This window comes from Triticum aestivum, chromosome 7A (assembly GCF_018294505.1).
Source record: "Triticum aestivum cultivar Chinese Spring chromosome 7A, IWGSC CS RefSeq v2.1, whole genome shotgun sequence".
NCBI classification, from domain to species: domain Eukaryota; kingdom Viridiplantae; phylum Streptophyta; class Magnoliopsida; order Poales; family Poaceae; genus Triticum; species Triticum aestivum.
In genome coordinates, this window is record NC_057812.1 from 211271964 (window position 1) to 211344052 (window position 72089).

The 72089-nt window shown below is 41.8% G+C and overlaps 1 protein-coding gene and 3 long non-coding RNA genes across 6 annotated transcripts; 1 reads left to right on the forward strand and 3 right to left on the reverse strand.

The window, feature by feature from the left end:
- The first annotated feature begins 9311 nt into the window (after positions 1-9311).
- Positions 9312-14670, forward strand: LOC123151063 (U-box domain-containing protein 7). Of its 3 annotated transcripts, none has more exons than XM_044570844.1 (7): positions 9312-9641; positions 9742-9929; positions 10739-10795; positions 11357-11542; positions 11668-11775; positions 12096-13249; positions 13559-14670. In XM_044570844.1, the coding sequence occupies exons 3-7, from the start codon at positions 10739-10741 to the stop codon at positions 14307-14309; spliced, it is 2256 nt and encodes a 751-aa protein (XP_044426779.1). In that variant the 5' UTR covers positions 9312-9641; positions 9742-9929; the 3' UTR covers positions 14310-14670. The 3 variants fall into 3 exon arrangements, with proteins under 3 accessions (XP_044426779.1, XP_044426781.1, XP_044426780.1); XM_044570846.1 differs by having other exon boundaries at positions 9774-9929; XM_044570845.1 differs by having other exon boundaries at positions 9315-9606.
- Positions 14671-16221: 1551 nt separating this feature from the next.
- Positions 16222-17305, reverse strand: LOC123154974 (uncharacterized). The gene is made up of 3 exons (XR_006477144.1): positions 16713-17305; positions 16565-16622; positions 16222-16464 (listed from the first exon to the last, which is right to left on the reverse strand). It is a non-coding gene; the product is annotated as an uncharacterized lncRNA (long non-coding RNA).
- Positions 17306-18255: 950 nt separating this feature from the next.
- Positions 18256-23501, reverse strand: LOC123152141 (uncharacterized). Its single transcript, XR_006476042.1, has 4 exons — positions 22851-23501; positions 22454-22511; positions 18618-18741; positions 18256-18508 (listed from the first exon to the last, which is right to left on the reverse strand). It is a non-coding gene; the product is annotated as an uncharacterized lncRNA (long non-coding RNA).
- A 33841-nt stretch (positions 23502-57342) lies between these two features.
- LOC123152031 (uncharacterized) lies at positions 57343-59819 on the reverse strand. Its single transcript, XR_006475984.1, has 2 exons — positions 58546-59819; positions 57343-57841 (listed from the first exon to the last, which is right to left on the reverse strand). It is a non-coding gene; the product is annotated as an uncharacterized lncRNA (long non-coding RNA).
- Positions 59820-72089: the final 12270 nt, after the last annotated feature.

Sequence of the window (72089 nt, forward strand, 5' to 3'; positions counted from 1 at the left end):
AGATAGACATCCCTCTAGTCATCTAAGTGAAACATGATCCGAGTCAACTAGGCCGTGTACGATCATCACGTGAGACGGACTAGTCAACATCGGTGAACATCTTCATGTTGATCGTATCTTCTATACGACTCATGCTCGACCTTTCGGTCTTCCGTGTTCCGAGGCCATGTCTGTACATGCTAGGCTCGTCAAGTCAACCTAAGTGTTTTTGCTGTGTAAATCTGGCTTACACCCGTTGTATTCAAACGTTAGAATCTATCACACCCGATCATCACGTGGTGCTTCGAAACGACGAACCTTCGCAACGGTGCACAGTTAGGGGGAACACTTTTCTTGGAATTTTAGTGAGGGATCATCTAATTTAAGCTACCGTCGTTCTAAGCAAATAAGATGTAAAACATGATAAACATCACATGCAATCAAATAGTGACATGATATGGCCAATATCATTTTGCTCCTTTTGATCTCCATCTTCGGGGCTCCATGATCATCGTTGTCACCGGCATGACACCATGATCTCCATCATCATGATCTCCATCATCGTGTCTTCTTGAAGTTGTCTCGTCATCTATTACTTCTACTACTATGGCTAACGCTTTAGCAATAAAGTAAAGTAATTACATGACGTTTATGTTGACACGCAGGTCATAAATAAATTAAGACAACTCCTATGGCTCCTGCCGGTTGTCATACTCATCGACATGCAAGTCGTGATTCCTATTACAAGAACATGATCAATCTCATACATCACATATATCATTCATCACATCCTTTTGGCCATATCACATCACAAGGCATATGCTGCAAAAACAAGTTAGACGTCCTCTAATTGTTGTTGCAAGTTTTTACGTGGCTGCTATAGGTTTCTAGCAAGAACGTTTCTTACCTACGCGAAAACCACAACGTGATATGCCAATTTCTATTTACCCTTCATAAGGACCCTTTTCATCGAATCCGATCCGACTAAAATGGGAGAGACAGACACCCGCTAGCCACCTTATGCAACTAGTGCATGTCAGTCGGTGGAACCAGTCTCACGTAAGAGTACGTGTAAGGTCGGTCTGGGCCGCTTCATTCCATGATGCCGCCGAATCCAGATAAGACTAGTAATGGCAAGCAAATTGACAATATCGATGCCCATAACAACTTGTTCTACTCGTGCATAGAAACTATGCATAAACCTAGCTCTGATACCACTATTGGATATCGTAGCAGAAATTCAAAATTTTCTACGCATCACCAAGATCAATCTATGGAGTAATCTGGCAACGAGGGGAAGGAGAGTGCATCTACATACCCTTGTAGATCGCTAAGCGGAAGTGTTCAAGTGAACGGGGTTGATGGAGTCGTACTCGTCGTGATCCAAATCACCGATGATCCTAGTGCCGAACGGACGGCACCTCCGCGTTCAACACACGTACAGCCCGGTGACGTCTCCTACGCCTTGATCCAGCAAGGGGAGAAGGAGAGGTTGGGGAAGACTCCATCCAACAGCAGAACGACGGCGTGGTGGTGGTGGAGGAGCGCGGGACTCCAGCAGGGCTTCGCCAAGCACTACGAGAGACAAGGAGGAAGAGGGGTAGGGCTGCGCCAACAGGGAGATTGAATCATGTGTTGGGCTGCCCCTTTGTTCAAGTATATATAGGGGGAGGGGAAGGGCTGCGCCCCCACCTAGGGTTCCCTCCCTAGGGGTGGCGGCAGCCCCCAGATCCCATCTGGGAGGCGGCCAAGGGGGAGAGAGAGGGGGCGCACCTAGGGTGGGCCTTAGGGCCCATCTACGCCTAGGGTTTGCCCCCTCTCCTCTTGAGGATGCCTTGGGCCTTGGTGGGAGGTGCCCCAGCCCACATAGGGCTGGTCCCTTCCCACTATTGGCCCATGTAGGCCTCCGGGGCTGGTGGCCCCTCCCGATGGACCCCTGGACCTCTCCGATGGTCCCGGTACACTACCGGTGATGCCTGGAACACTTCCGGTGGCCAAAACCATACTTCCTATATATCAATCTTTACCTCCAGACCATTCCGGAACTCCTCGTGACGTCCGGGATCTCATCCGGGACTCCGAACAACATTCGGTAACCGCGTACATACTTTCCCTATAACCCTAGCGTCATCGAACCTTAAGTGTGTAGACCCTACGGGTTCGGGAGTCATGCAGACATGGCTGAGAGAACTCTCCGGTAAATAACCAACAGCGGGATCTGGATACCCATGTTGGCTCCCACATGCTCCACGATGATCTCATCAGATGAACCACGATGTCAAGGACTTAATTAATCCCGTATACAATTCCCTTTGTCCAGCGGTATTGTACTTGCCTGAGATTCGATCGTCGGTATCCCGATACCTTGTTCAATCTCGTTACCGGCAAGTCTCTTTACTCATACCGTAACACATCATCCCATGATCAACTCCTTGGTCACATTGTGCACATTATGATGATGTCCTACCGAGTGGGCCCAGAGATACCTCTCCGTTTACACGGAGTGACAAATCCCAGTCTCGATTCATGCCAACCCAACAGACACTTCCGGAAATACCTGTAGTGTACCTTTATAGCCACCCAGTTACGTTGTGACGTTTGGCACACCCAAAGCACTCCTACGGTATCCGGGAGTTGCACAATCTCATGATCTAAGGAAATGATACTTGACATTAGAAAAGCTTTAGCATACGAACTACACGATCTTTGTGCTAGGCTTAGGATTGGGTCTTGTCCATCACATCATTCTCCTAATGATGTGATCCCGTTATCAACGACATCCAATGTCCATGGTCAGGAAACCGTAACCATCTATTGATCAACGAGCTAGTCAACTAGAGGCTTACTAGGGACATGGTGTTGTCTATGTATCCACACATGTATCTGAGTTTCCTATCAATACAATTCTAGCATGGATAATAAACGATTATCATGAACAATGAAATATAATAATAATAATAATAATAATAACTAATTTATTATTGCCTCTAGGGCATATTTCCAACAGGAACAACCCACCAGGGTGCGCCTGGGCCTCCTGGGGCGCCCTGGTGAGTTGTGCCCCCCTCGGGGCACCCCCCAGGCGCAGTCAGGGCCCGTTGTGTTCCTTTTGGCCCATAAAAATTCTCCGTAAAGTTTCGTGACATTTGGACTCCGTCTGATATTGATTTTCTGCGATGTAAAAACACGGAAAAAACAGGAACTGACACTTGGCACTATGTCAATAGGTTAGTACAAAAATGATATAAAATGATTATAAAACATTCAAGATTGATAATATAACAGCATGGAACAATAAAAAATTATAGATACGTTGGAGATGTATCAGCCACCATATCTACCTTTGGATTGAATAAGATCTTCCAAGTAAGTTGTCATTGGTGCAAAAACAATAAAAATTTCTCTTAAATATATATGATCTTTTATTGCAAGGGAAAATAAGCTTTGTACGAACTTATGATGGTAAAGAAATAAAAGCGACAGACTACATAATAAAGGTTGCTATCACAAGGGTCAATGTAAAGTGACGCTCATTTGCATTAAGGGTTTGCACATCCAAAAAAATCAAAAGCGCATTACAACCTCTGCTTCCCTCTGTGAAGGGCATATCTTTTACTTTTAGTATTTACTTTTATGCAAGAGTCAATAGTATTCCTTATCATTTCAACCTCAATTATTCTTTTGTTGGCAAGCATCATGTGGTGGGGAAAGATCCAGGCACATATATCCAGTTGAATATAGGTGATCATGAGTTATTATTGTTTACATTATCCCTAAGATGTTGGGAGGCAAAACATTAAGCCCCTATCTTCCTATGTGTTTGACTGAAATAGTTTGTTCTAAAAATATGCTTTGAGTGTCATCAATCATGGAAGACTAAATGATAGTTGAGTATGTGGAATTTGCTGAAACAATGATCTTACATAGACCCTTCCTGAAAATAAAATGAGTTGTATTTGTTTGATGACTGAAAACATAGTTTGTTAGTTTTCAAGAAGGTTTATGGTCTATACTTTAACATGTGAATGGCTTGCTACTTGATCATGAGAAGTTTTATGAGATGAGCTGTTGTTTATGAATATAATGATGCTAGAAAAAATGTTTGGAATTATCATTGATCAAACTTAGTTATACACTATGCTAGCATTCACACTTCATAATTTTTTTATCATTTACCTACTCGAGGACGAGCAAGAATTAAGCTTGGGGATCCCGATACGTCTCCAACATATCTATAAATTATGAAGTATTCATGCCATGTTTACAACAAATTTATATGGTTTTGGTGCACTTTTTATATGATTTGAATGAAACTAACTCGTACTGGCATTGTTTTCAGCAGAACTACTATGGTGTTATTTTTGTGCAGATATAAAAGTTCTCGGATTGGGCTGAGAATTTATGGTGATTTTTTATGGAACAAAAGATACCCCTGAAGCTTCATGGAAGGACCAGAAGAGCCATGAGGACACGACAAGCTCAGTAGGTGCGCCCTGGGGGATAGGGAGGGCTTACCGAGCTTTTTGCTTCCTCGTGGCCCCCCTGACGTGAAACCGACGCCAGAAATTCCTATAAATATAAAAAAACCAGAAAGAAACCTAGAACTTCCGCTCCGCCGCCGCAAGCCTCTATACTGAAGCGATCTCATCTGGAGGCCTTCTCTGGCACCTTGCCGGAGGGGGAAATCATCACTGGAGGCCATCTTCATCATCCCGGCGGTCTCCGTGAGGGAGTAGTTCACCCTCGGGGCTGAGGGTACGTACCGGTAGCTAGGTGTTTGATATCTCTCTCTCTCTCATGTTCTTGATCTGACACGATCTTGATGTAACCATGGGCTTTATTAATACAGTCGGATCATATGGTGTTTATCTTTGTCTTCTTGTTGTGATGAATTGAGTCTTGCTCTTTGAGGTTTCACTATATTGGACTGAATATTGGATTTGAGATAAATTGATGTATGTCTTGCATGTGGATACACGCAGTGACAATGGGGTATTCTATTGAGTTACTTGATGTATGTTTTGGTATTCAAATTGCGGATTATCTTGACATTGGGGTAATCTATGCATAGGGGTTGATACATGTTTCCATCCTATGTTCTTGATAGAAACTTTGGAGTGATTCTTTGTCGCACGTTGAGGGATTGTTATATGATTCAATTATGTTAGCACTACTGAGAGATTGCACTAGTGAAAGTATGAACCGTAGGCCTTGTTTCTAAGCATTGCAATACATTTTTGTGGTCCGTTTTATCACTTGCTATCTTGCTATTTTTATATTTTCAAATTACAAAAATCTATATCTACTATCCATACTACACTTGTATCACCATCTCTTCGCTGAACTAGTGCACCTATACAATTTACCATTGTATTGGGTGTGTTGCGGACATAAGAGATTTTTTGTATTTGGTTGCAAGGTTGTTTGACAGAGATCATCTTCATCCTACACCTCCCACGGATCGATAAACCTTGGGTCATCCACTTGAGGGAAATTTGTTATTGTCCTACAAAACTCTGCACTTGGAGGCCCAACAATGTCTACAAGAATAAAAGTAGTGTACTAGACATCACGGTAGCATGCAGCACATCCATCATCAGTCCAAGACACTCACGGTCATGCTACCTAGACAAGGGGTGCCAGTGCTGCAAGAAAGCAAGGAATTTGAAGAGCGAGTCAGCGGCGCACCTAGGAAAGACCCTCTAAATGCTGATCTTATTACACTTGTGCACATCGTCCAAGCTAATGCCGCAAAAATCAACCAGAACAGTCAACATTACTGCTCGGGCGGATTGGCTCTAGTCCCAAGAAACCTAGCTATGTCCGAGGCCTCCTAGTCCGACCCTAGAGCCCCATGGACGAAGCTACAGGGAACTCTTGCACCGTGCAAGAGAAAAGGATATTGGTACCTGTTTCCAGGACATCACGGAGGGGACAAAAGCCATTACTAGGGTCGTGTCTCTTAAGCCCCTCTATCCCAGATGGGAGTCGGTTCCTCAATGATTATTGCCACACAAAAATCTTGATCTTCAAGGGCAGAGGCGCTTTCCAAAGAGGAGGTAGTCCAAAGAATAGTATGACTATGACATAGAGCATGGCAAGTCGAGCCAACGGAGAACATACCCGAAGGTTAGAGACTCCACGATATGTTGTCCGAATTATCCGCGAGCACCAGTGGAAGGGCAGCTCGCAAATTAGCCTAATCTACTATATCCACCTACCTAAATGACCTTCAAAACAAGAAAGATGTTCCAGTGGCCATTCTGCGCAGTCGTTGAGGCCAACACCATCTGATCTGCACAGATGGCAAACAAGCCAGGGAATCCCGTACACAACGGGACTCCCCCAACCCATGTTTTAATCCAGAATAGAGTTCCTTCAGCCTTCACCATTGCCTACAGAGAAGGAAACCCTAAGGCGGATTTCCTGTTTGATCCTCTACATGGACTTCCAGAACTAGGATCCCTCCATGTGCGAGCAAGCAAAGAGGGGCTCGCTCGCAAGTACTTAGCCTGAAGAAGCCATAGACACAAACCCCTCTCCCCGCGAATGATCTGCCAAACCCACCGCAACATGAGGGCCATGTTCATGCGACGGGACGCTAGGCTGCCCAACCCTCCCAGGTCCTTGGGCATACAAATTTCAACCCACTTCACATATGATAGTTCTGGCCCGAGACACAACCATTCTCATAAGTGGCTCGAACTTGCTCATCAGAACCATCGAGTCAGACAGTTTGCAAGGCAATCCACAATAGGTGCCAAACGCGCTACATGGACCTTCGCAAAAATTTGCTCAAGCACATTAATCACCGTAGTCGGCCTAAAGTGTTGCATATCCGTCACTCCTACTACTTTCGGGGTCAGGGTAATGACATTAAAGTTCATGTCATGTCTAGAGACCCAATGTAAAATTCGTGGAACATCAGCATGATAACCGGCTGAAGCTAGGGCCAAAACTTCAGAAAGAAGGCCACCAGGAGGACATCCGGCCCGGGGGCTACTACTTGTGATAGGCATTGGGATTCCCCGAAGAGGAAGGGTGATGTAGTATAGTAGCAGATAATATTTCCATCAGTTAAGAACCAAGTTTTATCGAACCAGTAGGAGACACCACACAAACAAGATAAGCGGTACTTGCACACACAAAGCAAATGCTTGCACCCAATGAAGGCAAGAGGGTTGTCAAACCCCTTGTTCTCGTCAATTGTAAGGATTAAATCTGGTAGTGGTAGATATATAAAATAAAATAAAAGGGAAATAACAACAAGGAGCATTTTTTAGGGTTTTAGTAAATATGGGAGATGGATCCGGGGGGCATAGGTTCACTAGAGGCGCCCCTCTCGTAAGCATAACAACGGTGAGTAGACAAATTATTGTCGGGCAATTGTCAAAATAGCCCATAGTTATGATGATTCTTAATGGCATGATCAATATATAGGCATTACATCCGTGACAAGTAGACCATTAAACTTACTAGCGCCTACTACTATTACTCCACCTCAAGACCGCTATCTAGCATGCATCTCAAAGTATTAAGTTCGTAGCAAATAGAGTAGTGCTTGAAGCATAATGACATAATGTAGACAAAGTAAGATCAAATAATATGTTCGAACCCCGTCGTTTTATTGTTAGTAGCAATAATATAAAAATGTGCCTTGCTACTCCTCCTGACATAGAGTAAGGACACCGCAAGATTGAACCTACTACCAAACACCTCTCCCACTGAAGATAAATCGTTCTAATTGGCCAAAACAGATAGATAGATCGAAGAGAAATACAAGACTATAAAACCACACATAAATAAATCTCAGAAAAGACTCAAATACTTTCAGTGGATAATCTGATCATAAACCCACAATTCATCCGACAACAAACACACGCGTCGAAAATTACATTGAATAGATCTCTGAAGATATCATTGTATTGAAGAACAAAAGAGAGAGAGAGAGAGAGAGAGAGAGAGAGAGAGAGAGAAAGCCATCTGGCTACTGCTCACGCATCATCATGGAGGCAACAAGGTCGATGAAGATTGCCTCCCCAATGGTTTCCTCCTCCGACAGAGTACCGGTGGAGGCCTCTAGATGGGATAACTGAAGAACATAGGCTTGCAATGACGATAAAATTGTTTTGGGTCTCCCTCTCTGGGTTTTTGGATTTTAAGGAATTTATAGGTCAGAGATTAGGTCAAACGAAGCCTAGTGGGCCCCACAAGTGCTGATGGCGCACCTCCCCCCGGGGCATGCCTGGTGAGCTTGTCGCTCTCTCGTGCACCTTCTGGTCTCTCCCCGAAGCTTTCAGGGTCTCTTCTGGTCCCAAAAAAAACGCCGTAAAATATCATCGTGTTTGGACTTTGTTTGATATGGCTTTTCTATAAAACAAAGGAATAGGCAAAAAAAGGAACTGACACTTGGTACTAAGGACGCGTTTGGTTGAAGGGGTCGCTCATGATGGATTGGGACCATACCAAAAATGAAAACCCAATTGTTCGGTTAAAAAACACTTGAATGGTTGCAACAACAAAAAAGGAGAATATGATGTGAAGATCCCACCCCATATAATTGGTCGGACCGAACGGTCCAATCCCTATCTGGCTCCTCACATGATTATCTTATGTATGTCATTGATGTATCTATGCCTTTGTGATTATCTTATATGAGGACCACATCCAAATCACCTTTATGGGCTCATCCCATTCATCTTAACCAAACACCAAAATTGAACCATCTCATTGGGATGGTCCCAGCCCACTCATATCTACACCTTCAACCAAACATTGTCTTATTGATGTCCCAGATTAGGCCAAAAAATGACGATAATGTTTTATAATAAACATATACAAAAAGGGTGTTGCACAGAGATTTTTCTGCTGCACAATGGTAGACCGTTCTGATCTTACGATCAAGTCCAGTCGACCAATGCCTGGCGGGGGCCAATAATTTAACACTTGTGAACTGTGAGAGAGACATCTAATGAAGTGGTAATACGGCTCCCGCAGAAAAAATGATATGATACGACAGCTGGGAGGGAGTGTGCGACGCGGGACCTATGAGCCGGCATCTCGACGAAGAAGGCGCCGTGGGCTCTCTGTAGTGGTGGTAGAACAGGCGGCTACAAATGGAAGCGGCCAACCCAGGAGTAAAGTCTGAAAGTAATCTGAAAGCGCAATACCCTGTCGCCCATGACAGACGACCTCGAGATCTTCTCTTAGCCAAACTAAACCACCAGCTCACACGTAAACCTCGCCGCTTAAACCGCCTGCTAATCCCGGTGCGCGCCGTGCGTAGTGGACGACAGCCGAGAGCGCATTGAACATGCCCGGGAAACAGAGCACCGCCGTCGCGTCCACGTCCCAGCGCACTCCACAGTCTCCCCGGTTGCGCACCGAGGCCTGCCGCCTGCGTCTGCCTGAGAAAAGCGAGAGGATAAACGTGCGAGGTGACGAGGAGTCCTCCTCGATCCCACCCCCATTCTTCGATCGTCAACGGTTTCTCTGGCTTACGCGGCAGGGCAGCGGCCATCGTGATCTCACCTCGCCCCCTTGCGCCCTCCCCGTTCAGTTCCTCTGGCCTCCTTCCCGGAACGGGGCCAGCCTCCTGCGCGCGAGGGTTTCCTCTGAAGAAAAGAGGTGGGGTTCAGAAGGAGGTTCATGTTCCTTGAGAGGTTCGGTTTGCGGACTCTCCTTTCATCTTTTCCCTGTCCTGATTTTGGTTGGTGGGGTTTTATGGTTTCCCCGTGTTTGATTGGTGCCCTATAATTACAGGAAAATGAAGTTCTCTTGGTTTTAGCCCACAGGTTCAGAAAAGGAGAAGCTCCTGAGGTTGCTCATTGTTTTTGCTTAATCTCTGGCCTCTGGCCTCTGGCTAGCATTTCTCTCCAACGCTGGTTGCTTGTCTCCGTCTGATCCAACGAATTAATACGGGTTCTCTTCAAGGGGAGGAGGTCACAAAGGTGAGTTGCTTCCTCAAGTTTCAGATTCTTCTTTTTTGTACCTGAGTTCTCTACTACTCCCTCCATTCACAAAGTTTTACAAGGTACATATGTAAATAGTGTCAAATTAACATTGAAATGTATAGAAGGTACATATGTTCTACTCCCTCCGTCCCAAAATAAGTGTCTTAACCTTAGTACAACTTTATACTAAAGTTAGTACAAAGTTGAGATACTTATTTTGGGACGGAGGGAGTATCTAATAAGACAACTTAAGTTCTTCCTATTTTATTTCGGATATGGTCAAAAAGGGATGTATTCAAGAATTTTTCTTACATGCGCTAGAAAGCTTAAAGTGTTGTATAATTCACTAGATTTATCTAGTTCCAACTATAAAAGAATGTTTTCCAAAGAAAGCAGTCGGTTGGCCAAACTATTGGCATTTCACCATGTATGAAGAGCACTCCACGAGTTGCGGCATAACTAATTGTTTTCATACTTGATTGGCCACTCATGCTAATGTTAGGTTACTTTCGAACTGCAAGACAATGGTGTCAGACAGTGACCAGGAATATGCCTGATAATAGTCTATCTGACATATTCCTTAGGGAAATACCTGACATACTAATGTGTTTTTTTAATGTATATGGTTTACCTTTTCTAGTAAAAATTATGCACTTGCAGCTTACGTACCGTCATCATCTCCTTTCTTTTGCTGAAGATGCTGATTGTGCTACAAATAACAAAACAATGAAAGTTTGCATGTAGGGGTTTATTTGACTGTTGATTTTAACTTGCCCTATTTTGACAATCTATCATGGTTTTGACAGATGGAGAATAATAATGATGGAATGTTTGGTACACCTGAGCATAGCTCACATCCTAAGGTGCAGATATTAGATTGCTAGCATTTCCATTTGTTGACAACTATTTCTGCTTACATATAACTGTTTGTATTTTGTTGTAAGGTGAAGTTCATATTTTCTTGTCCGATCATTATTTGATTGCTGGTAATTTGTCATGCCATTCTTTCTTAGAACTGGGGACATCTGCGGTACAGTAAAATGGTCATGAGTTTTTTCAGGCATTAATCCAGTACTTCCCATCATAAGCAAGAATAATTGTGTATGGTTAATATATATGTTTAAAAATTCCGTACAATGCTAAATGCTGTATCCAAATATGATTTCAAAAACTATAACAGTGTCTCAAATGATTAAGCCTGAAATAGTGGAATTTCTTTCATCAAGCACATACTGCATTTAGCTTTCGTACTAGTTGGCAGTTGTAGTAACAACTTAAAAGAGCAGTATGTTTTAACTACCATTTCATATGTTCATGGTATTATTTATTTTGTTACATAATTTTCACCAGGTACTTGTGCAAACTCTCATATTCGGCTAGTTTTCAGTTATTGTGATTATTCTTCTCTGACCCTGTTTTTGCAGGTTCACAGCTTGATGTGCAGTGAGTTGAAAATGATGTTGGATAAAGTTACTTCTATTCTTCCATCAATAGAAGCGGCTCAACCAGGATGTAAAGCTGGCATAGAGGAACTATGCAATCTATACAGCATAGTTGACAAAGGGAAACTTATAATCCAGAACTGCATTGAGTGTAGTAGTCTTTATTTGGTATGTCACTCTGCATTGAGGATGTTAAACCATTTTATTTATATTTTCTTAGTCTTTTTCTTGATAAAATGGGTTTCCTTTGCTACTCATGTATTGTCTTTTGATAGTGAGCACACACATTTCAGGCTATTACAGGAGAAGCAACAGCAATGCGATGCGAAAGGATTAGAAACTCGATGAGGCGGAGCTTGTTCCTGATTCAGAATATGGTCCCGTCTATGTTGGCTGATCAGGCTAGTTTACTGAACTTTATAGATCACTCAATAGCAGGCAAACTTTTTTCTACGCTGATCATTACTAAGTACATGGTTTGCTCGCTAGATGTAAAAGAGAGTAATTCTCTGGCGAACCATTTGTTGGAATGTCAATCAAAGTAGCCTGAGTATGGGAAACTAGCATTCACATATTTTTAGTTGGAGGTGTATCCAGTATTTGCATATAGACATGCGTTGTCTGCAGAAATTTCTGCTTACCAAATAACTGCATTTATTAGTACTACGCCAATATTGATCAGGTTTTAAATAGTATATTTACACCTGACTATTTGTAACAGGTTGCTGATGTACATAATGATCTCCGAAATATGAAATTCCTTGTTGATCCAGCAGAAGAAGAAGCTGGAAAAGCGGTCTTGAAGATGCTTCGACATTCGGATGCAACTGAAGAACTTGAAATGCATACATTCCTTCTAGCATGTTCAAAGTTAAATCTGACATCACAGAAAGCTATGTTAATCGAAAGACGGGCAATCAAGAAATTACTAGATAAGATCAATGGCAACGATCCCAAAAAGGAAGGTATCCTCAGTTTTTTCCTGTATCTAGTCAGGACGTACGGAAAGAACAGCAAGCCTGAGACAGGTGCAAAGAATGGAACTGCGAGTGAAACTACATGCACAAATGTAATTTCTAGTGACACCGGTGCACACAGAAAATGCATTCCAGGTGTGAACTCTGGGACAGGGAGATATGATGATCAGAATAATTTGTCAGGACTTGCTACACCACCTCCAGAGCTCTGCTGCCCAATATCTATGAAGCTGATGCATGATCCTGTGATAATAGCCTCTGGACAAACTTATGAAAGAGAAAATATCGAGAGGTGGTTCAGTAAAGGATACGATACTTGTCCTAGGACACAAGTAAAGTTAGAAAACTTTACAATAACTCCAAATACTTGTATGCAGGCTGTTATTTACAACTGGTGCAAAGAACAGAAGCTTGAATGCACTTATTTGCCCGAGCAATTTCATAATTACTCCCTATCAAGTTTGCACGATATCTCGGCGCCCCTGATTGCTCACAAAAACTTTGATTACATGGTCGAGCATAGCGGTTCATCAGTTGCATTATCTGGTGCTAGTTACTTATCATCCCCAGTCAGGGAAACAGATGTGCCAAAAACTAGTTTTACCCGGTTTTATTCAAATGTCAATTGCCAGTTGTATCTGTCCTTCTGCAACTTTGATAAGGAAATGTTTCTGAATTTGTTTCAAGAACTCTCAGAGCTCCCGGTGGAACTGCAAAGGCAGTCTGTCAAAGACTTAAAAGCTGTCCTGAATAGTGAAAATGAGGTTTGGCAGTCCATGATCTCCAATGGCTTTTTAGAAGCATTCCTTGAATTTCTTAAGAATGACAATCTCAGAAGCACATTACAAGCTCAGAAAACTGGAATTTATTTTTTCCTTACGTTTCTTTGCAATAGCAGGTATGGATATATCTTCATTTATATTCTCCATTTGCAGATATTAGTTGATGTTGAAAAGAAGATATTTTCTTTCTAAAAGAAAAATAATGATTCTCAGCAGTAAATCGCAAGTCCGTAAGAAGTAGTAATAAGACCTTGTTTTGGATGATGACGCTCTCTCTGTTTTTCTATTCAATTAAACTAGTTCCATGCTCCAAAAGTTAGGAATTCTGTCCTATGCTTTTGCACAAAGGCCTAAGATCCTATTATGTAGTTTTAGTTTAGTTTAAAATGGATATTTGTGATGTTTAATTTTTTATTTTCATCCAGGACTAGAATTTTATCTATCACTGAAGATGCAGTGCGGCTGATTGTATCGCTTGTTGATTCTGAGTTAAAGCTGGAAGCTTTGCTGATACTTCATGAACTGCTGCATCATCCAATTTGTCGGGAATCTCCTCTCATGGCCTCGCTTGTGGCTCCTTCTGTGATTGTAGCTTTGGATACTGGAGACAATGAGTGCTTGCAGCTCGCTCTAAAGATGATCTGCGAACTGTCATCCAGTAATGACGTAAAATCCTTACTTATTTCTCCAGGCATAATTGCCAAGCTGTTTACATTGCTCAGTGAAGTAAGCTTGACCGAGTATTGCCTGAAGATTATGCGGAACTTATGCGAAGTGAAACAAGCTGCTGATCTTATCATCAGATCAGAGCATTATATCGGTTCAATTTCAGATCATCTAGACACAGGAAGCCGCAGTGAGCAGGAGCATGCATCTGTTATCCTTCATACGGTATGTTCCCGCAGCACCGAGGCGGATCGTTTTCTTGTGATGAAGGAAGGTGTCATACCTGCCCTTGTTGATCTGTCGGTTTATGGAACTGAGGTGGCAAAAGCGTCTTCAATCAAGCTGCTTCAAATCTTGGGGGGCTCAGGGGTAGCTCATGCTGCTGTCGATGGTGGAGTAGAGAGCTCACCCAATGGGTCGATCTGCAAACAGCCGATATCCAAATCTGCTCGGTATATCTCAAGAAAGCTCAGCATTTTCTCAAAACCCCGGTCACGAAATGTCCTCTGAGAACTTAGTGATTTTTTGTTTTTTTGAGAATCAGAACTTTGTGAATTTGACAACACTGACCACCTGATGCAAATGGGAGCGGGTAGTCGTGTCCAAATGAAATGCTTAATGTGGGAACTTTTTTGACCGAAATGTATTTGACTAGAGTTTGTATTTGCACATGTTCTTGTCTTTCTTTGCTAGGGTAAGAAAAGGGGGGTTTAGCTCATAGGTCTTGTGTCAAAAAGGCTTGCACTCTGATGCATGCTGTTCCGTGTAACAGATACCTGGAACGTGTGTTGATCACAGAAATTCCATGGGAGATTTTTCATTGGAACTGGATCGAACATGGGTTATGTGAACAGCCATACTGCTTAGTTGATTTCTGTGAGATTGGGACCTGGTCAGTGCAAGGATTTTTCTTCTTGTGTAGGAAATGTGTAGCTCCCTCATCGGCACAAAGGTAGTGTTGAATAAACTTGCGTTGTCTAGTTTAGGTGCTATGTCACAGCGTTTTTGGCTGCCATGGCAGCTCTTTTCAGTTCAACAATCGTGCCATGGCAGAAGTCTGCGTATCGACTGCTCATGTGCATTGTTAGTTGATTAGGTGCTTTGCCCGTTGATTTCCGGTTAGCACGGTCATAGGATGGCGCGGCAGAAGTGGTTAGCTAGATAAGTGGGTTGGGCTTAGTCCACAACCAGCAATATCTGGTTCATGGGATGGCACGAACGCCGAGGATCATCGCGGGCATTTCATTTGGGCCGTTAAGGTCATTTTGTTTGTCACAGAATAAAAGGAGAATGACAAACGGAGCAAAGCTGCAAGAATTGTGGGCAGCGCAAAAAAACTATTCGTGTCACTGTGTTCATTGTGTGCAAGCTGGAAGTTGTGTTGACAAGTGGCATCAGAGCATGTCTTGTGATCCTGCGGACATGGCGGGAGGAAGGCGTTGGAGAAGAACGGGGGTGGAGGCTCCAGCTCGAAGACGCCGTCACAGTGAGAGGCTCGCCCTCTCGCTCACCCATGAGGTGTGGGTGGAGCCGCACCATCCGCGAGCGCGAGCTCGCCGTGCCGATGGGGTAGAGGCGTGAGATCTTCATGTCGGCCACATTTCCGATGCTAACGCGGAGCAACTACGGCGACTAGTTGTTGTTGATGAGGGTCATCTTGCAGACGTGTGGTCCTTGACGCGGTGGAGACCGACATCTCCAATTGACACGATTATCGGGTGGCCCTTGAGGCCGTCCTCCGGGCGGGGATGCTCTTCGTCCTCTCCACCATGCGAATGGCGAAGGAGGATTGGGATGCGGTCAAGAGGATGTGCATGCGCTCGATTGTGGTGCGCGAGGCAGAGGCCCAGGGTCTGCGTCAACATTTCAAGGAGATTCGGTTCAAGTCCAGTGAGACCGTCGATGAATTCGTCATCCGGTTGAGCGGGCTCGTCAATAATCTGGTGCGGAAGTTTTTTCGTGTTGCGCCCCACAAGTAAGCTCTGTGGCGCGCTCGATCGAGACCCTAGGGATGGCACCCGCTGGGTTTGGGTACGGGTGGAGCTACCCCGTACCCTTATCCATCCTCCTTGATCTTATCCATCACTCGTACCCATACCCGTTAACGGGTACAATTTTTTCTCATACCCTTTACCCGATAGGGTAAATGGGTATCCACAAGTAAAAGTACCCACATGTGCACATGTCAACTTGAGCAACAAATAGTCATAAACAACAACCCATCATCATAATTTATAAACAGCAGCACATCATAACAACATCATATGCTTATAAACAACAACACGTCATAAGCATCAACACATTCTTATAAATAGCAGCACTTGTAGACAGCAACACATCGTAATTCCTAAACATCAACATATTCCCATAAATAGCAGCACTCACTCATAGACAACAACACATAAAAACAGCAACACACTCATAAACAGCAATGCATAATCATTTATTTTAAGTTCACAAACTCACGACAAAGTATGAGGGCAATTTGACCATACATAAGGCCACAAATTAAGCATCACAATAAAGTTTCGACACTGTAGCAAGCTCAACTAAAATAAACTCGAGCAATCCAGCGGTAGCATAACGAAGACCGTAGCGCAATAAGTCTTCAGTCTCGAGCATAACTCGACGAGACCATGTCTCTACGTCTCAAAGGGCAAAATTCCTAGTTGGAAACATGAATATAGTCAATGTTTAGGATTTTCCTTGTAGAAGGTACAGTCAAATACTCAATTGGCAAAGGAAATGTGTTGGTGAGTACCAACCGGCATCCCCTCTTGAATGTCTTAAACAAGTCCAAAAGCGCATCTCCTTTATGAGCATCTAGAACAAAAACATTATACACATGACGAGATAGTGATTAGCAATAGATAAATAAATTCTAAATTTGAACAAAGTACATTATTTGCTCACCTTTTTGTTTGTTTCTAAGTCAATCTTGGGAGCACATCAAAACTTCCACCATATTAGGAGTTAGGCGGCTCCTATGCTCACTAAGTATTCTGCCACTTGTACTAAAGACCGACTCTGAAGCAACTGTTGTCACTTGTAGAAGGTACAGTCAAATACTCAATTGGCAAAGGAAATGTGTTGGTGAGTACCAACCGGCATCCCCTCTTGAATGTCTTGAAGGTAAGTTCAAAATTGCATCTCCTTTACGAGCATCTAGAACAAAAAAAATTATACACACGACGAGATAGTGATTAGCAATAGATAAATAAATTCTAAATTTGAAAAAAGTACATTATTTGCTCACCTTTTTGTTTGTTTCTAAGCCAATCTTGGGAGCACATCAAAACTTCCACCATATTAGGAGTTAGGCGGCTCCTATGCTCACTAAGTATTCTGCCACTTGTACTAAAGGCCGACTCTGAAGCAACTGTTGTCACGGGAATAGCAAAAATATCTCTGGCGACCTTCCTTAATGTTGGATATCTTGTTCTAGCTACGTTCCACTAATCCAACACACTAAATACTTCTGTGTATGGCACTAGGCCATCTGTCAAGTACTCCCTCCGTAAACTAATATAAGAGCGTTTAGATCACTAAAGTAGTGATCTAAACGCTCTTATATTAATTTACAGAGGGACTACATATCTATTTCACCTTGATGTCATTGAAGATGTTCATGATGGCTGGAGCTTTCATTGAAGAAATCAGTTCTTCACATGGTTTATATTCATCTACTTCCACTTCACTCCTTTATGAATGAATGCAGTCTAGCAACTAATGCATCAACCGAATCCACACATTGTCATAAGAAGATGGCTCAATTCCATGGAGCATGGCAAAGCAAGCTATCAACATATGCCTCTTGTAACGAGGATCAAGAAGTGTAGCCATCCCCATCAGATCTTGAATGTCCTTCCAATACTTGTCAAATTTAGTATTCATTTCCTCAGAGAGTTTTTTTATAACTGAATTGCTAGAAGTGGCCCACTGTCTCGTTTTCATTTTAATCTCATAGATTTTAGGGAAGTAAACATTAGAAGTCACATAATCACTTCCAGAGAACAACTTAGTTATCTCATCGAATAATCCAAGTCTCTCCAACATCTCTGCAGCAAACTCCCATTCTTTGGCACTAGGTAAATGCTCATATTGTTTCTCAACATGATTTGCACGTTCAAAATCAACTTTGTATGGTAAAGCTGCTTCTAGCATCATGAAAGTGGAGTTCCACATAGTTTTGCAATCACGAATCAACTTTCTTGTTATTTTAACTTTTTTAAAACTTAGCCATCTCCTCAAACTTACCGAAAGTTCATGAGGCCAATCTCAAGGAAAAGGATGTGGCGTCTATATATTGAATCCCACTGATGTTGTATCTTACCAACATAGGCAAGAATAGCAACAACATCTGCAAAAATTTAATCAGAATGAGACACTAGGTTGTATGGAGTAATATGGAAGAACAAAGTTAAAGATGATGCACCAGTGATGCTTTTGTCCCGTAGCGAGAATATGGCCCCAAATTGTGGGAAGCACGATGGACAAATTGTCGATGTTATCCTGTGCACCGACATCCTAACCTCGGTTCTAGCATTTAGTGTGATGACAAACTCCATGGCTAGATACCAGAAATGTCCATATGGTATTTCCGTGGGGTTGAACCCGACGCGAGTGAAGTCATGTGTTATGCCGGTTTGTAGCATGGTGTTGAAGCAAAACGCTTGGTTGTTGTATGCGATCGCTTCCATTTTTGTTCCCTAATATTTTTTATAAATCATAACAATAATCCGAGAACAAAACTGTTCATCAAATGTGTATATTAAAAAACGTGTTGTAAGTAGTAAGTAGTAATGAGTAATGTCTTACATCCTGATCCAGTAGTATACACTAAGGTAAATGTTCTCCATTGGCCTTCCACAAGACCCTAGTATGAATGGTCCAACAATTCTGATAGATATGCTCCATCTGGACGCTCTAAAAAGTCAAGTTCCTGTGCATAGAATAGAATGAATGGATGAGGTAAATAATTAAGCGGTGATGGCCAACTGTCGTATAGGCTGATTCATCTATCTTGCCTGTTCATCGGAGGGATGATAGGTCAAGGGATGACAGGAACCGGCGGCAATGCCATCACCCTCTTAGATGTCGTCAATTTATATGAGGTTACCATGGCCGTGGAGAAGATGGCTGAGCCTAAGATAGAGACATAGATGGTGGTGCGGGGCATTTTTATAAGCATAGTGGGTAGCGGGAAAACCAAATAACTTTCAAATTTTGGTTTTGGCGGTATAGGTGCTCGTGGGTGAAAAATCTCTCTCGTACGACCCCCACTCCTTGAGCGATCGCGGTAGTTATTTGATCAATCTTTGACAACCTAACAAACATTGTTTATTATCTTTAGTAACCAAACAAATTCATATCTCCCTGTAATCAAGGCCAGTATCCCTCAATGAGCATGGTTTCAGTGAGATTCGAATTTTTGTTGGTCAAATGGAAAACATGCTCGTTGAGGGATGTTGGCCTTGATTATAGGGAGATACGAATTTGTCTGGATACTAAAAATAATAAACAATGTTTATTAGGTTGCCAAAGATTGATCAAATGACTACTGCGATCGCTCGATAAGTGAGTCGTATGAGAGAGAATTTTCACCCACGGGCACATAGACCACCAAAACCAATTTTTTTTAAAGTTATTTGGTTTTTCCGCCGCCCACTATGCATATAAAAATGTCCCGCACCACCATACATGTCTCCATCTTTCTACATAGGCTCAGCCATCTCCTACACGGCTCTATGTTCAAAAAAAAATCTCCTACACGCCCATGGTAATCTCATACAGATTGACCTCTAAGAAGGTGATGGCATCGCTGCCGGTTCCTGTCATCCCTCGACCTATCATCCCTCCGATGAACATGCAAAATAAATAGATCAGCCTATACAGTAGTTTGCCATCACCGCTCAATTATTTACCTCATCCATTCATTCTATGGACAGGAACTTGACTTTTCAAAGCGTACAGATAGAGCATATATATCAGAATTGTTGAACCATTCATGCTAGGGTATTGTGTAAGGCCCAAATGAAGGAGAATGTGGGATACCTTCAGTGTGTACACTACTGGATCAAGATGTAAGGCATTACTCATCACTACTTACAACATGTTTTTAACACACACATTTGATAAACAATTTTGTTCTCTGATTATTGTTATGATTCATAAAATTATATTAGGGAACACAAATGGAAGCGATGACATACAACAATCAAACATTTCGCTTCAATACCATGCTACAAACCAGCATGAAATATGACTTCACCCGTGTAGGGTTCAACCCCACGGAAATACTAGATGGACATTTCTGGTATCTAGCCATGGAGTTTGTCATCACACTAAATGTTAGGACCGAGGTTAGAATCGACACAGGATAGAATCGACAATTTGTCCACTGTGCTTCCCACAGTTTGGGGTCATATTCTCACTACGGGACAAAAGCACCACCTCTGCATCATCTTTAACTTTGTTCTTGCATATTACTTCATACAACTCGGTGTCTCATTGTAATTAAATTTTTGCAGATGTTGTTGCTATTCTTGCATACGATGGTATGATGCAACATTAGTGAGATTAAATAAATAGATGCCACGTCCCTTTCCTCGAGATTGGCCTCATGAACTTCCCGTAAGCGCCATTTAGAATTTGAGATTTTCATATGCTTCTTTTAATTTTATTTACATATGTTTCTCCAATCCTAGTTGGGGAGTTGGTAGGTAGTATCGCCGCTTCGTACCCCACCCCTCGTTCTGTCGATTGCTGCATTTTTCTCCATTTTTCCATTAAGTAAGGCGCAGGGTGGGATTCACATCCCGTTCCCAATCTGAACTTGCCAAACTGCTCCTCCTTCCACGCCTCCTCCTTTCTTGTAGCATATGAATTAACTACAACATCTTAATTTTCTTTTCATGGGTTTGGCCATAGTTAGAAACCAAGCATTATGCATGGATTAGTTCGACGCAACGCAACATGAGGGATACACGTGCATGGCCTGCGAACAAGAAACGAGAAACCAATCTGTTTCGGAGCTGATTTTAGGGATACTACGGGAACCTATTTTAGGCAATTGGCAATCATCAGGTAAATCTTATGGCAAGTGGCAGTCATATAAACAATATATGGCAATAAGCAATGTGTAGCTAATCCTCTACCAAAGCTCTCGCACAACATGATTTGGCAACAACCACCATTATCAACCACAAAAGCAGGCCGCCGCACTGCCTTCATAGGATGTGCGTGCACTCCAACATCGCGAGGCACCACACCCCTGCCCAAGGTGTGTCGCACTGGAGGAGAGGGCCTGAACCATGCCGCAGCTCGCTGGGTATTCGGGAATGAGGTCGGTGTGTCTACCTGCCGCCGTTTGGACCCCGCCGACGTGGCGAATCGACCGCAACAGACCAAGGTAGACACCAAAGGGAACCCGTCGTCCACATCGTTGCCGGAACACCGGCACATCGGGATCTGGCATTGTCCGCTTCCCATCCCTGCCATACTAGAAGCCATCCGTGGTACACCATCGTCTCAAGTACTCCCACGCTGCATGGAAGCCTCGGCGCCAAACACGTCTTAGAGGAACCATGCCAGTAGCGGCGTCATGAGAACGACGCCGTCAGCAGCTCCTTCCAAGGGATTCGGTCAGGAGAAGTCGTTGTCACCCGTCATCAGATGGTGGAGGATGTTGTTGGACGCGCACTTGGCCCATTAATTTGGTAGTGTGCTTGTGGAACTTTGTGAGAACTTGTACGAGTATACCATTAGGAACCTTAATGTAGAGAATGAAAATTGTAAGATCAATATCTTACCTATTTTGATATTCTTTGAGAAACATCCTTAAAGAGTACCAGACATATTGTTAGTTCTTCGTTGACACCTATTGTTCTTAATGAACCTTAATGTTAACAATATGTTGTACCATAGGATCAATGGAAAGAAGGTTCGGTTGTCCAGTTGATGCTACTAATGTTGGCTCTACCAAAGTATCTCTTCTGCATGATATCTTCTTAATTATGGATCCCGTCATTTTGTGAAAGTCAGTATCTCGAGACCAAGCAGGCAGCTTAGCCAACAGTGTAGGACGATGTAGTGCTTTTGGAATCAAATTATTGGGTTGGTACCGTAAATTCCGAATTCGTTTGTTAACAAATGTGAGGAGTGGGAGAGGATCTGCATTTATAAAATTTACTTAGGTTGAGGTTCAATTTTCAAGATCCTATTGTTATTTATTCTTTTTTGTTGTAATAATTTACTAATTATAATATTTTTCATTTCTTCTGGATAATCTACTATTTTTGGATTCATGGGAACAAGATGGAAGAGCTAACCGTCGTTGTTTTACACCAGTACAATTGCTCGAGAGGCGGAGCACTTGTATAGTAGGTGCATTAAAGAGCAGATCAAATGGGCTGAGCCCTCGTCAGGGGCGGACCCAGGACGAAAACTGGGAAGGGGCAAAGATGTGTAGTATATATTTTTACGGAAAGATCTATAGATACTAATGGTTACACTATTTACACAAACTAGCCACACAACTACACAAGCATACATATAGGGAGGAATAATAAGCAAAATCATATATTTCGTTGTAGTATAATTTCATCATACACATAATTATGAAAACTTTATTGCAAGAGTAAAAGTAGACTAACCATTTAACCAGCAATATATTGTTCGTAATCTTCTTGAATAAAATTTCTAGCCGGCAACCTGTAAGAAAAAAAGTACATGTTAAGAGAGAATGTAAACATTATAATGAAGAAATTAATTTAAACCCATTACTTCATCCTGTTCATCGCAGAACAAATTTTTCATGGAAGCATTTTACTATCACTTCATCGTAGATGATATCCAACATTTCTCTTCCACAAAGAAAATGTTACGTAAAGCATTCTTCACAAACTTCATAGCGAGAAGAATCTCTCAACAGATGGATGAGGTTTTTCCAATCTTCCTAGGTTGAAACTTAGTTGCATGAGGCTCATAATGTCCCCATGTATAATTCTTTGTTCTTATGTTGATTGAGATCAAAACATGTAATTCTCTTACTTTTAGATGGATCCCAAGGAAGCTTGTTCAGATCAATTAACTGAGACATGTTGCAAATTGTAGATTTTACAACAAACATAGGAAAACCCTCCTTTAGCTCCCCTGCCAATGTCAAAAGGTTGAGACATTAAATAAAATAGCATACTGAAGGCAGATACTACCTACAGATTTATTCCTCTCTCACATACTCAAACTTATTTTGTACAAATTATTCCGTGAAAGCTAGAATCAGTTAACCTAGTTATCAATTGGTATATTGTACACAAGGTTGATATTTTAAATAAAACTCGCCCAATTCCTAACTCAGAAATATAGAAGGAACAACAATTTGAAAATTAAAACTGAAACTAGAAAAGATGTACTTATCCTAGGGCTTATCTCGATTGATCAATAAGACGCAGAAGAGCATCACAGTTGCGCCTAGGACTCATCATCAGGTCTCAAGGTGGCAATCGGGTCGGGTTTGGTCAGGTCAACCTCAACCAAACCCATGCCTGAATAACAATCGTGTGGATCCCTTGCCCACAACACTACCCATGGATCTGAGGTTAGACCCATAACCGAACCCACGGGGTCACCCGACCAGACCCAGTCACCCATCGTGTCAGTGTAACAAGATTAAATTTTCACTGTATTTGTTTTCAAAGGAGACACACAGGCAACTACTCTGCTCCCTTGTTGTTGTGGTTGTCTTATATAGGCATCCGACCCTTTGTTTCCTACTCCCACGAGCGAGGTGGTACTAAATCAATGAAGACTACTGCGCTGCATGTAGCAGTAGCAGGGGGCCGAGTATAGTGGAACATGGGCCAGATGCTTTTAGCTTGCACGGGCAGGACATGGGCCAGGTGCTTTGTATTTGTTTTGACGGATGTGCATGTGCCTCACGCTGGAAAGTCCCTTTCTTCTGTTTCTGTGCTAAGTGCGTTGGCCCATGCATGTATAGATGACACTTTTATATTTTCCTCTTTTTTTCTATGTGGCTTGAGCATAGATACAAAATAATTAGTTAATAATTACTCGCTTCATCCCAAAATAAGTGACTCGACTTTGTACTAACTTTTGCACTAAAGCCAGTACAAAATTGAGTCACTTATTTTGAAACGAAGGGAGTACATAATATCATCATGTCAACCACATGCCACATTAATCGGGTTGCCCATCGGTAACCCAAGGGTGTAGCCTTGTACCCATACCCTACCCACCGATAATCGGGTCGCCCATGGGTACGAGCATGGAGACCCATACCTTACCCATTCGGGTCGGGTGCCCATGGGCTCACATACCTATGGGTCGAATTATCGGGTTGACTCAGGTCTCCCTATGTTTGTGGTCTGTGCAAATACGATTGTATGACACAAGCATATTGGCTTCACATATGTGAAAGGCCGAAATTACTAGTTGAGAAGTACTCGTTGTAAAGATCACTCCAACTTCCCTCATTGCGACAAGTGGCGCACATGCAACGCACCACTTGTCGCAACCCGAAAGTTTTCCCTTTTTTCGTAGATCCGTTTATTTAAAACGTTTTATCTCTCAAACCATGCGTTCAAATCTCGAACTGCTTTCACCGTTGGACTCCTCGCATCGAGATCATCAAAACTAGATCTCATGTTGATAGGTTTTGACGAATTTTTTTCCACGAAAAAACCGAACCGGGAGCACGGGTTTTTTCTCTTTCCGAAAGAGGCACGCTCGTGCCTCTCACGAAATCACAACCGTGCCTCTCGCAGAAGCAAAACCGTGACTCTCGCGAAAGGAAAAAAAAAGAGAAAATGCATTTTTTTTCGTTTTCGAGGAGGCACGGCCGTGACTCTCGTGAAAGCGCAACCATGCCTCTTGCGGAAGCAAAACCGTGGCTCTCGCGAAAGGAAAAAAAATTAAAAAACACGTTTTTTTCGTTTCTGAGAGGCACAGCCGTGACTCTCGCGAAAGCACAACCGTGTCTCTCGCGGAAGCAAAACCGTGACTCTCGCGAAAGAAAAAAAAGAAAACGCGTTTTTTTCATTTCCGAGAGGCAGGGCCGTGACTCTCGCGAAAGAAAAACCGTGCCTCAGTGCCTCTCATGAAAGCAAAACGTGACTCTCACGAAAGGAAAAAAAATGTGTTTTTTGGCGCAAATAAAATGTTTTTTCATAAAAAATTGATCGAAAAGGTAAGGAAGACCGGTGGAAAACCAAAAAGTTGAAAAACCCCAGAAAAAACCGTTTAAAAAGCCGAAAACGCGTGCAGAAAAATAAAACAAAACTTCGGAGGGAGCACCCAAAGCGCGAAACGTGGCGAATGGCTGAAAGCGCGCCAAGTGGCGTTGATCGTTACGAGGCTCCCGAAGGAGCACTTGTTAACTAATTGCTCTCCTTTTTGTTGAGAATAGAAAACACTCTATTAGCTCAGAATGTTCTCAGGAATATAAACAATATCAGGTCTATCGATTAGCCACACATGCCGGCCAGGAGCTAGAGTAGTTGTCGCTTTTGCCAGTGAATGAGCTTCAAAGCTCATGCATCTGTTTTCATGGACCACTTCCACTGAAGCAAACAAATGGCTGCACCTTTTTATCTCATGAATAATAGCAGCCGAGGTCCCCAGATAAGCCTCCTTGATGTGTCTCACCGTGGCAGAACAGTCAGTAGCAATAACAATGTTGTTGCATGCAAGATCAAGTGCTAGTGGCATTCCTTCACTCGTGGCCATTGCCTCAAGCACTTCTGGATCAGTTATGTCCTGGACAGAAACTGCAAATGCATCCAGAAAGTTGCCTATACCATCTCGGCAAACAGCAGCAAATGAACCACCATCCTCATGACGGCCTACAACTGCATCCACATAGATTTTTACAGATCCCAGAGGAGGAGCTTTCCGTTTGGGGCCATCCTGATGGGCTTGCACACATCCCTGCTTTTTCCTTGTTGCTTCAGCTAGATCAGCTAAGTAGCTTGTAATGAAGGAGAAAGTCGATAATGGTGATTGGAAGTTTTCCTCATGAATAGCCTTCCTGCGTGCCCACCAAATTGACCATAAAGTCACAAGTATTTTGACAAAATCTTCACTGTTCACTGAATCCTGTAGCTCGATTAACCACAGCCTGGCGTCATCGTGTCTGCAGGCAATCAAGTGTTCTACCAGCTCTTCATCAAAGTGACCACACACACTTGGCCATAGTGCATTCGATCAACGCATGCCTCCAACAATCTTCATCATTGGAAAGAACAACATGATCTCCATCTTCATTCATTGGGGCACATGTATCATTGGCATATTCACAAGGAACTTGTACTTGGCTGCTAGAGCTTGTGCCACTGCAAAATGATCAGAAATAACAAAATAGACATCAAATTCATAATAGTCTACTGAATGTAATACTTGGTTCTTAATGCGCACTGAAATTACGATGCTCATATATACAGCATACACTACGTATTGGAAGCTCCTACTTATATAAGATCTATATGTAGAAAAATTGTATACATGACATCAACTATATATACAGAAAAATGTATATACATCATACACTATGTACCGGATTCTCCTACATATCATCTAAAATCTCTCTCTCTCTCTCTCTCTCTCTCTCTCTCTCTCTTTATATATATATATATATATATATATATATATATAATTGTATACATCACAACAACTATATACTATATACATCATGTATAAGAAGAAATCAATGCTTATAATTATATACACGGATGCATCACATCATGCATATAAAAACTACAAGATCACTGCTCATATTCATAAAATCATACACAAAACTGAAACTCACCAAGCCAAAAATAGCCTTGGTCTTGGTCTTGTTTTTTTGGCAGCAGAGGATCGACTAAGCGGGCTAGGGCGAGGTGGTCGGCTTGACGTAGTTGTGTTGCGACGGTGCTGTGCCTTGGATACCAAAGCAGGAGCTGGAGGACCTTTACGTTGGCCGGGAACTTGGCCTTTTCCTGGCGGACGGAGATGGGTGGCACCATCCAACGACGGGATCGGGGCGGTCGTGCCATGCTGTTGGCCGTGGTTGTCGCCGCCCTCTAACTCAGTCCCCATGAGTGTGAGCTGCATCTACTTATCCCGGTTGCCGTCCTCGTGTAAGGTATGATCATCATCCGCAAGGTCCACGGCGTCCAAGCGGCTGGATGTGCTCGTGACGGCGAGGCAGTGGGCTGCTGGAGGCGACTAGCGAGGGCTGACGTGTTGGGAACGTAGTAATTCAAAAAAAAATCTATGATCACGTAAGATCTATCTAGGAAAAGCATAGCAACGAGACGGAAGAGTGTGTTCACGTACCCTCGTAAATAGAAAATGGAAGCGTTATGTAACGCGGTTGATGTAGTCGAACGTCTTCACGATCCAACCGATCCAAGTAACGAACGTACGGCACCTCTGTGTTCAGCACACGTTCAGCACGATGACGTCCCTCGAGCTCTTGATCTAGTAGAGGGTCAAGGGAGAGTTCCGTCAGCACGACGGCGTGGCGACGGTGTTGGTGATGTGATCCGCGCAGGGCTTCACCTATGCACTACGACAATATGACCGAGGTGGTAAACTGTGGAGCGGGGCATTGCACAAACAATTGATGTGCCTTTGGGGTGCCCCTGTCCCCGTATATAAAGGAGGAGGGGAGGAGGCGGCCGGCCTAGGAGGCGCGCCAAAGGGGGGAGTCCAACTAGGACTCCCAATCCTAGTTGGACTTGTTGGGGAACGCAGTATTTCAAAATTTTTACCTACGATCATGTAAGATCTATCTAGGAGATGCATAGCAACAAGACGGGAGAGTGTGTCCACGTACCCTCGTGGACCGAAAGCGGAAGCGTTTAGTAACGCGGTTGATGTAGTCGAACGTCTTCACGATCCAACTGATCCAAATACCGAACGTACGGCACCTCTGTGTTCAGCATACGTTTAGAACGATGACGTCCCTCGAGCTCTTGATCCAGTTGAGGACGAGGAAGAGTTCCGTCAGCACGACGGTGTGGCGACGGTGATGACGAAGTTACCGGCGCAGGGCTTCGCCTAAGCACTACGACGATATGACCGAGGTGGTAAACTGTGAAGGGAGCACCGCACACGGCTAAGAGATTGTCTGTTGTGCCTTTGGGGTGCCCCCCTCCGTATATAAAGGGGGGAGAGGAGGCCGGACCCCTAGGGGCGCGCCAAGTGTGGGGAGTCCTACTAGACTACTAGGACTCCCTAGTCCTAGTAGGATTCCCCTTTCCTTTTTTCCTTTTCCGGAGTAGCAAAGGGGAAAGAGAGAAGGAGTAGGAGAGGGAAAGGGGGGGTGCCGCCCCCACCCCTTGTCCAATTCGGATTGACAAGGGGGGGGGGCGCCACCTCCTTGGCCGGCCCTCACTCTTCTCCACTAAGTCCCATGATGGCCCATTAACTCTCGGGGGGGTTCGGTAACCCCCGGTACTCCGAAACTTATCCAAAACTTCCCGAAACCATTCCGGTGTCCGAATGCAACCTTCCAATATATGAATCTTTACCTCTCGACCATTTCAAGACTCCTCCGGGACTCTGAACAAACTTCGGTCATCAAAACACATAACTCATAATACAAATCATCATCAAACATTAAGCGTGCGGACCCTACGTGTTCGAGGACTATGTAGACATGACTGAGACACATCTCCGGTCAATAACCAATAGCGGAACTTGGATGCTCATATTGGATCCTACATATTCTACGAAGATCTTTATCGGTCAAACCGCATAACAACATATGTCATTCCCTTTGTAATCGGTATGTTACTTGCCCGAGATTCGATCGTCGGTATCCTCATACCTAGTTCAATCTCGTTACCGGCAAGTCTCTTTACTCATTCCATAATGCATCATCCCGTAACTAACTCATTGGTCACATTGCTTGCAAGGCTCATAATGATGCGCATTACCGAGAGGGCCCAGAGATACCTCTCTGATACACGGAGTGACAAATCCTAATCTCGATCTATGCCAACTAAACAAATACCATCGGAGACACCTGTAGAGCATCTTTATAACCACCCAGTTACGTCGTGACTTTTGATAGCACACAAGGTGTTCCTCCGTATTCGGGAGTTACATAATCTCATAGTCAGAGGAACATGTATAAGTCATGAAGAAAGCAATAGCAATAAAACTAAACGATCATTATGCTAAGCTAACGGATGGGTCTTGTCCATCACATCATTCTCTAATGATGTGATCCCGTTCATCAAATGACAACACATGTCTATGGTCAAGAAACTTAACCATTTTTGATTAGCGAGCTAGTCAAGTAGAGGCATACTAGGGAAACTCTGTTTGTCCATGTATTCACACATGTACTAAGTTTTCGGTTAATACAATTCTAGCATGAATAATATACATTTATCATGATATAAGGAAATATAAATAGCAACTTTATTATTGCCTGTAGGGAATATTTCCTTCAGTCTCCCACTTGCACTAGAGTCTAATCTAGATTACATAGTAATGATTCTAACACCCATGGAGTCTTGGTGATGATCATGTTTTTCTCCTGAGAGAGACTTAGTCAACGGGTTTGCAACATTCAGATCCGTATGTATCTTGAAAATCTCTATGTCTCCCTCCTTGACTTGATTGCGGATGGAATTGAAGCATCTCTTGATGTGTTTGGTTCTCTTGTGAAATATGGATTCCTTCGCCAAGGCAATTGCTCCAGTATTGTCACAAAAGATTTTCATTGGACCCGATGCACTAGGTATTACACTAGATCGGATATGAACTCCTTCGTCCAGACTCCTTCATTTGCTGCTTCCAAAGCAGCTATGTACTCCGCTTCACACGTAGATCCCGCCACGACGCTCTTCTTGGAACTGCACCAACTGACAGCTCCACCATTCAATATAAATACGTATCCGGTTTGTGACTTAGAGTCATCCGGATCAGTGTCAAAGCTTACATCGACGTAAGCGTTTACGACAAGCTCTTTGTCACCTCCATAAACGAGAAACATATCCTTAGTCCTTTTCAGGTATTTCAGGATGTTCTTGACCGATGTAGAGTGATCCACTCCTGGATTACTTTGGTATTTCCCTGCTAAACTTACAGCAAGGCTCACATCAGGTCTGGTACACAGCATTGCATACATGATAGAGCATATGGCTGAGGCATAGGGAATGACTTTCATTTTCTCTCTATCTTCTGCAGTGGTCGGGCATTGAGTCTGACTCAATTTCACACCTTGTAACACAGGCAAGAACCCTTTCTTTGACTAATACATTTTGAACTTCTTTAAAACTTTATCAAGATATGTGCTTTGTGAAAGTCCAATTAAGCATCTTGATCTATCTCTATAGATCTTGATGCCCAATATATAAGCAGCTTCACCGAGGTCTTTCATTGAAAAATTCTTATTCAAGTATCCTTTTATGCTATCCAGAAATTCTGTATTATTTCCAATCAACAATATGTCATCCACATATAATATTAGAAATGCTACAAAGCTCCCACTCACTTTCTTGTAAATACAGGCTTCTCCAAAAGTCTGTATAAAACCATATGCTTTGATCACACTATCAAAGCATATATTCCAACTCCGAGATGCTTGCACCAGTCCATAAATGGATAGCTGGAGCTTGCACACTTTGTTAGCACCTTTAGGATCGACAAAACCTTCTGGTTGCATCATATACAACTCTTCTTTAAGATATCCATTAAGGAGTGCAGTTTTGACATCCATTTGCCAAATTTCATAATCATTAAATGCGGCAATTGCTAACATGATACGGACAGACTTAAGCATCGCTATGGGTGAGAAGGTCTCATCATAGTCAACCCCTTAAACTTGTCAAAAACCTTTCACAACAAGTCGAGCTTTGTAGACAGTAACATTACCGCAGCGTCAGTCTTCTTCTTGAAGATCCATTTATTCTCTATTGCTTGCCGATCATCGCGCAAGTCAACCAAAGTCCACACTCTGTTCTCATACATGGATCCAATCTCAGCTTTCATGGCCTCAAGGCATTTCGCGGAATCTGGGCTCATCATTGCTTCCTCATAGTTTGTAGGTTCGTCATGGTCAAGTAACATGACCTCCAAAACAGGATTACCGTACGACTCTGGTGTGGATCGTACTCTGGTTGACCTACGAGGTTCGGTAGTAACTTGATCAGAAGTTTCATGATCATCATCATTAGCTTCCTCACTGATTGGTATAGGAATCACTAGATCTGATTTCTGTGATGAACTACTTTCCAACTCGGGAGAAGATACAATTACCTCATCAAGTTCTACTTTCCTCCCACTCACTTCTTTCAAGAGAAACTCCTTCTCTAGAAAGGATCCATTCTTAGCAACGAATATCTTGCCTTCGGATTTGTGATAGAAGGTGTATCCAACAATCTCCTTTGGGTATCCTATGAAGACACATTTGACATCATAGATAGCACCAGTATATCTAATAAAGTACGATTACGACGTTCGGACACACCATTACGCTGTGGTGTTCTAGGTGGCGTGAGTTTTGAAACTATTCCACATTGTTTCAAATGAAGACCAAACTCGTAACTCAAATACTCACCTCCACGATCAGATCGTAGGAACTTTATTTTCTTGTTACGATGATTTTCCACTTCACTCTGAAATTCTTTGAACTTTTCAAATGTTTCAGACTTATGTTTCATCAAGTAGATATACCCATATCTACTCAAATCATGTGTGAAGGTCAGAAAATAACAATACCCGCTGCGAGCCTCAACACTCATCAGACTGCATACATCAGTATGTATTATTTTCAATAAGTCAGTTGCTCGCTCCATGGTTCTGGAGAACGGAGTCTTAGTCATCTTGCCCATGAGGCATGGTTCACAAGCATCAAGTGATTCATAATCAAGTGATTTCAAAAGCCCATCAGCATGGAGTTTCTTCATGCGCTTTACACCAATATGACCTAAACGGCAGTGCCACAAATAAGTTGCACTATCATTATTAACCTTGCATATTTTGGCTTCAATATTATGAATATATGTATCACTAAAATTGAGATTCAACAAAAATAGACCACTCATCAAGGGTGCATGACCATAAAATATATTACTCATATAAATAGAACAACCATTATTCTTTGATTTAAATGAATAACCGTCTCACATTAAACAAGATCCAGACATGATGTTCATGCTCAATGCTGGCACCAAATAACAATTATTTAGGTCTAAACTAATCCCGACGGTAGATGTAGAGGTAGCGTGCCAACGGCGATCACATCGACTTTGGAACCATTTCCCATGTGCATCGCCCCCTCGTCCTTAGCCAATCTTCGTTTAATCCGTAGCCCCTATTTCGAGTTGCAAATATGAGAAATAGAACCAGTATCAAATACACAGGCGCTACTACGAGCATTAGTAAGGTACCCATCAATAACATGTATATCAAATATACCTTTCACTTTGCCATCCTTCTTATCCGCCAAATACTTGGGGCAGTTCCGCTTCCAGTGACCAGTCCCTTTGCAGTAGAAGCACTCAGTCTCAGGCTTAGGTCCAGACTTGGGCTTCTTCACTTGAGCAGCAACTTGCTTGTTGTTCTTCTTGAAGTTCCCCTTTTTCCCTTTACCCTTTTTCTTGAAACTAGTGGTCTTGTTAACCATCAACACTTGATGCTCCTTCTTGATTTCTACCTCTACGGCCTTTAGCATCACGAAGCGCTTGGGAATTGTCTTATCCATCCCTTGCATATTATAGTTCATCACAAAGCTTTTGTAGCTTGGTGGCAATGATTGAAGAACTCTGTCAATGACACTAACATCAGGAAGATTAACTCCCAGTTGAGTCAAGTGGTTGTGGTACCTAGACATTCTGAGTATATGTTCACTGACAGAACTATTCTCCTCCATCTTGCAGCTGTAGAACTTATTGGAGACTTCATATCTCTTAATCCGGGCATTTGCTTGAAATATTAACTTCAACCCCTAGAACATCTCATATGCTCCATGACGTTCAAAACGTCATTGAAGTCCCGGTTCTAAGCCGTAAAACATGGCACACTGAACTATCGAGTAGTCATCAGCTTTGCTCTGCCAGACATTCACAACGTCCGGCGTTGCTCCTGCAGTGGGTCTTGCACCTAGCTATGCTTCCAGGACATAATTCTTCTATGTAGAAATGAGGATAATCCTCAAGTTACGGACCCAGTCTGTGTAGTTGCTACCATCATATTTCAACTTAGCTTTCTCTAGGAACGCATTAAAATTCAAGGGAACGGTAGCACGGGCCATTGATCTACAACAACATAGAAATGCAAATACTATCAGGTACTAAGTTCATGATAAATTAAAGTTGAATTAATCATATTACTTAAGAACTCCCACTTAGATAGACATCCCTCTAGTCATCTAAATGATCACGTGATCCATATCAACTAAACCATGCCCGATCATCACGTGAGATGGAGTAGTTTTCAATGGTGACCATCACTATGTTGATCATATCTACTATATGATTCCGGTTCGACCTTTTGTTCTTAGTGTTCCGAGGCCATATCTGCATATATTAGGCTCGTCAAGTTTAACCCGAGTATTATGCACGTGCAAAACTGGCTTGCACCCGTTGTATGTGAATGTAGAGCTTATCACACCCGATCATCACGTGGTGTCTCGGCACGACGAATTGTAGCAACGGTGCATACTCAGGGAGAACACTTGTACCTTGAAATTTAGTGAGGGATCATCTTAGAATGCTACCGTCGTACTAAGCAAAATAAGATGCATAAAGGATAAACATCACATGCAATCAAAATATGTGAGATGATATGGCCATCATCATCTTGTGACTTTGATCTCCATCTCCAAAGCACCGTTATGATCTCCATCGTCACCGGCTTGACACCTTGATCTCCATCGTAGCATCATTGTAGTCTCGCCAACTATTGCTTCTACGACTATCGCTACCGCTTAGTGATAAAGTAAAGCAATTACATGGCGATTGCATTTCATACAATCAAGCAACAACCATAAGGCTCCTGTCAGTTGCCAATAACTTTTACAAAACATGATCATCTCATACAACAATTTATATCGCATCACGTCTTGACCATATCACATCACAACATGCCCTGCTAGAACAAGTTGGACGTCCTCTACTTTGTTGTTGCAAGTTTTACGTGGCTTCTACGGGCTTCTAGCAAGAACCGTTCTTACCTACGCATCAAAACCACAACGATTTTTCGTCAAGTGTGATGTTTTAACCTTCAACAAAGACCGGATGTAGTCAAACTCGATTCAACTAAAGTTGGAGAAAAAGACACCCGCCAGCCACATGTGTGCGAAGCACGTCGGTAGAACCAGTCTCATGAACGCGGTCATGTAATGTCGGTCCGGGCCGCTTCATCCAACAATACCGCCGAATCAAAGTAAGACATTGGTGGTAAGCAATATGACTATATTGCCCACAACTCTTTGTGTTCTACTCGTGCATATAACATCTACGCATAGACCTGGCTCTGATACTAATACGTCTCCAACGTATCTATAATTTTTAATTGTTCCATGCTATTATATTATCTGTTTTGGATGTTTATGGGCTTCACTAGACACTTTTATATTATTTTTGGGACTAACCTATTAACCCAGAGCCCAGTGCCAGTTTCTGTTTTTTCCTAGTTTTAGAGTATCACAGAAAAGGAAAATCAAACGGAGTCCAATTGACCTGAAACTTCACGGAACTTATTTTTGGAACGGAAGCAACCCAGAAGACTTGGGGTGTACGTAAGGGAAGCAACGAGGAAGGCACAAGGCAGGGGGGCGCGCCCACCCCCTGGGTGCGCCCTCCACCCTCGTGGGCCCCTCGTGGCTCCCCTGACGTATTTCTTCCTCCTATATATACCAATATACCCTAAAACCATCGGGGAATATAATAGATTGGGAGTTCCGCAGCCAGAAGCCTCCGTAGCCACCGAAAGCCAATCTAGACCCGTTCCGGCACCTTGCCGGAGGGGGAATCCTTCTCCGATTGCCATCTTCATCATCTCAGTGCTCTCCATGACGAGGAGGGAGTAGTTGTCCCTCGGGGCTGAGGGTATGTACCATTAGCTATGTGTTTGATCTCTATCTCTCTCTTGTGTTCTTGAGGTGGTACAATCTTGATGTATCGCGAGCTTTGCTATTATAGTTGGATCTTATGATGTTTCTCCCCCTCTACTCTCACGTAATGGATTGAGTTTTCCCTTTTAAGTTATGTTATCGAATTGAGTCTTTAAGGATTTGAGAACACTTGATGTATGTCTTGCGTGGGATACCCATGGTGACAATGGGGTATTCTATTGATCCACTTGATATATGTTTTGGTGATCAACTTGCGGGTTCCGCCCATGAACCTATGCATAGGGGTTGGCACACGTTTTCGTCTTGACTCTCCGGTAGAAACTTTGGGGCACTCTTTGAAGTACTTTGTGTTGGTTTGAATAGATGAATCTGAGATTGTGTGATGCATATCATATAATCATACCCACGGATACTTGAGGTGCCATTGGAGTATCTAGGTGACATTAGGGTTTTGCTTGATTTGTGTCTTAAGGTGTTATTCTAGTATGAACTCTAGGGCTGTTTGTGACACTTATAGGAATAGCCCAACGGATTGATTGGAAAGAATAACGTTGAGGTGGTTTCGTACCCTACCATAATCTCTTCGTTTGTTCTCCGCTCTTAGTGACTTTGGAGTGACTCTTTGTTGCATGTTGAGGGATAGTTATATGATCCAATTATGTTATTATTGTTTAGAGGACTTACACTAGTGAAAGTATGAACCCTAGGCCTTGTTTCAATGCATTGCAATACCATTTGTGCTTACTTTTATCATTACTTACCTTGCTGTTTTTATATTTTCAAATTACAAAAACCTTTATCTACCATCCATATACCACTTGTATCACCATCTCTTCGCCGAACTAGTGTACCTATACAATTTACCATTGTATTGGGTGTGTTGGGGACACAAGAGACTCTTTGTTATTTGGTTGCAGGGTTGCTTGAGAGAGACCATCTTCATCCTACGCCTCCTACGGATTGATAAACCTTAGGTCATCCACTTTAGAGAAATTTGCTACTGTCCTACAAACCTCTGCACTTGGAGGCCCAATAACATCTATAAGAAGAAGGTTGTGTAGTAGACATCAAGCTCTTTTCTGGCGCCGTTGCCGGGGAGGTTAGAGCTTGAAGGTATATCTTTAGATCTTGCAATCGAATCTTTTTGTTTCTTGTTTTAGCACTAGTTTAGTTTATAAAAGAAAACTACAAAAAATATGGAATTGAGTTTGCCACATACGCTTCATATTTTTAATATCTTTCGTGAGTATGATGGAAAGGAAAATTGTGCCAAAGTGTTAGAAGAAGAATGCATTAAAATGTTTGGCACTAAATATTTGAATGATGAGCATGATTGCAATGTTGTTAGTATGAATTCCTTGAATATCCATGATGCTAATGATATGCAAAGCCACAAGCTTGGGGAAGCTATGTTTGATGAAGATGATATTTTTTGTCCCCCAAGTTTTGATGAGAAAATTTATTATGATGAAAGCATGCCTCCTATTTATGATGATTATATTGATGAAAGTGGATTTGGAGAGGTCATGACTTTATTTTGTGATGAAATCCACTATTCCGGAAGAGGTTCCAATTGATTATGAGAACAAAGTTGCTATCTATGATGATTATTGTGATGACTTGTATGCTATAAAGAATAATGATATCCATGAAACTTGTCATCATGATTTTAGTTTTCAATTGGATTATGCCTCACATGATAATTATTTTGTTGAGTTTGCTCCCACTATTATTCATGAGAAGAATTTTCCTTGTGTGGAGAGTAATAAAATTTCTATGCTTGTAGATCATGAAAAGAATGCTTTATGTGATAGTTATATTGTTGAATTCATTCATGATGCTACTGAAAATTATTATGAGGGAGTAACATATGCTTGTAGGACTTGCAATAATATCAAGTTTCCTCTCTATGTGCTTAAAATTTTGAAGTTATGCTTGTTTTACCTTCCTATGCAAGTTGATTCTTGCTCCCATAAGTTGTTTGCTCACAAAATACCTATGCATAGGAAGTGGGTTAGACTTAAATGTGCTAGTCATATTCTTCAAGATGCTCTCTTCATGTTACAATTCTTATCTTTTATGTGAGCATCATTGAAATCATCATGCCTAGCTAGGGGCGTTAAACGATAGCGCTTGTTGGGAGGAAACCCAACTTTATTTTTGTTCCTTGCTTTTTGCTCCTGTTTAGTAATAAATAAATTATCTAGCCTCTGTTATTATTGATTTTTTATGTTTTAATTAGTGTTTGTGCCAAGTAGAACCGTTGGGAAGACTTGGGGAAAATCTTTGCGATCTTGCTGTAAAAACAGAAACTTTAGCGCTCACGAGAATTGCTGCCATTTTTTATTGGAAAGTTATATTTAGTTAATTCTTTTTGAAGATGATTAATAGATAAATTCATCAGGTCCACTAATTTATTTTAGAATTTTTGGGGTTCCATAAGTATACGTTTGATCCAGATTACTACAGACTGTTCTGTTTTTGACAGATTTTGTTTTCGTGTGTTGTTTGCTTATTTTGATGAATCTATGGCTAGTAAAATAGTTTATAAACCATAGAGAAGTTGGAATACAATAGTTTTAACACCAATATAAACAAAGAATGAGTTCATTACAGTACCTTGAAGTGGTGTTTTGTTTTCTTTCGCTAACGGAGCTTACGAGTTTCTGTTAAGTTTTGTGTTGTGAAGTTTTCAAGTTTTGGGTAAAGATTCGATGGACTATGGAATAAGGAGTGGCAAGAGCCTAAGCTTGGGTATGCCCAAGGCACCCCAAGGTAATATCCAAGGAAAACCAAAAGCCTAAGCTTGGGGATGCCCCGGAAGGCATCCCCTCTTTCGTCTTCGTTCATCGGTAACTTTACTTGGAGCTATATTTTTATTTACCACATGATATGTGTTTTGCTTGGAGCGTAATTATTTTATTTAGTTTTGCTTGCTGCTTGAATAAAATACCAAGATCTGAAATTCTTAAATGTTAGAGAGTCTTCACATAGTTGCATAATCATTCGACTACTCATTAATCTTCACTTATATCTTTCGGAGTAGTTTGTCATTTGCTCTAGTGCTTCACTTATATCCTTTTAGAGCACGGTGGTGGTTTTATTTTATAGAAATAATTGATCTCTCATGCTTCACTTATATTATTTTGAGAGTCCTTTAGAACAGCATGGTAGTTTGCTTTGGTTATGAAACCAGTCCTAATATGATGGGCATCCAAGAGGGATATAATAAAAACTTTCATATAGAGTGCATTACTAAGAGAAGTTTGATACTTGATAATTGTTTTGAGATATGGAGATGGTGATATTAGAGTCGTGCTAGTTGAGTAGTTGTGAATATGAGAAATGCTTGTGTTGAAGTTTGTGATTCCCGTAGCATGCACGCATGGTTAACCGTTATGTTAAGAAGTCGGAGCATGATGTATTTATTGATTGTCCTCCTTATGAGTGGCGGTCGGGGACGAGCGATGGTCTTTTCCTACCAATCTATCCCCCTAGGAGCATGCATGTAGTACTTTGTTTCAATAACTAATAGATTTTTGCAATAAGTATGTGAGTTCTTTATGACTAATGTTGAGTCCATGGATTATACACACTCTCATCCTTCCACCATTGCTAGCCTCTCTAATACCGCGCACCTTTTGCCGGTATCATAAACCCACCATATACCTTCCTCAAAACAGCCACCATACCTACCTATTATGGCATTTCAGCCATTCCGAGATATATTGCCATGCAACTTTCCACCGTTCCGTTTACTATGACACGCTCCATCATTGTCATATTGCTTTGCATGATCATGTAGTTGACATTGTATTTGTGGCAAAGCCACCATTCATAATTCTTTCATACATGTCACTCATGAGTCATTGCACATCCCGGTACACCGCCGGAGGCATTCACATAGAGTCATACTTTGTTCTAGTATCGAGTTGTAATCTTTGAGTTGTAAATAAATAGAAGTGTGATGATCATCATTAACAGAGCATTGTCCCAAAAAAGGCCAGATAAAAAAGAAAGGCCAAATAAAAAAGAAAGGCCAAATAAAAAAAGAAAGACAAAAAGGGGCCAAATAAAAAAATAAAATAAAAGGGACAATGCTACTATCCTTTTTCCACACTCGTGCTTCAAAGTAGCACCATGATCTTCATGATAGAGAGTCTCTTGTTCTGTCACTTTCATATACTAGTGGGAATTTTTCATTATAGAACTTGGCTTGTATATTCCAATGATGGGCTTCCTCAAATGCCCTAGGTCTTCGTGAACAAGCAAGTTGGATGCACACCCACTTAGTTTCTTTTGTTGAGCTTTCATGCATTTATAGCTCTAGTGCATCCGTTGCATGGAAATCCCTACTCACTCACATTGATATCTATAAATGGGCATCTCCATAGCCCGTTGATACGTCTAGTTGATGTGAGACTATCTTCTCCTTTTTGTCTTCTCCACAACCACCATTCTCTTCCACCTATAGTGCTATATCCATGGCTCACGCTCATATATTGCGTGAAGATTGAAAAAGTTTGAGAACATCAAAAGTATGAAACAATTGCTTGGCTTGTCATCAGGGTTGTGCATGATTTGAATACGTCGCGTGGTGAAGATGGAGCATAGTCAGACTATATGATTTTGTAGGGATAACTTTCTTTGGCCATGTTATTTTGAGAAGACATGATTGCTTAGTTAGTATGCTTGAAGTATTATTATTTTTATGTCAATATTAAGCTTTTGTCTTGAATCTTATCGATCTGAATATTCTTGCTACAATAAAGAGAAATACATGATGAATATGTTAGGTAGCATTCCACATCAAAAATTCTGTTTTTATCATTTACCTACTCGGGGACGAGCAGGAATTAAGCTTGGGGATGCTGATACGTCTCCAACGTATCTATAATTTTTTATTGTTCCATGCTATTATATTATCTGTTTTGGATGTTTATGGGCTTTATTAGACACTTTTATATTATTTTTGGGACTAACCTATTAACCCAGAGCCCAGTGCCAGTTTCTGTTTTTTTCCTTGTTTTAGAGTATCACAGAAAAGGAAAATCAAACGGAGTCCAATTGACCTAAAACTTCACGGAACTTATTTTTGGAACGGAAGCAACCCAGAAGACTTGGGGTGTACGTAAGGGAAGCAACAAGGAAGGCACGAGGCAGGGGGGCGCGCCCACCCCCTGGGCGCGCCCTCCACCCTCGTGGGCCCCTCGTGGCTCCCCTGACGTATTTCTTCCTCCTATATATACCAATATACCCTAAAACCATCGGGGAATATAATAGATCGGGAGTTCCGCCGCTGGAAGCCTCCATAGCCACCGAAAACCAATCTAGACCTGTTTCGGCACCCTGCCGGAGGGGGAATCCTTCTCCGATGGCCATCTTCATCATCCCGACGCTCTCCATGATGAGGAGGGAGTAGTTCTCCCTCGGGGCAGAGGGTATGTACCATTAGCTATGTGTTTGATCTCTCTCTCTCTCGTGTTCTTGAGGTGGTATGATCTTGACGTATCGTGAGCTTTGCTATTATAGTTGGATCTTATGATGTTTCTCCCCCTCTACTCTCTTGTAATGGATTGAGTTTTCCCCTTGAAGTTATCTTATCGGATTGAGTCTTTAAGGATTTGAGAACACTTGATGTATGTCTTGCGTGGGATACCCGTGGTGACAATGGGGTATTCTATTGATCCACTTGATGTATGTTTTGGTAATCAACTTGCGGGTTCCGCCCATGAACCTATGCATAGGGGTTGGCACACGTTTTCGTCTTGACTCTCCGGTAGAAACTTTGGGGCACTTTTTGAAGTACTTTGTGTTGGTTCGAATAGATGAATCTGAGATTGTGTGATGCATATCGTATAATCATACCCATGGATACTTGAGGTGACATTGGAGTATCTAGGTGACATTAGGGTTTTGGTTGATTTGCGTCTTAAGGTGTTATTCTAGTACAAATTGATTGGAAAGAATAACTTTGAGGTGGTTTCATACCCTACCATAATCTCTTCGTTTGTTCTCCGCTCTTAGTGACTTTGGAGTGACTCTTTGTTGCATGTTGAGGGATAGTTATATGATCCAATTATGTTATTATTGTTTAGAGGACTTACACTAGTGAAAGTATGAACCCTAGGCCTTGTTTCAACGCATTGCAATACCATTTGTGCTTACTTTTATCATTAGTTACCTTGCTGTTTTTATATTTTCAAATTACAAAAACCTTTATCTACCATCCATATACCACTTGTATCACCATCTCTTCGCCGAACTAGTGCACCTATACAATTTACCATTGTATTGGGTGTGTTGGGGACACAAGAGACTCTTTGTTATTTAGTTGCAGGGTTGCTTGAGAGAGACCATCTTCATCCTACGCCTCCTATAGATTTATAAACCTTAGGTCATCCACTTGAGGGAAATTTGCTACTGTCCTACAAACCTCTGCACTTGGAGGCCCAACAACGTCAACAAGAAGAAGGTTGTGTAGTAGACATCAGATACCACTGTTGGGGAACGCAGTATTTCAAAAAATTTACCTACGATCACGCAAGATCTATCTAGGAGATGCATAGCAACGAGACGGGAGAGTGTGTCCACGTACCCTTGTAGACCTAAAGCGGAAGCGTTTAGTAACGCAGTTGATGTAGTCGAACGTCTTCACGATCCAACCGATCCAAGTACCGAACGTACGGCACCTCCGTGTTCAACACACGTTCAGCACAATGACGTCCCTCGACCTCTTGATCTAGTTGAGGACAAGGGAGAGTTCCGTCAGCACAGCGGTGTGGTGACAGTGATGATGAAGTTACCGACGCTTGGCTTCGCCTAAGAACTACAACGATATGACCGAGGTGGTAAACTATGGAGGGGGGCACCACATACGGCTAAGAGATTGTCTGTTGTGCCTTTGGGGTGCCCCCCGCCTCCGTATATAAAAGGGGAGGAGAGGAGGCTGCCCCCTAGGGGTGCGCCATGTGTGGGGAGTCCTACTAGGACTCCCTAGTCCTAGTAGGATTCCCCTCTCCTTTTTTTCCTTTTCAGGAGTAGCAAAGGGGGAAAGAGAGAAGGAGTAGGAGAGGGAAAGGGGGGCGCCGACCCTTGTCCAATTCGGATTGGCAAGGGGGGGGGGCGCCACCTCCTTGGCCGGGCCCCTCTCTTCTCCACTAAGGCCCATGATGGCCCATTAACTTCCCGGGGGGGGGGGGGTCCGGTAACCCCTGGTACTCCGAAACTTATCCGAAACTTTCCGAAACCATTCCGGTGTCCGAATGCAACCTTCCAATATATGAATCTTTACCTCTCGACCATTTCGAGACTCCTCCGGGACTCCGAACAAACTTCGGTCATTAAATCACATAACTCATAATACAAATCATCATCAAACTTTAAGCGTGCGGACCCTACGGGTTCCAGAACTATGTAGACATGACTGAGACACATCTCCGGTCAATAACCAATAGCGGAACCTGGATGCTCATATTGGCCCCTACATATTCTACGAAAATCTTTATCAGTCAAACCACATAACAACATATGTCATTCCCTTTGTCATCGGTATGTTACTTGCCCATGATTCGATTGTCGGTATCCTCATACCTAGTTCAATCTCGTTACCGACAAGTCTCTTTACTCGTTCCATAATGCATCATCCCATAACTAACTCATTAATCATATTGCTTGCAAGGCTCATAGTGATGTGCATTACCGAGAGGGCCCAGAGATACCTCTCCGATACACGAAGTGACAAATCCTAATCTCGATCTATGCCAACTCAACAAATACCATCGGAGACACATGTAGAGCATCTTTATAACCACCCAGTTACATCGTGACTTTTGATAGCACACAAGGTGTTCCTCCATATTCGGGACTTACATAATCTCATAGTCAGAGGAACTTGTATAAGTCATGAAGAAAGCAATAGCAATAAAACTAAACGATCATTATGCTAAGCTAACGGATGGGTCTTGTCCATCACATCATTCTCTAATGATGTGATCCCGTTCATCAAATGGAACACATGTCTATGGCCAGGAAACTTAACCATCTTTGATTAGCGAGCTAGTCAAGTAGAGGCATACTAGGGAAACTCTGTTTGTCCATGTATTCACACATGTACTAAGTTTCCGGTTAATACAATTCTAGCATGAATAGTAAACATTTATCGTGATATAAGGAAATATAAATAACAACTTTATTATTGCTTCTAGGGCATATTTTCTTTAGTAACCCCACTTGTGCTTAAACGATGAGTATGAACAACGATCAAATGTTCTCATTTGACTCCTCGGTCAATATACTCATATATAGATGACCTAGTCATCGCCAATTGCTTTATAGATGCTAGAGTGTTTGTGCATGCTTTGCCACATATTTTATTTGCCATCTTATTGTGTGAGCATGTTGATTGCATATTTTTCTCATTCAAGGACATCCATTTGTTGTTTTGATTGTTTGGTCTTTTCTTTTTGCCAAATGGATGGACAAGAATGCCTAAGAACTTCCTCTACCTATCTATCTATGCTTTTCTCGTCTCAAACTCTATTCATGCTACATCACAAAGTTTGATCAAGTCAGATTCGAACCCTCTGGGTGAGGAGCACTCGGAGTCACCGATTCGTCATAGACTTAAACTTCCAAAACCTATGTGTATTTCGGTCTGACCGATTCATCCCCTTTGGTCATACCGAGTTCATTGAGTTGATCTAGGTTTTCAATCTCGGTGCAACCGATTAGAACCGTTCGGTCACACCGAGTTGCAGTAACCGCTTGCGGTTCTGCATCTCGGTGCCACCGAGTTGTTCCACTCGGTCACACTGACAGGGTTAGGATATATATACCCACGGGTAAAATTTTGGAAATTCCTGATAACCCACAAGTATAGGGGATCGTTTGTAGCCTTTTTCGATAAATAAGAGTGTCATACCCAACGAGGAGCTAAAGGCGGAACAAATATTCCCTCAAGTTCTATCGACCACCGATACAACTCTACGCACACTTGACGTTTGCTTTACCGAAAACAAGTATGAAACTATTTTGTAGGTGTGATGCTAGAACTACTTTGCAAGGATAAATCGAGAAGTACTTTGCAAGATAATAAAAGTTAGGTGTTTAGTAAAAGGGTTTGTGCCAACAAGAAAGTTATTTGTCCCTAGGCAATCGATAACAAGTACCGGTAATCATTCTTGCAACTTTATATGAGGGAGAGGCATGAGCTAACATACTTTCTCTACTTGAATCATATGCACTTCTGATTGGAACTCTAGCAAGCATCCACAACTACTAAAGATCATTAAGGTCGTGAAACCCAACCATAGCATTAAGTATCAAGTCCTCTTTATTCCCATACGTCATACCCCACCTCCCCGGGTTTAAGTTTCTGTCACTCTCGCAACCCACCATAAGCGAACCATGAACACATTGCAACACCCTACAACATGGGCCCCTCACGTTTGCGCGAGATGGAGGGCACCGTAGGATAGCACCATAAATAAAATATACAATCATACCAACCAAGATCACGATTAACCCATAGGACAAAACGGATCTACTCAAACGTCATTAGGATAACCATAGACCATTGGGAAATAATATATGGAGTTGAGCAATGATACGTCTCCAACGTATCTATAATTTTTGATTGTTCCATGCTATATTATATTCTGTTTTGTACATTATTGGGCTTTATTATACACTTTTATATTATTTTTAGGACTAACCTATTAACCGGAGGCCCAGCCCAGAATTGTTGTTTTTTTTGCCTATTTTAGGGTTTCGAAGAAAAAGAATATCAAACGGAGTCCAAACAGAATGAAACCTTCGGGAACTTGATTTTCGGAACGAACATGATCCAGAGGACTTGGACCCTACGTCAAGCAATCAATGAGGAAGGCACGAGGTAGGGGGCGCGCCTACCCCCCAGGCGCGCCCTCCACCCTCGTGGGGCCCCTGTTGCTCCACCGATGTACTCCTTCCTCCTATATATACCTACGTACCCTCAAACTACCAGATACGGAGCCAAAACCCTAATTCCACCGCCGTAACTTTTTGTATCCACGAGATCCCATCTTGGGCCCTTTTCCGGAGCTCCGCCGGAGGGGCATCGATCACGGAGGGCTTCTACATCAACACCATAGCCCCTCCGATGAAGTGTGAGTAGTTTACTTCAGACCTATGGGTCCATAGTTATTAGCTAGATGGCTTCTTCTCTCTTTTTGGTTCTCAATACAAAGTTCTCCCCCTCTCTTGTGGAGATCTATTCGATGTGATCTTCTTTTGCGGTGTGTTTGTGAGACCGATGAATTGTGGGTTTATGATCAAGTTTATCTATGAACAATATTTGAATCTTCTCTGAATTCTTTTATGTATGATTGGTTATCTTTGCAAGTCTCTTTGAATTATCAGTTTTGTTTGGCCTACTAGATTGATCTTTCTTGCAATGGGAGAAGTGCTTAGCTTTGGGTTCAATCTTGTGGTGTCCTTTCCCAGTGACAGTAGGGGCACCAAGGCACGTATTGTGTTGTTGCCATCGAGGATAACAAGATGGGGTTTATATCACATTGCATGAGTTTATCCCTCTACATCATGTCATCTTGCTTAAAGCGTTACTCTGTTCTCTTGAACTTAATACTCTAGATGCATGCTGGATAGCGGTCGATGTGTGGAGTAATAGTAGTAGATGCATGCAGGAGTCGGTCTACTTGTTTCGGACGTGATGCCTATATACATGATCATACCTAGATATTCTCATAACTATTCTCAATTCTGTCAATTGCTCAACAGTAATTTGTTCACCCACCGTAAAATACTTATGCTCTTGAGAGAAGCCACTAGTGAAACCTATGGCCCCCGGGTCTATCTTCCATCATATTAATCTTCCTATACTTAGTTATTTCCTTTGCCATTTATTTTACTTTGCATCTTTATCATAAAAATACCAAAAATATTATCCTATCATATCTATCAGATCTCACTCTCGTAAGTGACCGTGTAGGGATTGACAACCCCTTATCGCGTTGGTTGCAAAGATTTATTTGTTTGTGTAGGTGCGAGGGACTTGTGTGTGGCCTCCTACTGGATTGATACCTTGGTTCTCAAAAACTGAGGGAAATACTTACGCTACTTTGCTGCATCACCCTTTCCTCTTCAAGGGAAAACCAACACAGTGCTCAAGAGGTAGCAAGCAACATGTTTAAGTAGAGATTACAGCGGGGAGAAGAGGTGTTACACTGCTACATAGAGGGAGAGAAAGTTGGTGTTGACAGTAGCAAGATTGTTGATGTAGATCGTCGTCCCGATCGTTGCCCCGGTGGCACTCCGGCGCCACCAGAAGCGAGGGGGAGAGAGCCCCCCTCCTTCTTCTTCCTTGGCCTCCCCCTAGATGGGAGGAGAGTTACCCCTTTGGTCCATGGCCTCCATGGCCACGGAGGGGAGGGAGCCCCTCCGAGATTGGATCTGCCTCTCTGTTCTCTTCTGTTTCGCATCCCCCAAATCTGGCCGAAAAGCGTTTCTTATATTCTCGGAGATCTGTAACTCCGATTGCGCTGATATTTTAACACGATTTTTTTCTGGATATAAGCTTCCTTGAGCCCGAAGTAGAGTTCCAACCGATGTACGAGGTGGGCACAACCCACCACGCCACGCCTGGCTCCTCTGGCGTGCCCTGGTGGGTTGTGCCCACCACACGCCTCCGTTTGTGGCGATTCCAACCCCCAAAAATCACATATATTCCAAAATAATTCTCCATGAAATTTTATTGCATTTGGACTTCGTTTGATATGGATACTCTGCGATACAAAAAACATGCAGAAAACAGGAACTGGCACTTGGCACTGGATCAATAGGTTAGTCCAATAAATCATATAAAAGTTGCCAAAAGTATGTAAAACTTGTATAATATTGGCATGAAACAATAAAATATTATAGATATATACGACGGAGATATCAGCATCCCCAAACTTAATTCTTGCTCGTCCTCGAGTAGGTAAATGATAAAAAAGATAATTTTTGATGTGGAATGCGACCTAACATAAACTTGATCATATGTCTAGTCATGGCATGAATATTAAGACATAAGTGATTCAAAGCAATAGTCTATAATTTGACATAAAGACATCAGTACTCAGGCATCCCAACAAACAATCATGTCTTTCAAAATATCAATGCTAAAGAAAGCTATCCCTACAAAATCATATAGTCTTGTCATGCTCTGTCTTCTTAACACAAAGTATTTATCATGCACAACCCCGATGAGAAGCCGAGCAATTGGTTCATACTTTTTAACGCACTTCAGCTTTTTCAACCCTCACGCAATACATGAGCGCAAGCCATGGATATAGCACTATAGGTGGAATAGAGTATGATTATAGGGGTAAATATAAAGAAGACAAAAAAGTAAGAAAGTCTCAAATCGATGTGACTAACCAATGGGCTATGGAGATGCCTATCAATCGATATCAATGCGAGGAGTAGGGATTGCCATGCAACAGACGCACTAAGAGCTATAAGTGTATGAAAGCTCAATATGAAAACTAGTGGGTGTGCATCTAATCCTATAATGATAAATTCCCACTAGTATATGAAAGTGACAACATAGGAGACTCTCCAAATGAAAAACATGGTGCTACTTGATGGATAATTATGCCGGATGTGATTCCTCATGCAATAGTTATAACATAAGGTGACACAGAACTAGCTCCAGTTCATCAATGTAATGTAGGCATGTATTCCGAATATAGTCATACGTGCTTATGGAAAAGAAATTGCATGCCATCTTTTGTCCTACCCTCTCGTGGCAGCGGGGTCCTATTGGAACTAAGGGATATTAAGGCCTCCTTTTAATAGAGTACCGGAACAAAGCATTACATGAACTCCTCAAACTATAGTCATCATCGGGAGTGGTCCTGATTATTGTCACTTCAGGGTTACCGGATCATAACATATAGTAGGTGACTATTGACTTGCAAAATAGGATCAAGAACTCACATATATTCATGGTAACATAATAGGTTCAGATCTGAAATCATGGCACTCGAGCCCTAGTGACAAGCATTAAGAATAGCAAAGTCATAGCAACATAAATCTCAGAACATAATGGATACTAGGAATCAAACCCTAACAAAACTAACTCGATTACATGATAAATCTCATCCAGCCCATCACCGTCCAGCAAGCCTACGATGGAATTACTCACGCACGGCGGTGAGCATCATGAAATTGGTGATGGAGGAAGGTTGATGATGACGATGGCGACGGATTCCCCCTCTCCGGAGCCCTGAATGGACTCCAGATCAACCCTCCCGAGAGAGATTAGGGCTTGGCGGCGGCTCTGTATCATAAAATGCGATGAATCCTTCTCTCTGATTTTTTTCTCCTCAAACGTGAATATATAGAGTTGGAGTTGAGGTTGGTGGAGCCTTAGGGGGCCCACGAGACAGGGGGCGCGCCCCCACCCTCGTGGACAGGGTGTGGGCCCCCTAGTGTTGATTCTCTCGCCAATATTTTTTATAAATTCCAAAAATATTCTCCGTGAAGTTTCAGGTCATTCCGAGAACTTTTATTTCTGCACAAAAATAACACCATGGCAATTCTGCTGAAAACAACGTCAGTCCGGGTTAGTTCCATTCAAATCATGCAAGTTAGAGTCCAAAACAAGGTCAAAAGTGTTTGGAAAAGTAGATACGATGGAGACGTATCAACTCCCCCCAAGCATAAACCTTTGCTTGTCCTCAAGCAATTCAGTTGACAAACTGAAAGTGATAAAGAAAATTTTTTACAAACTCTGTTTGATCTTGTTGTTGTAAATATGTAAAGCCAGCATTCAAGTTTTCAGCAAAGATTATGACCTAACCATATTCACAATAACATTTAGGTCTCATGTTTACTCATATCAATGGCATAATCAACTAGCGAGCAATAATAGTAAATCTCGGATGACAACACTTTCTCAAAACAATCATAATATGATATAACAAGATGGTATCTCGCTAGCCCTTTCTGAGACCGCAAAACATAAATGCAGAGCACTTTTGAAGTTCAAGGACTGACTAAACATTGTAATTCATGATAAAAGGGATCCATTCACAGCCATACTCAATGTAAACTAATAGTAATGCATGCAAATGGCAGCAGTGCTCCCCAACTGGTGCTTTTTCATAAGAGGATGTTGACTCAACATAAAAGTAAATAGATAGGCCCTTCGTAGAGGGAAGCAAGGATTTGTAGAGGTGCCAGAGCTCGATTTTTGAAATAGAGATAAATAACATTTTGAGTGGCATACTTTCATTGTCAACATAACAACCAAGAGATCTCGATATCTCTCATGCTACACACATTATAGGCGGTTCCCAAATAGAATGGTAAAGTTTATACTCCCCACCACCAACAAACATCAATCCACGACTTGTCCGAAACAACGGGTGCCTCCAACTAACAACAATCTTGGGGGATTTTTGTTTGCAATTATTTTAATTTAAGCATGGGACTGGGCATCCCGGTTACCAGCCATTTTCTCGTGAATGAGGAGCGGAGTCCACTCCTCTTGAGAATAACCCACCTAGCATGGAAGATATAGACAACCCTAGTTGATACATGAGCTATTCAAGCATACAAAACAGAATTTCATTTGAAGGTTTAGAGTTTGGCACATACAAATTTACTTGGAACGGCAGGTAGATACCGCATATAGGAAGGTATGGTGGACTCATATGGAATAACTTTTGGGGTTTATGGAAGTGGTTGCACAAGAAGTATTCCCACTTAGTACAAGTGAAGGCTAGAAAGAGACTGGGAATCGACCAGCTAGAGAGCAACAACAGTCATGAACATGCATTAAAATTAATCAACACCGAGTGCAAGCATGAGTAGGATATAATTCACCATGAACATAAATATCGTGGAGGCTATGTTGATTTTGTTTCAACTACATGCGTGAACATGTGCCAAGTCAAGCACTCGAATCGTTCAAAGGAGGATACCACCCTATCATACCACATCACAACCATTTTAATAGCATGTTGGCACACAAGGTAAACCATTATAAACTCCTAGCTAATTAAGCATGGCATGAGAAACTATAATATCTAATTGTCATTGCAAACATGTTTCATTCATAATAGGCTGAATCAGGAATGATGAACTAATCATATTTACAAAAACAAGATAGGTCGAGTTGATACCAGCTTTTCTCATCTCAATCAGTTCATCATATATCGTCATTATTGCCTTTCACTTGCACAACCAAACGGTGTGGATAATAATAGTAGTGCACGTGCATTGGACTAGGCTGGAATCTATAAGCATTTAATACACAGGAGAAGACAAGGTAATATGGGCTCTTGGTTAAATAAACAATAATGCATATGAGAGCCACTCAACATTTTCATCATGGTCTTGTCCTCTCGACCGCTAAAGAAAAGAAACAAAAATATTTACACGGGAAAGCTCCCAACAAGCAAAAGAAGAACGCGAAATCTTTTTGGGTTTTCTTTTAATTACTACTACTACAGCATGGGAAGTAAACTAGCTAAAAGCTACAACTATTTTTTTGTTTTTCTTAAGGTTTTTCAAACATACAAGAAGAATGCTGGAAAAAAAACTAGCATGGATAGTACAATGAAGAAGTATGAGCACCGACAACTGGCATGAGTGTGTGAGCATGAATGTAATGTCAGTGAGAAATACGTACTCCCCCAAGCTTAGGCTTTTGGCCTAAGTTGGTCTATGGCCACCAATGGCCTGGTGGATATCCAAAGTTGTAGCTGGGGTCATACTGAGATGCAGCAGCTACTGCGTGACGAGCTGCAGTTTGGAGGCGAGCTGCCTCCGTCCTCCTCTCGTACTCATTCGCCTCCTCCCTGGTTATAACATATCTCCTTTTTGCCTGAAAGTCAAAGAGAGTGGGAGCAAGGAGAGCAACATGGACGGTGCGCCATCTGTCAAAGATTAGTCGGTACTGGAGGAACTAATCTTTCCTCTCAACAAACTGATGGCGAACTGCTACCTCTTTTAGCAATGCGTTGGTTTTCCCCGAAGAGGAAGGGATGATGCAGCAAAGTAGCGTAAGTATTTCCCTCAGTTTTTGAGAACCAAGGTATCAATCTTGTAGGAGGCTACGAGCGAGTCCCTCGCACCTGCACAAAACAAATAAATCCTCGCAACCAACGCAAATAGGGTTGTCAATCCCTATAGGGCCACTTACGAGAGTGAGATCTGATAGATATGATAAGATAATATTTTTGGTATTTTTATGATAAAGATGCAAAGTAAAATAAAGGCAAAGTAAATAACTAAGTAGTAGGAGATTGATATGATAAAGATAGACCCGGGGGCCATAGGTTTCACTAGTGGCTTCTCTCAAGAGTATAAGTATTCTACGGTGGGTGAACAAATTAGTGTTGAGCAATTGACAGAATTGAGCATAGTTATGAGAATATCTAGGTATGATCATGTATATAGGTATCACGTCCGAGACAAGTAGGCCGACTCCTGCATGCATCTACTACTATTACTCCACTCATCGACCGCTATCCAGCATGCATCTAGAGTATTAGTTAAAAACAGAGTAACGCCTTAAGCAAGATGACATTATGTAGAGGGATAGACTCATGCAATATGAAGAAAACCCCATCTTGTTATCCTCGATGGCAACAATACAATACGTGCCTTGCTGCCCTTACTTTCACCGGGAAAGGACACCGCAAGATTGAACCCAAAGCTAAGCACTTCTCCCATTGCAAGAAAGATCAATCTAGTATGCCAAATCAAACTGATAATTCGAAGAGACTTGAAAAGATAACCAATCATACATAAAAGAATTCAGAGAAGATTCAAATATTATTCATAGATAGACTTGATCATAAACCCACAATTCATCGGTCTCAACAAACACACCACAAAAAGAAGATTACATCGAATAGATCTCGACAAGAGAGGGGGAGAACATTGTATTGAGATCCAAAAAGAGATAAGAAGCCATCTAGATACTAACTATGGACCCGTAGGTCTGAGGTAAACTACTCACACTTCATCAGAGGGGCTATGGTGTTCATGAAGAAGCCCTCCGTGATCGATGCCCCCTCCGGCGGAGCTCCGGAACAAGCCCCAAGATGGGATCTCGTGGATACAGAAAGTTGAGGCGGTGGAATTAGGGTTTTGGCTCCGTATCTGATCGTTTGGGGGTACGTGGGTATATATAGGAGGATGAAGTGCGTTGGTGGAGCAACAGGGGGCCCACGAGGGTGGAGGGCGCGCCTGGGGGGGTAGGCGCGCCCCCTACCTCGTGGCCTCCTCTTACGTCTCTTGACGTAGGGTCCAAGTCTCCTGAGTTGTATTCGATGAGAAAATCACGTTCCCGAAGGTTTCATTCCGTTTGGACTCCGTTTGATATTCCTTTTCTTCGAAACCCTAAAACGGGCAAAAAAACAGCAATTCTGGGCTGGGCCTCCGCTTAATAGGTTAGTCCTAAAAATAATATAAAAGTGGATAATAAAGCCCAATAATGTGTAAAACAGTAGATAATATAGCATGGAGCAATCAAAAATTATAGATACGTTGGAGACGTATCAAGCATCCCCAAACTTAATTCCTGCTCGTCCTCGAGTAGGTAAATGATAAAAACAGAATGTTTGATGCGGAGTGCTACTTGGAATAATTTTAATGTAATTCTTCTTAATTGTGGTATGAATATTCAGATCTGAAAGATTCAAGACAAAAGTTCATATTGACATAAAAATAATAATACTTCAAGCATACTAACAAAGCAATTATGTCTTCTCAAAATAAGATGGCCAAAGAAAGTTATCCCTACAAAATCATATAGTCTGGCTATGCTCTATCTTCACCAGACAAAATATTTAAATCATGCACAACCCCAATGACAAGCCAAGCAATTGTTTCATACTTTTGACATTCTCAAAACTTTTTCAATCTTCACACAATACATGAGCGTGAGCCATGGATATATCACTATAGGTGGAATAGAGTGGTGGTTGTGGAGAAGACAAAAAGGAGAAGATAGTCTCAAATCAACTAGGCGTATCGGGCTATGGAGATGCCCATCAATAGATATCAATGTGAGTGAGTAGGGATTCTCATGCAACGGATGCACTAGAGCTATAAGTATATGAAAGCTCAAAAAGAAACTAAGTGGGTGTGCATCCAACTTGCTTGCTCATGAATACCTAGGGCAATTTGAGGAAGCCTATCATTGGAATATACAAGACTAGTTCTATAATGAAAAAATCCCACTAGTATATGAAAGTGATAACATGAGAGACACTCTACTATAAAGATCATGGTGCTACTTTGAAGCAGAAGTGTGGTAAAAGGAGTAACATTGTCCCTTCTCTCTTGTTCTCTCATTTTTTTATTTGGGCCTTTTCTCTTTTTTTATGGCCTCTTTTCTTTCTCTTTTTTTCGTCCGGAGTCTCATCCCGACTTGTGGGGGAATCATAGTCTCCATCATCCTTTCCTCACTGGGACAATGCTCTAATAATGATGATCACCACACTTTTATTTTTCTTACAACTCAACAATTACAACTCGATACTTAGAAGAAAATATGACTCTATGTGAATGCCTCCGGCGGTGTACCAGGATATGCAATGATGCATGAGTGACAAGTATGAAAGAATTATGAATGGTGGCTTTGCCACAAATACTATGTCAACTACATGATCATGCTAAGCAATATGACAATGATGGAGTGTGTCATAAATGGAAGGGTGGAAAGTTGCATGGCAATATATCTCGAAATGGCTATGGAAATGCCATAATAGGTAGGTATGGTGGCTGTTTTGAGGTAAGTATATGGTGGGTGTATGATACCGACGAAAGGTGTGCGGTATTAAAGAGGCTAGCAAAGGTGGAAGGGTGAGAGTGCGTATAATCCATGGACTCAACATTAGTCATAAAGAACTCATATACTTATTGCAAAAATCTACAAGTTATCAAAGCAAAGTATTACGCGCATGCTGCTAGGGGGATAGATTGGTAGGAAAAGACCATCGCTCGTCCCCGACCGCCACTCATAAGGAAGACAATAAATAAATAAATCATGCTCCGACTTCATCACAGAACGGTTCACCATACGTGCATGCTATGGGAATCACGAGCTTCAACACAAGTATTTCTCAAATTCACAACTACTCAACTAGCATGACTTTAATATCACCATCTCCATATCTCAAAACTATTATCAAGTATCAAACTTCTCGTAGTATTCAACACACTCATAAGAGAGTTTTATTATTAATCTTGCATACCAAGCATATTAGGATTTTAAGCAAATTATCATGCTCTTAAGACTCTCAAAATAATCTAAGTGAAGTATGAGAGATCAATAGTTTCTATAAAACAAATCCACCACCGTGCTCTAAAAGATATAAGTGAAGCACTAGAGCAAAACTATATAACTCAAAAGATATAAGCGAAGCACATAGAGTATTCTAACAAATTCCAAATCATGTATGGCTCTCTCAAAAGATGTGTACAGCAAGGATGATTGTAGTAAACTAACAAGCAAAGACTCAAATCATACAAGACGCTCCAAGCAAAACACATATCATGTGGTAAATAAAAATATAGCTTCAAGTAAAATTACCGATAGAAGTAGACGAAAGGGGGGATGCCTTTCGGGGCATCCCCAACTTTGGCTTTTAGGTGTCCTTAGATTATCTTGGGGGTGCCATGGTCATCCCGAAGCTTAGGCTCTTGCCACTCCTTGTTCCATAATCCATCAAATCTTTACCCAAAACTTGAAAACTTCACAACACAAAACTTAAAGTAGAAAAATCTCGTGAGCTCCGTTAGCGAAACAAAACAAAAGACCACTTCAAGGTACTGCAATAAACTCATACTTTATTTATACTAGTAGAATGCGCTACAATACATATACATGAACCAAACAAATAATTAATGTTCTCCAAGGTTGACTCTTATTTCTCCCTCATACGTCTGGGCGTGTTTGGACATCAAACGGGTGTCCATTGGGCTCTTGAAAATCCAACCGTCTAAACAGTTTGGCTAGCCCCAAATCCAACACATATGTGGGGAGAAATGTGGTTGTCTGGACTACCCAACATGTTATATCCAATACACGGCCCCGCCCCCTGATGCACCCCTCCTATTTTGTCCTCTCTTTAAAATCGGATGACACCCACCTCACCTTCGCCATGTCGCCCTCTCCCCTTCACATTGGACTTCCCCACGGACCGCCAAGGAGGAGTCCCCCGTCAACTGCCTTGATCCCCCCTTGTTCGTGTCGATCCACCACCGTCATCAAGGTGGTCGAGGCATGCGCTGCCCATGACGCCCCTAAGCTAAGAAGGCGGATCCGATGTCTCTTGAGCCATTGTCACGTTGTAATATATCCAGTTGAACGACGTGCATTACCACGGAACAACAATACGATGTTCATTGCTGGGCATGCAATTGATACACCACCGTGTTCGTTATTAACTCTTGAAGCAACCAACCAATGCATTTACCCTTCTATATTAACCCAAAAATTGTACAACTTGATGAAAAAATGAACCGCTCGCTCATGCAATTTGTTGTAAAGCCATCTCTACTGAAATCCACATTATCCAAAGTAGTAAACTTATTCCACTAATACAATCGTACCACGGGCATCAATTTACGAGTCATTCCTAGTATGGAGATGGCACAAAAGTTATGATACATATAGATCATGTATGACATACCAAATAAGGAGGTAGTGGCATTGTTGACAACCATCATAAAGGCATATCCATTGTTCCTTAGTTTGTATGACTGTCCCAATGGGTGTTAGATTAGACCGTCATTGATCTAGTTGCAACCTATAAATATGTAAATGTCCTTTCATCAATAATCATCCTTGATAAAATGAAGGGACAGACCCATGTCTATCAGTATTGTAGCATCTCAAATTTCTCTGAAATAATTGGTCTACTAAAAGAAGAAAACAAAATTCACAACAATACCACACTATCACTGCCATAATCCAGTAAGAGACCATCTTCTAATGTGCTCAACAAGGGGAACACCCAATGGAAATCAACATTGTGCCCTTCATGTTCAACTTCAAGGTTTCAACCAATATGATTCCCCTTGCTGCAAGCAACGCACTTTAGTTCCCAAACCAACAAATCACAATCCAACGATAACCAGATCCAGAAAATCATATCTCACCATGGAACTAAATCCCCAAACAATAATCAACTGAATGGACTTGTGCCTCGGCTTAAGGGTGGATCCAAACAGCCGATGTCCAATCATTGGCTTAGGCACACTCTATTGTTGCAATAGGTTAATACATGTATCTGGTCAGAGTATAGTTGCATAGGTTAAGTCAAAAGCAGATAAGGGGGTGCAAACTGTCACGAGGTTTCCGCTGAAATTTTTGTCATGAGAGATCATTGAACTGAGCTGCTATTGATAAGTGTTGACCTGTCATTGGGTTTTGGTTGTCATACAAATTTATTTGAATGAAAAGTAAAACAGCCATAGTGATAGCTCCAGCCAATAACCAAAAATATAGTCTCACGGGATATAAATGTAGTCGCAGGGTATAGTATAGTAGTGCACCCAAAACCAGCTCTAGAAAGAAAGCGCAACGGTTATCACGTGTCGGTCTTTGGTGGTGAACGAAAATTCTTCCTAACTGTAGCAATCAGTGATTCACATATAAAAAATCGACAGACTCCCTACACCCTGCTACACATGATTTGGTACTGTGGCTACTCTCAAAGTTCACATCATTCACAAAATGGACCAAATTACGTTACCACCATGCTACACGAACTGAAGGCAATGAATTAATTAAAGCATCAGTTAGGCATTTGACAATCATGAAAATGACATGATAACAATAGGGCTAGTGATCAGAAAATGACTCGATGAGCTATATGGATGTTCACTGGTAGCCTTGAGCTTGACATCATCTTAGTTAAAGTGGGGGTCATCATTGGGCTAGCTATAGAAACCCCTGCTACTAATAATGAAAACTTAAAACACACGACAAAAACTGCCGTTGAATGAGATGTACTTTAACTTGTCCTATCCAAATTAATTGCCATGTGCAGATAACAAGTAAAATAAAATATAATGTGTGTTTCGTATATACTTAAAGCTGGGAAATCATCTACAACTTATTCAGAAATGACAGATGTTTATGCCTTTATGCAACTGAAACATACCAATTTGAAACTAAATAAATCAGTGTTAACACTACAAACCTGGATGTTGAATAAATTACTACAAACCTAAATGTTGAATAAACCTGGATAATGGTAAATAGCCTTGCAGATTATCTACTTCAATTGATGGTTATGCTGCATCCATCACCATATGAATATATTCAGTGTTGGACAATGAAACAAAACTGTCAGTATTAGAATATCCAGAAGCCCAATTGCTAGTATTATAAATCAATTGCTTCATCGACCAATCATTATATCCATGTCTAGAACATAGAAAAACAGCCACGTATAGAACATGAAAATGGCATACACATAGCAATTGCTTTGACAAAATCTGCTTAATAACAACAGCAGTAAAAGTATGAGAACTCACTATAAAGCCTTATCAAACTCCGGAAGTAGTCAAGTTCTTTGACTTTCAATAGCTAGAGTCGCACATGAGGCACCCTCAAGATTTTTTATCCTGGCCCAATGAACGACACACTTGGTAGTGTCCCGGTGATTTATCTGGGCGGCAATTTATCTACTACACGCAGGAGCTGCACGACATCCCCAAGTTGTTCTTCGATCTGTTGCGGCTAAGAGATCCCTGTGGACATTGGCGTTGCCGCCGCCATCGCCGCCTCCCACCAACGCAGCTCCGCCATCTCAACGCACCACGCCCTCGCCCTAGGTTGCAGCCTCCATGCCCATTGAAGTCCTGCCACTCCTCACAACATTGGCGGTGTGAACTGAAGAGCTGCCAGTCCTCACAACATCAACGGTGTGAACTGAAAAGCAGTGGCAGACGAAGCTTCACTCTTTCGTGGACGATGTTTGAGATCAGAGGAATAAAAATATTCAGAGGACTAACACTCCATTGAGAGAGCAAATAATTGGAGTTGAACATGCCTTGAACTTCGGCTCTCCTTTCCTTGTTTTCTTTTGATTTCAATAAATTTGACTACATACCCGATACTACTATTGTACAACATATTTTTATTTTTATTATTTTACAGCATAAAAATAAAATAAATCAAGACCTTGAAGAATGCTAAAAATATATATCTAAATGTCAATGCGATGTTCCCAAATCCTTGAGAAAACTATGAACGAACCAGATATTTATTATAAAGCTGCAAGTTGTCTGCACAATCCTTCATATATATGTGTGTGATAAGAAAAAAAATACCATTGAGCTTCTAGTTTTTGCGCCAATGAATATATACCAGAATAAGCTTGTTTAGCTAATCCAAGCTAGAAAATAGATATTGGAGGGAGGGAAAACAGAGGTTGCTCACTTGCTATGTAACATATAAGCTAGAAGCCATGATACGGCAATTTTGTGATCAACTATTCGAGGTATGAACCTCTTCTACTATTGAGTGTCAATTCGAGAAACAAAGTCCCATATGTCCTCTTATTACTACGTAGCAGTAAGTGTTGAATTAAGAAGCAATATGTCATATTGTGCAGCTAGAGGAAAGAAGCAAACCAGTCATGAAAATTGACTGACAGTAGTCTTCATGAGGGCATCCAACTCTAGATGCTAGCAAGACTTCCTCATGAACTCTTCAAGCTTCAAGGTAGACACCATCGCATTTCCGCACGTCAGGTACGACAAAGTCATCTCCTGCACGGGGTAGACACCAAAGTAAATCTCAAGTCCTACCAAGTTGAGGTGGTGGTACATAAAAAGGGGAGCCATGTGGACAACGGAAGAGACTGGTAAAGAGATTTGATATTTGATGCATGCTCATGGAAATACTACATCGCCAACATGATCTTCAGTGGCCTACTGTCTACACCAGTGTCGGTGTCGGCCGCGCGAACGACGGCCGTCGTGTGCTCCCTACTCCAGTGTCAGTCACATCTTATCTATCTTATTATTGGTTCTGTTTCTTTTGCATTTCCATCGGAATCATGCTATCCAATTTTAATTATTATTCCAGGTTCTGTTTCATTTGCATTTCCGTCGGGACCATGCTATCCAATTAACTAATATTTCAGGTTCTGTTTCTGTTGCATTTCCATCGGAATCATGCTTTCCAATTAACTGTAGTAGGCTCATAGCAACTGAGAGACCCACAAAATTTACATTACCTATCACATTAAGGAAAACATACTTACATGACATGTATTAAGCTAGAAAATTATACTAATTGGCCGATCATTTATCGACCGGCTCTGACTAAAATTAATCCCCTGGAGAAAATATGTGACCATATGTTTTCGACCATGAGGCAAGATTCTTGCATAGAGAATCAAGGAACAAATAATGAGGATCGCCCATGAAGAGGTAGAAAAGAAGGCCATGTGAAAAACAAATTCTTGGAACACCCAGTTGTAGACTACAGGTAGGAGCCAAAATAAAACATACTTCTACATTCTTACACCATGCAAGCAAGTATTGAGATTAAATCTCTACTATTAAATTGGAAGTTGTAAATATATAAAACACGTAGATGAAGATGGCTTAAGAGAAAGAAGGTACCTGACTAACGAATTCGGCACAAAATAATCCAATATGGTGAAATGTATACAATGATCTACTCTCATCTTACCAGAACAATGAATCCCATGCCATACCTGCTGATATATTATGACTTTAACCAGCACAATGAATCCCATCAACAAACTTAGCTATCCAAACTTGCATGCTCCTCTACTAATATGCTGGAAATGAGACACTCAACAATAAACATTTAGGAGGAGTACTATAAAGACAAATGTAAATTATGGTAAACACCATGTACTTATCTATGCAGGGGGGGGCAGATCGCAAATGGCTAAGGGAGAGGTAAGATTTAGATTTACTGCATCCCAAAAATTATGTAGATCATTCACCCCATATCTTCTGAGATGCCCTCCTATATTTACACGAGGCTTGGGCTTTGCAGCTTCTCAGTACAACAAAGAATAGTACATAAAGTTGCATGAGATTAGATTACGATGATTTATTTTTGTACAAAACATGCTATGTCTCCATGGATCACAAGTTTAGAACATGGCAATGTGCATAAACCGTAACTAAAACCTGAAGTTGTACTTCAGTACATATTGATGTGTACTGAAGTCTGAAGTGTCAGCCTAAAAGGAGAAATATGTGCCAACTCTCCCTGAAATGAAATTGCACTTAAGCTACCTCTGCAAATGGAGTTCACAAAACCTGCAAAAGGGGATAGGGAACCAAATGAAACCCTAACTGATTGAATCTCAAAATCGAACAGTAAGAAGATTCGTGGTCGATCACGACATACTGAAGGTCGCCGGCGGCGACGAGGTGACCGAGGAGCCGGTTGTGTAGGGCGGTGAGGGAGGGTGGCGGCCACAAAGATGCGGCATCCGCAGCTGGATGCATCGGCCATGGCTTCCTCGAGCTCATGGAGACAGACCTGTACCTCAAGGTCGGCGGCGAGGGCGTCTTCTCAGGACTCCCTAGGCGCCTTGCCTCTTCTCCAAGCACTGCAACACAAGGAGGGTCTCGGGGCTGTTCCATCATCGGCCACGGTAACTGCTGGGCGTGCGGCCGTGCATGCCGACCAGGAGGCGGCGGCGTCAGCGCATCAGTGTTGGAGCAGGAGTCAGCGAAGGGAGTGGGGATTCTGGGGACGGTGGAGCCGATCCACAGGTCGGAGGAAGGAAGCGAGTCCGGTCGCCGGCGGCTGGTATGAGGAAAACCAGAGCCGGGGTCAAGGGTGAGCCATGAGAATACCAGGGATTTCGAGCAAAAGCATGGTGGCGGCGTGCACGCGGGCAGGAGACCTAACCCTCGCTCGGGACTTTTTTTCTTTTGAGATAACCCTTGCTCGGGACTCGGGAGCCTAAAAAAGGGTGGGCCGTTTGCTTTTCTCGGGCATCGTTGTTTGTTTTTTTGGTTGCTGCATCGCTGATTTGGTAAGAGAGAAAATCGGAAGCGCACACGAGGGAAGTTTCCTGTTATCGTGCGCGAATAAATGTGGGACAGAACCAGCGATGCGAGCAAACGAAACGACATACGGACTGAGACATTAGGAGTAGAGATGGGTATTATACCTACTGTATTCCAACTTTTTTATGGTTTATAAACTATTTTATTAGCCATAGATTCATCAAAATAAGCAAACAACATACGAAAAACAGAATCTGTAGTAATCTGCATCTAGCGCAAGATCTGGAACCCCAAAAATTCTAAAATAAATTGCTGGACGTGAGGAATTTATCTATTAATCATATGCAAAAAGAATTAACTAAATAGAACTTTCCAAATAAAAATGACAGCAGTTCTCGTGAGCGCTAAAGTTTCTGTTTTTTACAGCAAGTTCAACAAGACTTTCCCCAAGTCTTCCCAACGGTTCTACTTGGTACAAACACTAATTAAACACAAAAAACACAACCAAAACAGAGGCTAGATAAATTATTTATTACTAAACAGGAGCAAAAAGCAAGGAATAAAAATAAAATTGGGTTGTCTCCCAACAAGCGCTATCGTTTAACGCCCCTAGCTAGGCATAACAAGCAAGAATAGATCTAGGTATTGCCATCTTTGGTAGGCAATCCATAAGTGGCTCTCACAATAGATTCATAAGTTAATTTAATTTTCTTTTTAGGAAAGTGTTCCATGTCTTTCCTTAATGAAAATTGTAATCTAATATTTCCTTCCTTCATATCAATAATTGCACCAATCGTTCTAAGGAAAGTCTACCAAGAATAATAGGACATGAAGGATTGCAATCTATGTCAAGAACAATAAAATCTACGGGCACATAATTCCTATTTGCAACAATAAGAACATCATTAATTCTTCCCATAGGTTTCTTAATAGTGGAATCCACAAGGTGCAAGTTTAGAGAGCAATCATCAAAATCACGGAAACCTAACAAATCACACAAAGTCTTTGGAATCGTGGAAACACTAGCACCCATATCACATAAAGCATAGCATTCAGGATCTTTAATTTTAATTTTAATAGTTGGTTCCCACTCATCATAAAGTTTTCCAGGGATAGAAACTTCCAATTCAAGTTTTTCTTCATAAGATTGCATCAAGCCATCAACAATATATTTAGTAAATGCTTTATTTTGACTATAAGCGTGAGGAGAATTTAGCACGGATTGCAACAAGGAAATACAATCAATCAAAGAGGAATTTTCATAGTTAAATTCTTTGAAATCCATAATAGTGGGTTTAGCAACATCTAAGATTTTAATTTCTTCAATCCCACTTTTATCAAATTTAGCATCAAGATCAAAAGATTCAGAATTCTTGGAACGCCTTCTAGGTAAAGGTGGATCATATTCAGTCCCATCATTATCAAGATTCATATTACAAAACAAAGATTTAATAGGGGACACATCAATAACTTTTAGATCTTCATCATTATTTTCATAGGAACTAGAAGAACACGCTCTTATAAAGGCATCTTTCTGAGCACGCATCCTAGCGGTTCTTTCTTTGCACTCATTAATGGAAATTCTCATGGCTTTGAGAGACTCATTGATATCGTGCTTAGGTGGAATAGATCTAAGTTTCAAAGAATCAACATCAAGAGCAATTCTATCAACGTTCCTAGCCAAATCATCAATCTTAAGCAATTTTTCTTCAATCATAGCATTAAAATTCTTTTGCAAAGTAATAAATTCTTTAATATTAGAATCAAAATCAGAGGGCATATTATTATAATTTCCATAAGAATTGTTGTACGAATTACCATAATTATTAGAGGGATTGCTAGGATAAGGCCTAGGGTTGAAATTTCCTCTATATGCGTTGTTACCAAAATTGTTCCTACCAGCAAAATTCACATCCATAGATTCATTATTATTCTCAATCAAAGTAGACAAGGGCATATCATTAGGATCAGAAGAAACACTCTTATTAGCAAATAATTTCATAAGTTCATCCATCTTTCCACTCAAAATATTAATTTGTTCTATCGCATGCACCTTTTTAGTAGTAGATGTTCCAGTATGCTATTGAGAATAATTAACCATAATATTATCTAGGAGTTTAGTAGCTTCTCCTAAAGTGATTTTCATAAAAGTGCCCCCCGCGGCCGAATCTAAAAGATTTTTAGAAGCAAAATTCAATCCGGCATAAAAAATTTGTATAATCATCCATAAATTTAAACCATGAGTAGGGCAATTACGTATCATTAATTTCATTCTCTTCCAAGCTTGTGCAACATGTTCATGATCAAGTTGCTTAAAGTTCATAATATCGTTTCTAAGAGAGATGATCTTAGCAGGAGAAAAATACTTAGAGATAAAAACATCTTTGCACTTGTTCCATGAATCAATACTATTTTTAGGCAAAGACGAAAACCAAGCTTTAGCACGATCTCTAAGCAAAAAAGGAAATAGCTTCAATTTAACAATATCATTATCCACATCTTTCTTCTTTTGCATGTCACACAAATCAACGAAACTATTTAGATGGGTAGCGACATCTTCACTAGGAAGGTCGGAGAACGGATCTTTCATAACAAGATTCAGCAATGCAGCATTAATTTCATAAGATTCAGCATCGGTAAGAGGAGCAATCGGAGTGCTAATAAAATCATTGTTGTTGGTATTGGTGAAGTCACACAATTTAGTATTATCTTGAGCCATCATGACAAGCAAGCAAACTAACACACAAGCAAACAAAAAGCAAGCGGGCAAAAAGAGGCAAATAGAGAAAGAGAGGGAGGATAGAGAGAGAGAGAGAGAGAGAGAGAGGGCAAATAAAATGGCAAGGATGAAGTGGGGGAGAGGAAAACGAGAGGCAAATGGCAAATAATGTAACGCGGGAGATAAGTGTATGTGATGGGTACTTGGTATGTTGACTTTTGCGTAGACCTCCCCGGCAACGGCGCCAGAAATCCTTCTTGCTACCTCTTTTAGCACTGCGTTGGTTTTCCCCGAAGAGAAAGGGATGATGCAGCAAAGTAGCGTAAGTATTTCCCTCAGTTTTTGAGAACCAAGGTATCAATCCAGCAGGGGGCTACACGTGAGTCCCTCGCACGTGCACAAAACAAATAAATCCTCGCAACCAACGCAAATAGGGGTTGTCAATCCCTATAGGGCCACTTACGAGAGTGAGATCTAATAGATATGATAAGATAATATTTTTGGTATTTTTATGATAAAGATGCAAAGTAAAATAAAGGCAAAGTAAATAACTAAGTAGTAGGAGATTGATATGATAAAGATAGACCTGGGGGCCATATGTTTCACTAGTGGCTTCTCTCAAGAGCATAAGTATTCTACGGTGGGTGAACAAATTACTGTTGAGCAATTGACAGAATTGAGCATAGTTATGAGAATATCTAGGTATGGTCATGTATATAGGCATCATGTACGAGACAAGTAGACCAACTCCTGCCTGCATCTACTACTATTACTCCACTCATCGACTGCTATCCAGCATGCATCTAGAGTATTAAGTTAAAAATAGAGTAACGCCTTAAGCAAGATGACATGATGTAGAGGGATAGACTCATGCAATATGAAGAAAACCCCATCTTGTTATCCTCGATGGCAACAATATAATACGTGCCTTGCTGCCCTTACTGTCACCGGGAAAGGACACCGCAAGATTGAACCCAAAGCTAAGCACTTCTCCCATTGCAAGAAAGACCAATCTAGTAGGCCAAACCAAACTGATAATTCGAAGAGACTTGCAAAGATAACCAATCATACATAAAGGAATTCAGAGAAGATTCAAATATTGTTCATAGATAAACTTGATCATAAACCCACAATTCATCGGTCTCAACAAACACACCGCAAAAAGAAGATTACATCAAATAGATCTCGACAAGAGAGGGGAGAACATTGTATTGAGATCCAAAAAGAGAGAAGAAGCCATATAGCTACTAACTATGGACCCGTAGGTCTGAGGTAAACTACTCACACTCCATCGGAGGGGCTATGGTATTGATGAAGAAGCCCTCCGTGATCGATGCCCCCTCCGGCGGAGCTCCAGAACAAGCCCCAAGATGGGATCTCGTGGATACAGAAAGTTGCGGCGGTGGAATTAGGGGTTTGGCTCTGTATCTGATCGTTTGGGGGTACGTGGGTATATATAGGAGGAAGAAGTACGTCGGTGGAGCAACAGGGGGCCCACGAGGGTGGAGGGCATGCCTAGGGGGGGTAGGTGCGCCCCCTACCTCGTGGCCTCCTATTACGTGTCTTGACGTAGGGTCCAAGTCTCCTGAGTTGTATTCGATGAGAAAATCACGTTCCCGAAGGTTTCATTCCGTTTGGACTCCGTTTGATATTCCTTTTCTTCGAAACCCTAAAATAGGCAAAAAAACAGCAATTCTGGGCTGGGCCTCCGGTTAATAGGTTAGTCTCAAAAATAATATAAAATGGATAATAAAGCCCAATAATGTCTAAAACAATAGATAATATAGCATGGAGCAATCAAAAATTATATATACGTTGGAGACGTATCACGAACCATGGCATTATAATCTAGGTAAGCAGGAGGTAATTCTGTATCATTTCCATGTATGGGTATATCAAGATAGTTAGCTGCACGAGTTGCATAAATTCTACCAAACAAATCTCCACTTATACTATTGTGATGCAACCTACGTGCAACAATAGCCCCCAAGTTATATTGGTTACCACCTAATACCGCACTCTTGAGGACACTAAGATCTGGAACGCACAAGTGACAAGCCTCGTCGTTACCATTAATGCATCTACCAATGAAGAGAGCAAAATAATGTATAGAAGGGAAATGAATGCTCCCTATGGTAGCTTGTGTGATTTCTCTTGATTCCCCCACAGTAATACTAGCAAGAAAGTCTTTATATTCAGATTTGCAAGGTTCACTAACATTGCCCCACTGCGGGAGTTTACAAGCAATATTAAAATCTTCTAGGTCCATGGTATATGATTTATCATAAAGATCAAATAAAACAGTGTGAGAATTGCACGAGTATGTAAATTTAAACCTTCTCACAAAGGAATCAGTTAGATAGTGGTATTGCAGGCATTTATCTGACACGAAGCTCTCAAGATCAGCGTTATGCACATACGCGTAAAATTCATCCTTGATGCCTACCTGGACCATGAACTCCTCTGACGGCCATTCACAAGGCCGCACTTGAGCTTCCCTTGGTAGTTCATTGTCCCGCTCGCGTATCGTGAGCCTTGGGCCTTGCTTCCTTGAGGAACCACCTTGGTACATTTTCCTAAACATTTTTCTCCCTCTGAAATTTTTAGTGACTCAAAATAGAAGTGAATCAAACTCAACAAGATTGATAGCAACTACTCCTACAAGTGCCTAGAGGCTATATCATGCATTAAAACTACTTTTGACCACATAAATTTGACATGCAAGCTCAAGAACAGGGTCACCTAAGCAGCAAAAATTTGCAATAAATAAAGCACTAGAACAAAAACTAATTGGACCATTGGAGGTGTCACATACTGAAGAACAATCCCCCAAAACAGTTTTGTGAATGGAATTTTGAGCTAGGAGATCGAAAATGGCAGCAAGATGAGCTAGAACTCGGGTTTGAGCTGGTGGACGATTTTTTCTGGAGGAAGATGAAGTGTGTGGGTGCAAGAATAAGTGGAGGGGGCCCACGTGGGGTCCACGAGGCAGGGGGCGCGCCCTGGACCCTCGTGGCCAGGTGGTGGGCCCCTCGGGTGTGTTCTCAGTGCCAAATATTCTTAAATATGCTACAAAAAATCATGTAAAATTTTCAGGACATTTGGAGAACTTTTATTTTCAGGGTACTTTTTTAATGCAAGGATAATTCAGAAAAGAGACAGAAAATATTATTTTTGCATTATTTAAGCTAAATAACAGAAAGCAAAAAGAGGGTATAGACAGTTGTGCTTTCTAACTTCATCCATCTCATGCTCATCAAAAGGAATCCACTAACAAGGTTGATCAAGTCTTGTTAACAAACTCTTTCCGAATCGCATGAAACCGGAGAATTTTCGAATAATACTAAGTTACCTCAATGGGGAGATTCACATCCCCAACAATAAGAATATCATATTTCTTCTTGACAGTAGGAAGAAGGAATTCAAAACCTCCAATAGTAATTGTTGAAGTTTTTCCAATAGAATTAATACTGTGGACTTGAGGTTGTTTCCTTGGAAAGTGTACCATATGCTCATTACCATTAACATGAAAAGTGACATTGCCTTTGTTGCAATCAATAACAGCCCCTGCAGTATTCAAAAAGGGTCTACCAAGAATAATAGACATACTATCGTCCTCAGGAATATCAAGAATAACAAAGTCCGTTAAAGTAGTAACATTTGCAACCACAACAGGCACATCCTCACAAATACCGACAGGTATAGCAGTTGATTTATCAACCATTTGCAAAGATATTTCAGTAGGTGTCAACTTATTCAAATCAAGTCTACGATATAAAGAGAGAGGTATAACACTAACACCGGCTCCAAGATCACATAAAGCAGTTTTAACATAGTTTCTCTGAATGGAGCATGGTATAGTTGGTACTCCTGGATCTCCTAATTTCTTTGGTATTCCATCCTTAAAAGTATAATTAGCAAGCATGGTGGAAATTTTAGCTTCTGGTATCTTTCTTTTATTTGTGATAATATCTTTCATATACTTAGCATAAGGATTCATTTTAAGCATATCAGTCAAACGCATACGCAAAAAGATAGGTCTAATCATTTTAGCAAAGTTCTCAAAATCCTCATCATCCTTTTTCTTGGATGGTTTAGGAGGAAAATGCATGGGTTTCCGAACCCATGGTTCTCTTTCTTTACCGTGCTTCCTAGCAACGAAGTCTCTCTTATCATAACGTTGATTCTTTGATTGTGGGTTATCAAGATCAACAATAGGTTCAATTTCTACATCATTGTTATTCCTAGGTTGAGCATCAACATCATGTAACATCCCAAGTTTTCAATTTGGAATGTTATACATAGATCATTCTTGCATATCATATTTTATTGCATTTCGTCTCACGATCCTCGAAATCCTAAGCAACTCAAGGACCCCCGGAGAGAGTTGGGGATTCCCCCGGTTTTCAAATTTGATTTTCATCAAATTTTGAAACGAGGATTTTGGTTTTAATTATTTTCCCTCCGAAAATATTTCATATTAAAATATATGAGAGGAGATAATATGACTTCTCCAAAATAAATGAAATATTGGAGGAAAAATATTAAAATCAATATTTGTTTTATTTTGTATTTTATTTGCAATTTTGTTTGCATTAGAAAAATTGCACGTTTTCAAAATTGCATTTTGGGGCCAAGAAAATGTTCATCTCATTCTAAATATTTTATTTAGACGGAGAAAATTTGTTTTGGCATTTTTAGAATTTTATTTTTTTCTAGGATTTTTTTAGTTTCACAGGAATTATTTAAAAAAACGCCAGGGCTAACTGGGCCGAAGCCCAGCCGCCAGGCCCACCTCCCCGCACCGCCGTCCCCTAGCGGGAGACTGCCGCCGCGCCGCCCGAACCGGAGTCCGGCTCGGACTCCGCTTCCCCGCGCCATGCCCCCTCCCCCAAGACGAGCCCCTTCCTTAAAAGCCGCGCCCTGCCGCCCCTTGGAGCCGCCCACCCCGCCGCCGCGAGCAGCCGACCCCGCCGCTGCAAGCCGCCCCGCCGCCCTTTGCCCGCTGCCGCGCCGCCCCTCACCGGAGCCGCCGGCACCGCTCCGCACTGCCCGCCGCTCGCCGGAGCCGCTGCCATGCCGGACCTCGCCGGAGGTATAGCGCCGTTCGGTTTTTTTAGAAACCGGTTCGGTTTTAGTTAGAAAACCCTAGCTTGTTTTTTTCGGTTCGCCGGTTTTCTTTCCGGTTTTTCTTTTTAGCGGACGTTCATCCATACGTTCGTTTTAACAAACGGTTTTCGCTCGCTAGTTACAGATAACGAACGCTCGTTCGGTAGCCTATTCGTCAGTTTTCTTTTATCAGATTATTCCGCGATTATTTGTGATCGCGATTTCTGATCCGATTTTCGTTCTAGTTTATCTTTTTGCTCGTTAGTCGGAATTAGGCGATTCAAGTGCCTAGATCTTCGTCTCGAGACCCTCTTTCCGTTTAATCAACTTGCATAAGTTTTCGCTACTATAAAAATTGACCTAGGTCCAGATTAGTAAACGGATCTTGTTTCTTTCGCCGTTTGAGTTTTGTTGCTCCATTCGATTTGATTCTTTTTGCAAACCAGAGTTCTTAAGTTGAACTTTCTGGTTAAATCTTCTTATTTGAGATTTACCCGTGTTTCTTTGCTTGATTTCTTATGTAGGTTATTGTTTGTTTGTGATAGAATTCCCGGAGTGCGAAGCGTGTTATCTGGAGTCTCTAGGTTACGCGGATCATCAGCAAGGCAAGTAACACTTTGATCATACCCCTTTATCACCCAGTTTTTATGCATTAGTGCCAATCCTCAAATATTGCATGGTTATGATGTCATTAAAATGTGGGTTGGGAATTAGTTGATGAGGTAGAACCTATTACCCTATTACATTCAAACCCTTGGGAGTTACTTCTACGCGTTGCTTATATTGCTATTTATGCTCGTAGACGAGGTTTGGGTGAGTGAAATCCATGACAGATGTGAGATTTACAATTAATGGTTCAACTTAAGGTGGCAACTTAAATACACATCTAGGTGGATTGAGGCACCTGAAGTACCCAGTGTTGCCTGTATTTTTGGAAATCCCGGAGTACCCGTGTCATCTTCCTATGGACCGCCACCCAGGCTCAAAGGAAACTGAGATTATTCATGCTAGAAACTTCCGTGTGCAGCCACAAGCTATTATGGGCTCTAGCATAGCTGAGTAAGTTACGTGAAGCTCTTGAAGAGGTGGATCAGCAGGTAGTGGGATTGTAGGTTTGGTATGGTCTGCCCGGAGTAGAGAGTTAATGTTTCTGAAAGACTGTGTCTCGGTCATCCGTTTCTCAAACACCCTGTAGTGCGAGAAAACCAACGGAGGAGATCGAGTCTTGTGGGGAAAAGTGCGCAAACCTCTGCAGAGTGTATAAACTAATCATGGTTAGCCGTGTCCCCGGTGATGGACAATCTTGAGTATCTAGTACTTGGAGTATCTTAAGTTCTCATCACTCTAAATTAATATTGTTGGGTTGATAATTACTTTAATTGGGATTGAGTTGGAGGAACCTTCTCAATGATGTTTCAACTACCATGATAGTTAAATTAAAATTTATTCCTTTGTTGTAGGGAAAAATTGGCTTTTCGCAAAACTGTAACCATAGAGCTTTCCACCAGCCAAATATGCATGTAGTGATAGCATTATTCTGTTCTTGCTCTACCGTGTTATTTTGCCAGCATATTCCATGTGCTGACCCGTTTTCGGGCTGCAACGTATTATGTTGCAGACTTTTCAGACGAGGAGTAAGGTTCGTTAGGTCGTTGCCGTGCAGCTCAGCTATGCCGTTGGAGTTGATGGACTCACTTTATCTTCCAAGCCTTCCGCTGTTATCGTATTAGATGGCCTTAAGCCATATTTATTGTAATAAGTTCTCTTTGGAGACATTCGATGTAATAAGTGTGTGATTGCTACTCTGTTATAAATCCTCGAGTACTGTGTGTGTCAGCATTACCGATCCAGGGATGACACTGAAGCACAGAGACTTGACCGTTTGAGGTCGGGTCGCTACAAGATGGTATCAGAGCACACGCTGAGTGTAGGACACGACCACTAAGCTAAAAGCCATAGATCACTATTCTCTTCTCATTTCTGACTCCTCTCCAATTTCTACTCTTTAGGATGGCGGATGCAAGGAACAAGTTTGCACAACCGGATGAAGAAGCACCTTTTGGACGACACTTGAAGGAAGTCACTAGGTACCTGAACATAGGAATACCAAGCTTCACCAGGACCTACAACGCCACCTTACCAGAAGAGGAGCGATGGATGATTCAAGTTCAAGTTACAGGAAGGACCTTCACGCCAGTCACTAAACCCATAGAGTTTTCCTTCGATGCACCAACTTGGAGTCTAGGAAGGAATATGGCAGCTCACATCACCATGGGACGCATTGGAGAAGTTTATCACAAGGAGCTTAAAGACACTATCTACCAGATCGGTGGGCACCGAGATGAGCAATGGGAGATGATCAACACCAGGAAGGATAGATCAATTGCAGCTTTCATCCAGGAACTAAACCAGCACATTCGACACCAGGAGAATCAGATGTGCGCAGGCATGATAGATCTGAAGAAGGCAATGACTAGGATTGCGGAACTGGAGGAAGAACTCAAGGCTACACGTGAAGATTATGAGGAGGAAATCGTCATACTAGTGGAGAAGAATGACGACCTGATTAAGAAGATCGGAATATTCATGGGAGACCCCACACCAGTAGAAGAAGACGAAGAACCCAAGGAGATTCGCCCGGAAGACTACATCATCATTGACGACACCGACTCTGACCTGAGCGATGATGACTTTGAAGACGAAGCTGGAGCAGATATCATGGAGTCTGCAACCGAGGAATATTTCTAGTAGACCACCACATCATTAGTAGTATTCCACCATGTAAATAGAGTAGTTCGAGCACTTTTGTGATAGTTAGACCGATTGTATGGCTTGCTTGATTGATTGAGTGAAATGATTGTGTTTGTCTCATGTGCATACGGGTAGTGCTTTCTCAATAAACCTCATTCTATTCTAATCTCTCCCCTCTAAACCCATCAGATGCCTCCGAGACGTGACCCCGGATTTGCATTCCCACCGGAGCTCACTCAGTTGATCCAACAACAGAATACCCTGATGCAGTTGTTAGTTCAGAACCAAGGCAATAACAACAACAACAATCCACCACCACCACCACCAGTTGACAACTTAGCCCATTTTCTGAGGTTGCAACCGCCGGTGTTCTCCAGTAGGACCGAGCCTATAGTAGCAGATGATTGGCTCCGCAGGATTGGAAGTGAGTTAACCACTGCAGGATGTACTCATGCTGAGAAGGTGCGTTTTGCCGCACACCAGTCGGATGGACCAGCAGCATCATGGTGGAAGAATTACACTGTCACCTACCCCATAGCCACGGTGACATGGGACCAGTTTCAGCAAGCCTTCCGTACCGCCCATGTCT

Coding starts and splice junctions, on each gene's coding strand:
- LOC123151063 (XM_044570844.1), top strand. CDS start 10,739: ATGGAGAATAATAATGATGGAATGTTTGGTACACCTGAGCATAGCTCA. Junction 11,776..12,095: donor CGTCTATGTTGGCTGATCAG/GCTAGTTTACTG, acceptor TATTTGTAACAG/GTTGCTGATGTACATAATGA. Junction 13,250..13,558: donor ACGTTTCTTTGCAATAGCAG/GTATGGATATAT, acceptor ATTTTCATCCAG/GACTAGAATTTTATCTATCA.